At 32.9% G+C, this 60,948-nt stretch overlaps 3 protein-coding genes across 5 annotated transcripts in view; all 3 read left to right on the plus strand.

The window, feature by feature from the left end:
• The window catches only part of LOC106061518 (ubiquitin conjugation factor E4 B-like), a 22,295-nt gene extending 1,296 nt beyond the window's left edge, over positions 1 to 20,999 (plus strand). The window contains exons 2-26 of the mRNA XM_056008234.1: positions 1 to 3; positions 2,183 to 2,234; positions 3,045 to 3,120; positions 3,208 to 3,355; positions 3,886 to 4,006; positions 5,479 to 5,620; positions 5,955 to 6,055; positions 6,246 to 6,360; positions 6,482 to 6,622; positions 7,026 to 7,142; positions 7,461 to 7,559; positions 7,895 to 8,008; positions 8,146 to 8,235; positions 8,688 to 8,793; positions 9,366 to 9,601; positions 10,245 to 10,372; positions 11,884 to 11,982; positions 12,486 to 12,721; positions 12,930 to 13,056; positions 13,404 to 13,548; positions 14,568 to 14,702; positions 16,294 to 16,485; positions 17,582 to 17,756; positions 19,279 to 19,425; positions 20,322 to 20,999. The exon at positions 1 to 3 is cut by the window's left edge and continues 178 nt beyond it. Of these exons, the coding sequence (XP_055864209.1) occupies positions 1 to 3; positions 2,183 to 2,234; positions 3,045 to 3,120; positions 3,208 to 3,355; positions 3,886 to 4,006; positions 5,479 to 5,620; positions 5,955 to 6,055; positions 6,246 to 6,360; positions 6,482 to 6,622; positions 7,026 to 7,142; positions 7,461 to 7,559; positions 7,895 to 8,008; positions 8,146 to 8,235; positions 8,688 to 8,793; positions 9,366 to 9,601; positions 10,245 to 10,372; positions 11,884 to 11,982; positions 12,486 to 12,721; positions 12,930 to 13,056; positions 13,404 to 13,548; positions 14,568 to 14,702; positions 16,294 to 16,485; positions 17,582 to 17,756; positions 19,279 to 19,425; positions 20,322 to 20,380 (3,104 nt within the window). The 3' untranslated portion in view covers positions 20,381 to 20,999. The remainder of the gene's footprint in view (positions 4 to 2,182; positions 2,235 to 3,044; positions 3,121 to 3,207; positions 3,356 to 3,885; positions 4,007 to 5,478; positions 5,621 to 5,954; positions 6,056 to 6,245; positions 6,361 to 6,481; positions 6,623 to 7,025; positions 7,143 to 7,460; positions 7,560 to 7,894; positions 8,009 to 8,145; positions 8,236 to 8,687; positions 8,794 to 9,365; positions 9,602 to 10,244; positions 10,373 to 11,883; positions 11,983 to 12,485; positions 12,722 to 12,929; positions 13,057 to 13,403; positions 13,549 to 14,567; positions 14,703 to 16,293; positions 16,486 to 17,581; positions 17,757 to 19,278; positions 19,426 to 20,321) is intronic.
• A 2,480-nt stretch (positions 21,000 to 23,479) lies between these two features.
• Positions 23,480 to 38,337, plus strand: LOC106057442 (solute carrier family 35 member E2A-like). The gene is made up of 7 exons (XM_013214623.2): positions 23,480 to 23,614; positions 25,824 to 26,174; positions 27,191 to 27,326; positions 28,265 to 28,513; positions 28,782 to 28,835; positions 30,006 to 30,209; positions 31,420 to 38,337. Exons 2-7 carry the CDS (start codon positions 25,958 to 25,960, stop codon positions 31,634 to 31,636), a joined length of 1,077 nt encoding a protein of 358 aa, XP_013070077.1. The 5' UTR covers positions 23,480 to 23,614; positions 25,824 to 25,957; the 3' UTR covers positions 31,637 to 38,337.
• A 5,544-nt stretch (positions 38,338 to 43,881) lies between these two features.
• On the plus strand, positions 43,882 to 60,312 carry LOC106057441 (leucine-rich repeat-containing protein 34-like). Of its 3 annotated transcripts, none has more exons than XM_013214621.2 (11): positions 43,882 to 43,901; positions 45,353 to 45,493; positions 47,768 to 47,785; positions 48,979 to 49,168; positions 49,681 to 49,764; positions 50,565 to 50,693; positions 51,120 to 51,251; positions 52,342 to 52,460; positions 54,012 to 54,167; positions 57,771 to 57,897; positions 59,297 to 60,312. In XM_013214621.2, exons 2-11 carry the CDS (start codon positions 45,378 to 45,380, stop codon positions 59,528 to 59,530), a joined length of 1,305 nt encoding a protein of 434 aa, XP_013070075.1. In that variant the 5' UTR covers positions 43,882 to 43,901; positions 45,353 to 45,377; the 3' UTR covers positions 59,531 to 60,312. The 3 variants fall into 3 exon arrangements, with proteins under 3 accessions (XP_013070075.1, XP_013070074.1, XP_013070076.1); XM_013214620.2 differs by lacking the exon at positions 43,882 to 43,901 and adding an exon at positions 43,908 to 44,285; XM_013214622.2 differs by lacking the exons at positions 43,882 to 43,901; positions 47,768 to 47,785 and adding an exon at positions 43,908 to 44,285.
• The last annotated feature ends 636 nt before the right edge of the window (positions 60,313 to 60,948 follow it).

Genomic DNA, 60,948 nt, shown 5'->3' on the forward strand with positions numbered 1-60,948 from the left:
CCAGTAAGTCAAAAACTGTTTTATAAATTTTAGTTTGAGTTTTAATTTTTATATTACTTGTATCTGATTAGAAGAGGTAGGTCTCCACTTACCAGTATGCTTGGTCCACTTGAATGCACAGGCACCCATTTATTGGGCTGGACATCCTGAACTTTATGAACCCAACTCGTCTAGCCTTTAAAACCAATGCTGCTAGAGACGTTTGCAACATTACCCATCACGAAGGGACCAAGACCAACAGAGATCCCTGCTTTTTGAGAGCTACCAATACTGGGATAGATCTATAGCCCCTTTTTTACTCGGTTTAGCTATTTCCTAATTTCATAAAATCAAACTGAACCACTATGCTCATTATCTAATTGAATACAAACTTAAATCTTACCAAACCGAACCCTAACTATAAGATGGTTTAGATTGCTATCTTTATTTTCTAGATCTTAATTTTTTTAAAAGTACATTTAAGAATTTAGTAGAGCATTTTTTTGTTTGGATTTCCTTTTTTTTTTAGCTTATTAACTCTTTGGCTCCGCACCAACGCACAGGGCGTTGATTTTAAAAAAGGGGAAAAAAGTCGGACCAACGCTGGGGGCATCGGCTATTTCAAATTTATTTTTTTCGTTTCAATTTCTCCGATTCTTGTTTTTTATTGCTTAATTGTTTATCTAGAATAGTTTCCCTTTGCTAAACATCCGGAATTTCCTTCATTTAACGTGTTTTTATTTTGTACGAAGTTTGTAAAGAGATGACATTTATTTTTTCTGTGTGCGTGTTTTTTTAACATGGAGCTTCAACCAAGGCCATATAAACTTTGTAGATCTAAATATTTCTTTGATAAAGAAGTATAAGAATTCAGATGACAGTGGTTTTGTTTCATCTGATGGTGATATTGATAAATCTAATTATCTAGATCTAGTAAATTAATTTATAGGTCTAGACCTAGGCCTAAGCCTAAGGCCTAAGCCTAGGTCTAGTAATGATGAAGTTTATTAGCTGATGAAGCAGCTCCACCCCCAGCTAATGTTCAATGTAGATCTAGAACTAGTTTAGCTGTCTCTACATTATCTAGATCTAAATCTAATCAGATAGATGTAGATCTCTAGATCTATCATCTAGGCACTGAAACAGAACAATTTCAGATTTATTCCACCAAGAAATTGGGTTGTCAACCTAGACTTAGTCAGCACTGCATCTATTGAGATGGAATGTTTTTTTCATTGACAATCACATTGTTGATAATCTTGTTAGCAAAATAAATAGCTCTGCTGACCATAGGATTAAATGGAACACCCCTGCTAGAATAAGATCCATTTTCATAGAATGGAGACCTATGACTATAAAGAAAGACAGAGTATGTAAACACTTTGGGTCAGGGAGAACGGTTTATGTTTGCGCAGGATGGGAGTCGAACCCACACATTCATATTGACTGCTTCCATGAATATCACAACTAGAAGGAATATTTATATACTAAGTACATGAAGAACTTTAGAAGAAAATACTATAAATATATATATGCTGTACAGTTGGACTAGTTTTAGGGTAAAAGTGTTTTGTTCCAAGCGTGTTGCTTTTTTTATGGGCTTTTTCGTTAAAGTAGTGACATTGGATTATTAGTTCCAGTTTATTATTTTTTGCATTTATTGCTGTTTCTTCTTTGGTGTTCTGTAAACAAATGGATAAAAATGAGAAAAAAAGCTATTTCAATTCAATTTGAACAATAAATTTCTTTAAACATGCACTTGGATGGATATTTTCAATGTCAGTTGGTGAGTTTTTCATTTTTAATTTTTATATTCAAAACCCAAAATTACAAAAACAACATAATTTGCAAACTAGAAAACATAAGAAATGGAAAGAGCATCCATTTCTCTTTAATTCTATATCAAGTTTATTATTTTCCAATAATAAATAAAAAAGTTATACAAGTTATATCGAAGCAAAATAGCGCACTCTGAAATGGTGGAAAAATTAATTCCGTCCAAAAGTGGCAAATAGTTCCGAATTAATTCCGAAGCCAAAGAGTTAAATGTTCTGTGAAAAAAAATTTAAATCCCACAATATTGGAACAGTATCTAGGTTTATGAAGAAAATATCTTGAATAGACCTGAAGAATTTTACAGTTGGAAAAAAAAAACCATCCCTCTAAAATAGATTTACGTTTATTATTTTTATTTATTTTCTAGATATGGATGTTGATAGTACTGACACGACCGGGGAATCACAGATTGACAAAGGGTATGAACATCTTTTTTTTTCTTTTTAAATGCTCATTACAAATAAAAGGCAATTATACTCAGGGCATTTTTAGACTATTATGCATCATTCAGTTATAGTCATTTTTTTAAAGCTAACCCTACCAGAAATCTCCCCTGTACTTCAGTTAGGTCCCCCTTCCCTTTTGTTTTTATGGATCTACCCCTAGATGTGGAGGCACTGTGGCTGAGTGGTCAAGTGCTTGGCTTTTGAAACAATAGGTTCAAATCCTGGTGAAGACTGGGATTTTTACTTTGTGGCACCTCTGAATCCACCCAGCTAATGGGCAACTGACATTGGTTGGGGAAAAGTAAAGGCAAGCTATTCATTGTGCTGGTGCATGACACCCTCAGTAACCTTAGGCTACACAAACAGATGACCTTTACAGCATCTGCCCCATAGATCACAAGGTCTGAAAGGGGAACTTTTTCTTTTCTTTTTTACCTCTAGATGTAATAAAGTTCAAAATTTTTCATACCAGTTAAGCTCTCAATATCTTTGTCACTTGACTTAGACATTAGTTTTTGTTATAAAATTCTGATTTTTTCATTGTGAAATTAAAGGACTGTGAAAAGTCTTTACTTACAATTAATGTGCCTGGTTTACATTATTGTAATGTAATATGGCAATAAAATTAATAGATTATGAACAATGTTTACCTTTTTTTCATTTACTTGGCAAGTGCTGAAAAATATAGCAGCTGCTTTGAGATTAGCAAAAAGATCTTATAGTTATTAGCCCACAGAAATATGTATTAGTCATAATTGAACTCTTAATTATTGATGTTTACAGACAATCACAGATGGATGTAGATTCAGGTATAGAAACAATGGAAGTGGAAGAGCACCCAGAACCTAAAAGAAAAAGAGTGAGAGATTATTTCATTCATTTAATAACAAGTTTGCCTATATTTTGTGTGCTGTATGTTTAATTTGCATTGATGTCTTTATTTCAGAACATTAGTGTTGGTTCTGAAGCCTCGGAAGATCAAGTAAAAAGGTCCTTGTGTCGAGTTTTTTGCATTTCTTGGGAAGAATTGAACAGTACTCAGAATGTGTTGTATCTCAGGGAAATTGCTGATGTTGCAGCCACCTCAACTACTAGTCAGTTGTTTTCTACTTGTTTAAAGTTGCACAATAGTTTGTACCTCAAGGCCTCTCTTATTTGTATAATTACATTTCCATAAGTATGACCCCATCAGCCATGTAACTGTCTACTTAGCAATTAATAGATATTACTGTCTTAAAGGGAGGATGGGTGGCTGAGCAGTAAAGCGCTTGACTGGGGGTCCCAAGTTCAAATTCTGGTGAAGACTGGGATTTTTAATTTCGGGATCTTTGGGCGCCTCTTAGTTGGGTAAAAGTAAAGGCTTTTGGTCGTTGTGCTGGCCACATGACACCTCGATAACCGTAAGCCACAGAAACAGATAACCTTAACATCATCTGCTTCATAGATCACAAGGTCTGAATTGGGAACTTTACCTTTTTTTACCGTCTTAAAGATTTTAGTCTGTCCGCTAGCATCTAAATTGTCAAATTTTATAGTATAACTCCATGAGTGGCAATTTATTCTATTTTCATCACCCTAGCCCACAGTTCACTCATTCCTAATTTCTTCTCATGTTTTTTATTAGAATTTTCAGATCTACGAGATTTTGTGAATCAGATAATCATGGAAGCTATTATAAAACTGCAAGAAACAACAACCGACAGTTCTCACGGTGAAACTAAATTACCACATTCAAATGAAATTGGGTAAATATATTTTTTTTACAATATCAACAATTATTTTAGAAATGCTGAGAAGACAGGAAAAAGCTGGAAAGCCATTTAAAAATTAGAAACAGACCGTGGAGACTGGCGTGTTTTTACTGAGGCCCTATGTTCCATGAGGAACGCAAAGGAAAGATGATGATGATTTAAGCAATGGATCGATCATCCTAATTAAAAAGCATTTTTGTCAAATACAATGAATCCACTTAATTCAAAGTGCTATTGAACATTTTGTGACTTTCAAAAAAAAAAGAGTTAAAATTACACTTCAACAATTTAAACAAATTAATAATATGGTCATCCTTCAAGCTACTTTCTTTGTAAGTGAAATACTGAAATGTGATGGTATTTCATATTTTATGTTTGCTAATGGTTCTTCACAATCATTGACAAAGTGTTTGCCTAAATACTATAGTTCTCTGCAACTGCTTTTTAGATGTTTTTTTTTAAATTGTCCTGCAGCATTGCCTGTTTTGTTTCAGTTGTAAGTGATTTGCATTTTCCCTTTGGGGTGAAAAAAAATTGACATACACTACACTTTCTGATTAGAGCTTAAAAATGACCAAATAGCAAGTGATAGTGGTTGCACACAATGCATATTGTCTGGTGTGTGCATAACTGTAACAGAGATGACACAGTAATCGATTGATAGCAACAGGTTATAAGGATTGACCAGGAACTGGGCAAAACTGAAATTAACCACTTTTTTTTTTATAAGGAAAATGAAAAACCAAAACAAAAATGGAGTTCTCTTTACTCTCTTACTCTCTTGCTAGTCTTAGGACTGATAAAATTAGCATTGAGATGTTGGTGTTAGTGTTTCAGACTATGAAGCAAAGAGGTTTTCTAGCATCAAAAAAAAAAAAAAGACTTGTCAAAAACAAAACAAAAATTCAGATCAAAAACAGACAATACAGCATTAGGCTCAACATATACATGTTTGGAACGTAATCAACTTTTCAAAGTAAAGATTCAAAACTTCACTTCACAGCAGTGTTCAGGTTCATGGGTAATGAGATTTGATTATGAAGGGAGAGCATACATTCATAGGAGTATATAGAAGCTCTTTACTGTCATTCAGACCCTTCAATTATCCCTTATTCTGATGGAGCATTGGGGCACCACATAAGATTTGTCAACCATCTTTTTCCATTTCTCTCTGTTTTTTGCCTCTTTCAAGGACAGGCTTGTCCATTCTTTAATGTTGTCTTCTCCATCACTTTCTCTGTCTGCCTCTTCTTCTTTTTCCTGGTACTGTTCCCTGAAGAAAGGTCTTGTGAGCCCTGAAGACCTTGTAATATGGCCATAGGTTTTAGTTTGCATTTTTTTTACAATAGTTAGCAGGTCATTATGGGGTCCAATGGCTGTATTAACCCTGTCTCTAATCTCTTTGTTTTTGTTTTCATCTTTAAAATGTATGTAGTATTAGTAAATTTGTTGCTTTATTCACTAAGGTATTGGCAAGGAACTAGCTACCACAGCTTCAGAGAATTCAGTTCAAAAATTACAGTCAACTCATCTGCTGAACTCAGTATACTCAAATATTTAATTGATTGCTATGACAGGGTTGCTCTGGAAGAGAAGAACTCTCCAAAGGTAAAGTATGCAATGATTTAAGTTGTTGCTTAATAGAGGACAGACATTTGATAGTTATCCTGATTACTTTTATTAAAGTTATATTCTGTTGTTAATTCATCTCTAGCGTCTCTTAGAATTATTGAAAGAAGTATGTTATGTGTCAGGTATAATCCAAGTATGGAGTTCACAACACCTGGTCTTAACTCTCCCTTATCACTTACATTGAAATGATAACTTTTGTAGCTCTACATAAAAAAAAACATAAATATACTTAATCTGGATCTAAACCAAAAAACTGGAAGTAACTTATTGATTTTTATTACTGAAATCATTGTTTTCTTCTTGATTTCAGAAAACCAGTATACCTCCAATGAGTGATGCCTTGTTCATAGCCAGGCACCAGTGTGTTAGTTACTCTGCACTAGCATTACAAGGGGCTTTTACACAAACAAGGTCAGTGCTCATGCCATGTATTGCAATCCTCTTGCTTTCAACTACTATAAATTTATTTTTTTTCACTTAAAAAAAAGCGAACTAATCAATGGTGTGTGTGTGTGTTCTAATGGTCTACTAGATCATGTAAACATTTATATGGAATGGATTAATCATTTTACTACATTGTTGGTATTTTTTTTTATTTCAGAACGCACACAGGTTATTCTCCCTTGATTCCCTTCCTTCTCTCACACAATCTACCCAGAGGCTTTTTATCTGAGTTGGTGCACACATATCATCAGGACATGGAGAATCTACATGCTGTAAGTCACACACCATCAGAGAATTAGAGTCTTTTATTTTTCTTTTGTTATTAACCATTTTTTTTTATTTTTGGATTTTCCGTTTAATTCGAAAGATTTCTTTTTCAATTGTTCTTATCAGATTTTCGACCCAGTGATTCAGTATCTATCCAGATGTATAGCAAGCTTGGGCTTGAATAATGATAAGTATCGTGACTATCTCTCATCAATGGTTGAGCTTTGTAGCATCAAAACTTCAAACAGTCGTCCTATTTGTAACCTGGTATTTTATTTATTTTTTTTATTTTTTTCGATGCACATATTTGTTATGTTAATTTATTAAATTAAACATTTTGTTTAATGATTTGTTTGTAAAACAATAATGGTGGCAAATGCATTTTTTTTAAATTAGAAATTTCGGTGGAAGCTGCAGTACTCAGATTACTGTTGGAAGATTGTCAGAAAATAACATCTTTACTTATAACACACTTAAAATGCTGAGATTGTGCAATGTTCAATGGATGCACTTACCATGGTTGGTTCTCAAGTCACAAAACATTGAGAACCACTGACAAGGACAAGTGGGAAGAGCCCATACTATAACAACACTTTGGTCATTAGCTCTATGTTTTCATATGTTAGACTGATTTATTTTGTTTTGTAAATTTTACTTTATTTAACTCTAGCTTGTTGAACAAAGTAACTGGCTTCCAGAACCTGTTAGCCAGGCCTCTGGCATGGAAGTAGAGAAGTTAACATTGCTAGGACCTTTTCTTGGACTCTCTGTCTTTGCTGAGGATGATGTAAGAAATAATCTCTAAATGTAATATACTACAACATTGAAATATATGCCTACACTAATATAAAATTAAAATACATGCCTACACTTCTATAAAATTTTAATACATGCCTACACTATAATAAAATTAAAATACATGCCTACACCACTAAAAAAATGAAATACATACTTATACTACTATAAAATTAAAATACATGCTTATACTACTATAAAATTTAAATACATGCCTATACTATTATAAAATTTAAATATGAAGGCATTATGATAAGATTTCTTTTTTAGAAAGTTTTTACTGTTTAATATTTTATCTATATATTTTAAGGTGAAGGTCGTAGATGAGTATTTCGCAAATCATCACATGTCGCAAGACAATGCATGGGCCATTTATAAATCTCTGATGGGCAGCCTTGAAGATGTTAGGGTATGATAGCTTTCACTGTAGATAAGGCAGCTTAATGTGTAACTATACTCTGACAATTAGTAATGGAATAACTTTAGGATATAAGATTCTTTTCAATTTTCAAAAGAAATAATAATGACTGCATGTTAAAAGTCCTTTTTGGACTCTGTAAAATCTTTGTTTTTGAAAAACTTTATTAGAACTTAAAATATACTTATATAGTTATAAGTTGCTGATTTAATCTAGCATATTATCTATCCATAAAAGAAGAAAAAAGTAATATTTTATATTGTTACTTTTTAAATTGTATTTTAAATGAAAAAAATAAAATAATTGACATAACCTTTTTATTTCAGACTCAATGCTTCCATATCATTCACAATCTTTTATTGAACACACCCACAAGAGAAGCCACACTTACATTAATTTCAAAAATTTTGGAACGCAATGCCAAGCGCTCCCAGATTCAGGTAAATTAAATCCTTAAACTAGTGCAACACTTTGTTTCATTAAATATTTTTAACATTTTCAAATATATAGTTTCTATATTGAAGCCTGCATAGTTTATTTTTGTTTATTTAAAAGAGCCTTTTTATTTTTTTTTTAGTTTGATGAAAGATTTCTATGTGGTGATGGCTTCATGTTGAATCTAATGTCCGTCCTTCAGAAGCTGTCTGAGAAAATTGATCTTGACAAAGTATGTTGTTTTGATTTAATTATTTTTATTACATAGTTTCACACAAAATTATTAAATAATAATTTAAGTCTGGTTAAGATTTTTTCTTAAGTTTTTTTTTTCATTTTTTTAAACTTTCTTATATCTTTTTTATAATTGAATAATTTTGTATAGATAATGTTTTCATAAGTATTTTATGAAATGACAGAACTTCAATGATTTTGTATATAACTAAATTTTAACCTTTTTTGTTCAATTAAGAAATACATGTTGAAAGTGGATTTTTCAGAATAGTCTTTAGGTTAAGTATATTCATTAGTAGATCATATATTTAAGGGTGGCTGCCTGATCGTGCAGTATGCATGTTGGACTGTCATTTCTTTCTTCTCAATGGTCTTGAGTTCATAACCTGCCCGCTACCCTCGCCCATCATGTCAATGTAAAACATTTTACAAGTGTTTCTTTTTGCACAGATTGACATATACTACCCATTCCATCATACAACAAGAATCAGCCTTGCTGGCAAGTCCCGCATGCGTTTCACAGAAAAGGAGGCAGAGGAATGGGGACAACAGCTTTGTAAGTGTCAACTTTTGTGTCTTGTGACTTTTTTTTAATGCTGATTTTTTTTTTATGTTTTAAAGTTTACGTTTTTAAATGAGCTCCACAAGCAAGTTAAGAAAGTGCATGCCGATCCATTTAGTCAGCTAGTGCAGTACAATTTTGAAATCAAACTGGAAAGTAGAAGGTTTGGGATCTTAAGAGTATTTTTGACTTAATGCCTCTGTCAATTGATACTGCATTCTATATTTATTTTATTTCTAAATGTGGTAAAATTAGATTTCCAGGTTGTAGTATACTAGACAGTATAAATAGACAGTTTATTGACTAGGTAAATAAGTTTGCCATCTGGACAAAACAATTGTTTAATTAACTTAACTGATAATACTTGACCTACTTTAAAAAAAAATTTGTTGGAAAAACACTTTAGAATCAACATTGGGTAGCTTAGAGCCAAGCTAAAAACATGTACAGCTGAGCTTCATTATATTCAGCTGATGTGTATCTAACATTGTCATTTAAAGAATTCCTTTTAAGCTTGACTGGTTTAATTAAAAAAAAAATGTTTTTTTCATTATATTGTTTTATAGGTGTTTCTTCTGCTGAAAGTTCTGTGAAGTTCTCAACAGAATGTTTCTTTTTGACCCTCCATTGCCATCACTTGTCTATACTGCCTGTGACCCGCAAGTACCAGCGGCGCCTGCGTGCAATCAGAGATCTTCATCGCCTGATTTCCGAGATGGAGGCTGCAGAGCCCCAGTGGAAAAATTTACCTACAGCACACCGCAGCAGGGAGCAGCTAAAAAAATGGAAATCACAATATCAGGTTAGCTATTATTTTTCTTTGCTGCATACATTTTGTACATTACTTACTTTGACTTAAATCATCCTGCACTGTTCGACACCTAAGGCCTAAGTATTTCCACAGAGATCAGTTACAAGCAACATCCACAACCTCTTCCCAGCTAATGCCTTCAGAATTCAGGTATTCTAAAAAGGTGGGATGTCATGTTAAAAGTGGATGGGCCTGCTTCAGTTTTCCTCTTTTGGGCCTCAATTTTATGACTTTCTTGGAACACCTTTTATTTTGTTTAAGGATATGTCTCCCAAATCTCTCAGTAGTCAGTCACCACCTCACTTGAGGTACAGTGACAGTGCTGTAAAAGATTTCTTGATTGTTGAGATAATCTTAGTATGTTACTCCTAACCATCGTTTAGCAACATTGAGCTCCACGTTTAAGGATGACTTCTTTGTCTTGCATTTGTTGCTTATGTGAATATAATTGTGGATTTTTGTCTTCAGGTTAATTCAGAATGTTTATTTTGCCAATATTTTATTTATTATTATTGTTTTTCCTATTTTGCTAGCAAGTGCCTATTAGATTTTAAGAGTATATTATCTAATATAAGTTTAGTTTAACAAAGTCAGTTCCAAATAAATAAAATAGTTCTTTTTTTTTTTTTAACAGAGACTTCAGAAGAGTAAAATGTGTGCTGATGCTGGGGTCCTGGATAAGGACATGCTTCTGCGTTGTCTCTCATTTTACACTCGCACAGCAGATTTACTCATGAGAATAGCTGATCCTGCAAACAGATGGTAAGAGTAACTTTTCCTTTTTTTTTTTACAAAGCTTACATCAACTCACTCTGTCTGTCTGTCTGGTAAAAAGTTTGTAGACGTTGTTTTTCCCACACCCAATCTCAGATCAAGCTGAAATTTCGCACTGTTATTTCTTTTACCTGACAACACAAGAATCAATAAAAAAAAAATTAGCCAGTTAGTATATCAACTATTGTTAATAAATTATTTTGTTTGGTATCGAGAACAAGGAAAAGAAATTGTAACTGAAGTGGTGGTATATGCTGAATTAGTCCCCTGTATAGGTCATCATCTGAGTCTTAGTGAACACAAACCTGAAAAATAGGATGATACTATAGAAACAATCTTAACTATACTATATTCCATGTTCATAAGCTCTCCACTAGAAGAGTGGTTACCATGTTGGCTTGAGAAGCGTGATAAGGCTTGAGTTCGAATTCAGGTCGTTCCCCCCCTCCCTCTTTTTTTTTTATAAATGCTTTTTTATTGTTAGTCTAGATCTATTTCAAATTTAATTGCATGACTGATCCAAACTAATTGATACAAATACACTTAATATAAGCTTTGTTTTTTTTTTAAGTTTTAAAAAAATATTTTCTTGTTTATTATTGCTTACAATTGCAAAAAAAAAATAATTCTACATTTTAATGAGTAGGGTACCAAAACTAAGATTCTTTGTTGGTTTTCATTAATGAATGGAATTTAAGATAGAACATGCTCAAGTTAGCAGATATCATAGGCCTCATTGTAATATGTATACTACCTCTCTTGCCTTGTCATCATTGTAAGCCCACTTTGCCATTGTTCTTGTTAAGCCTTGCATTTCTCTTCTTTCATGTCTTACTTTCTTCATGGTCTCATTCCTGCACTCCAAATTTCCTCGGCCCAGCTGACCATCCATTCAATCCTACTAATTCTCTTCACTAAGTCTTAATGTTGGCTTTAAGTTACATTTTATTAACAACTAGCTGAATATGACCCGAGGGCTGCTGGTCGGGTTTACCTGATTTGTCTAAATGTTTCGCTCTTTAATAGAAATAAATTTAGATATTTTCTTTAGGGCCCGCCGTTGTGGGAGGACATTAAAGATACAATATGGCCCCTGCCATGACCTAAGTAACATTTATACCAAGTTTTATCAAGATTGGTTAAATGGTTTTGATTTCTATGCGGGTCATACATACATATGCCTTACTTTGTGCTTTATATATTAGATGTATGATTATAATTTGTGCATCCAAGAGCCCAGTATGTGTCTGACTTTTAATTTTTGGTGGTTTGTGGCCATAGAGCTCAGTATTTGAGATGTATTCAATTAATAGTTTGGCTTTTAAATGAACATGTTCAGATCAAGTATATATAGTAAATTACAAAGATTTGAATTAAATATTCAATTTGTGATTTAAAACTTCTAATGCCAAAGAAAAAAATGATAAGTTTTTGTCTAAATTCCATTACTTTTGGAGTTATCCAACATACACTTGTTAATGTACTACTTTCATTCACAGCCAAGTAGTTCCTCTCCCAAAAGACATTCCTGGCTATTTTTCTGCTCTACCAGAGTTTTACTTAGAAGACATGGCAGATTTTATTCTCTTTGCATTGCAGTAAGTACCTGAATAAGCATAGTTTTTCTTTTGTAATTGTTTCATATCATTACTTTATCTTAAAATATAAAATATTTTCCAATTATTCTTAACATGTTTTAAGTGACAGAAAATGTGCTAAGTTCTGATGCCTCTGCCTCTAATGGGTACCTGACATTAGTTAGGGAAAAGTAAAGGCGGTTGGTTGTTATGCTGGCCACTTGACACCCTCGTTAACCATAGGCCACAGAAACAGATGACCTTTGCATCATCTGCCCCATAGACCACTTAGTCTGAAAGGGGAACTTTACTTTTACTTGGATTTTGAGTTTGTGATAGTGAGTTTACCTAATTTGAAGCAGCAACCTTAAATTTGTTTTAGGAAATTAATTGATACACACAGTACACTTATCTTGTGTTCACAGACTTGATGAACTTTACTTTGGCAGCTTTCAAATAAATTCAGTAGCCAAGAATTTTTCTGTTAAAAAAAAACTGAATTAAATTTCCTCTTTTCTTACCAGGTATATGCCAGTCGGTTTGGTAGAAGCAGAGCACAGGCGAATGACTCAGCTGGTGTTGGTCATGCTGTGTTCACAGAACTACCTTCGCAACCCCTACCTGACTGCCAAGCTTGTGGAAGTGTTGTTTGTTCTCCAGCCCAGCATACAACCCAAGACAGAGAGCTTGAATGTGGAGCTCCTCATGTCAGAGACTGCCATCAATAATCTGGTACCATCATTGATGAAGTTCTATACAGGTGTGGGTTTACTTTCATTTGTTCTCTTTATAATATACTCATTAAGCAACATTCAGGGCTGGCTTAGCAAATATCCATTGTTCCTGTTAATTTTTGTTAATTTTTTATCAATTTATTTTTTAATATTTGGTCTTTAAGACAGCGCCTTATTGTTAGTGTTCTCAAAAGACAGTACATGTTTGTTTCAATTATGATTTGTTCACTGCAGATGTTGAATCCACTGGTGCCAGTAGTGAGTTCTATGACAAGTTTACCATCAGGTACCACATAAGTATTATATTTAAGACCATGTGGACAATGCCAGCTCATCAAATCAAATTTATGGAAGAAGCTAAGTGAGTAGTTTCAGTGCAATACTATTTTCCTCTGTTTTTTTTTTTTGTTTTTGTTTTTTTTTGCTTAATTAGATTCACTAGAATTATCCCAGAATACAAGATAAGTTTTTTTTATTAGTAGTAGTTATTGCACTTTCAAAGTAGTTTGTACTATAAAATTTGATATCTAAAAATACACAAGAAAAGGAAATATCTACAAAAAAAATTGTTTAACACTTGAGGCTAGAAAAATGGAAAGCCATTAGAATATCTTATATAATTTTTTTAATATAAGAGATTTTTAAACTGAAATCTTATTTCTATTGTAAATTATGATAATTGATGTAAATAAAATTTCTTCTTGACAGATCTGGTAAACAGTTTGTGCGGTTCATAAATATGTTAATGAATGACACAACATACTTACTGGATGAGAGTTTGGACTGTCTCAAACGGATCCATGAAGTTCAAGAACTAATGGACAGTCCTGCTAAATGGAATGCCCTGAGCAAAGTAAGTTTTAAACTTATAGAATGTTTAACATTACTTCCAATTTTAGGCTGGTAGATGAAAAATGGAAACACTTTTGAAGTTATCTGTTAGGCATTTGGGTATTTGTAACAATTTAGAGAATCTATATTACCATTGGCAGAAATTTTTATATCTGCACTGGATCTGGCAAACTATGTAGGTTGCAGCTTGGGCTGCTTAGCCTCGTGAAATACTGCACCTCATTAATCCTCAGACTGGAAGAAAAGCTTTAGATTTCTAACCAGTTACATTGGTGTTTAATCGACCTAATTCTATTCGACCTAATATTGCCCCCCCCCCCCCCCTCAAAAAAAACTTGATTATGCTTATGTATAAATCTACTCTCTGTATAGCAAATTCTAGTTTGGTGATATAGGTCCAGACTTGTCACCAATTAATTCTAGCAGTCCAGCTAATTATTTCTACATAGGAAGGGGCACAAAATGTTTTTGAATGTCTATTAATTTATTCAACTCTTTATGGAATACATGCCAGAATTTCCATTGATGTATGCTCAATAATAGACTTAATTTAATTTTAAGATTATTCTATTTTCAAAAATTATAAAGCAGAATTTTCCCTCTTTGGCCAGTTAGTTAGTAACTTTTTTTCCCAGATATACATAAACTGTAAAATTTTTAGGAAAATCGTTTTTTAAATCTGTGTCCACCCACCCACTCAGTGTCTGTCCACCCATGACTTTGCTCGCTAACAAGAGGAATTGTAAAAAAAAAAAAAAAATATCTTATTTCTGTTACATACATGAGTGAAACAACAAAGAAAATAAATATACTGATTAATATACATCTGCAGTTAAAAATAGTGTACCATAAATCTGTAAATATTTTCTGTAATTTAACTATTGATTGTAAATTCTATGATAAGCTTTCTTTCTCTTTTCTGGGTTTGTCTTATTTTTAAAGGTATTTATAATAAATTTAGATATTTATATTGCTGAAGGTTTCATGTCAGGGTTACTATGTGCTGTTTTTATTTTACAGGAACAACAGCAGACCAAGTCCAGGCAGCTTTCATCTGATGAGCGTCAGTGTCGTAACTACTTGACTCTGGCCACAGAAACTGTTGAGATGTTTCATTATTTGTCCACTAAAATTGTTGAGCCTTTCTTAGTGCCTGTTAGTTTTAAACGTTTCTTGTGTTTCAAATTTATAACTTTAAAATGTTTACAGCCTTCTTATCTTATCTTATATCTTATATAATACCGACGTTACTTCAAAAAAGAAGATGATTACATCCTACGCGTCATGCATTTAGTCATGCATATTAACCAATGACTTAAATTCTGCCAAGTCACTGGTTTTTCTGGCTAGCTCAGGCAACCCAATAGCACCTAATAGCACTAGGGAAGAAGGAGTATTTGTACAAATTTGTCCTAGCATATGGGACGAGGAATGTGCCTTAATCTTTGTGTCTTTCAGAGTATTTTATTAAATTTTGTTTTTGTATTTGAAGATTATGGTTCAGTGTTTTATGTATGATTGCTACTTTACTTTTGAGCCTTCTGTCTTGAAGGCTTTCTAAATTTAGTGATTTTACTAAAGGTGTTACTCTAGTCAAATGTGAATATTCGTTTGTTATGAATCTCACTGCTCTATTTTGTGTCTATTCCAGTTTCTTAATGTTTTCTTGAGTTGAGGGGTCCCAAACGGAGGATGCATATTCTATTATTGGCCTAACCAAGGTTAAATAACATTTTAGTTTTATGTTCTTCTTTGATTTATAGAAATTTCTTTTAATAAATCCTAATGCTTTGTTTGATTTTTTTGTAGTTTCATCAATATGTGGATTCCATGATAGTTTTTCATTTATTATAACACCTAGGTATTTTGCGTTTTTAGTCTGTGTTACTGGTTTGCCATGAATAAGATAAGTGGAATTAATTTGTTTTAGTTTTTTTGTTACTCTTAACAACTGACATTTTTCTGGGTGGAAAGACATGCTCCAATTTGATTCCCATTTCTGTAATTCATCTAATTCTCTTTGTAAAATATCTGTGTCTGGTGTTGTTTTTATTGTTCTATATATTATGCAATCGTCTGCAAATAATCTGACTTTTGTTCCTGAAGTAATGCAATTTGGTAAATCATTTATGTAAATTAAAAATAGTAGTGGACCCAAGACTGTTCCTTGAGGTACACCTGAGTTTACTGTTATCGGTGTTGATTTAGAGCCATTTATTATTACAGTCACACAGCCATAGCACAGACATTGTTTTTAAAGTGCTTGGTTCTGAACCGCTAGTCCTGGGTTCGAATCCTGGTGATGACTGAGAGAGCATAGAATTAAAGTTTGGCTACAATAGATGTTTGTAAAATAAATTTTCACATTTGGGTTCACCTGGCATAAACCACATTGGAAAACTAAACAGTGCTAAAAAATGATCATTTAATGTATATAGTGTTGTAAAAAAACATATTGTAGACTCAAGGAACTTAGAAACATAACTAAAAAAAAAAAAAAAAGAGTTAAAAAGACCAAAAAAAAATCTCTTTTGAGATTTGCCAGTTAATAGGGCAGCAGATCATGGTCAGTTTTCCTGTTTCTGAAGAAAAAACAACAAAAAAACAAATGTAGCCAGTTAAAAAACTGTATATATATATATATGACTTTGTAATATATACATTTATGTTTTTTGTGTCTTGTATTTAATATAATGTGCATTTCTATATTTATAATATTTTGTGTGTATCTGATTTCTTTGACTAGGAGCTTGCTGACCGCCTCACAGCTATGCTCAACTTTAACCTGCAGCAGCTGTGTGGCCCCAAGTGTAAAAACTTGAAAGTAAAAACTCCGGACAAATATGGCTGGGAGCCTAAAAAACTTTTGAACATTTTAACAGACATCTATCTTCATTTAGACTGTGAAGACTTTGCAAAAGCAATCGCTAATGATGAGGTGGGGCTGTTTTTCCTACTGTCACATTTTTGTATTTGTGTCATTTATATTTAAATTTGCAACTTGGTTCAATAATTAGTTTTTTTAAAGTGTCAGTTATGTTTGAAAAGAAATGTTGAAAGATACCTTCTTACACTTTTATGTGAATCTTATATCATTCTCTCTGTCACACAACTAATTCTATTTCTGAGATGACCCTAATGATGGTCTCCATCCCAATGGCATTACAGCCCCATGGAGGGCCCTGGCCTGTTCTAGCACATTATTTCAATCTGATCTATCCTGATATCCTTGCCCGGACTCATTTCAATCTGATCTATCCTGGGATTTACCTCATCTCCTTTCCCGGACTCATAGCTATTGTAGATCTGCCTCAAAATCATCAAGCCTCCATACTTGTGATCTACCTTTGCTGGTGAACAATCTTTGCTCCTCTGTTCTCTAATATTCTTTCGAGTAGACCTGTGCAACATAATCTGTTTCTTTTTGTATAGCTGGTATTTTTCTTGGTTGGTGCAAGTCCTTCATCCAGTTTCCTCATGTATTGTACCATGATGGTCCTCAGATCAAGCAAATTACTCTGTTGTAAAGTTTGTTGTTAATAAATGTATTTTAAGACTAATGGACTTAAGAGGACTCACAGGTTGTGCATGCTGGATTGTCATTGGGTCATCTCAAAAGTCCTAGGCTCATACCCTGCCCGCTGCCATCCCCATTTGTCCTGCCAGAGGTTTAGAACAGAAAGGTTATCTTCAACTCTGAAGGAACATCCTTAACATGTACAACATTTTACATTTTTGTGGCCTCTTAATAATGTTTGCATGCTTGAAGGCTCTGATTGTATTCTCCGTTGTCACTTTCCAAATACATTCCAATAAGTGCTTTCAATCTGCATTGCCCATTTCGAATATGATTAACTATTAATTAGATTAACTTCTTAATTAATTAATTAATCGCAGTCTGCTTTTTATCAATATACATAAACTGCAATGAAGTTTTAAAGCTACACATTTATGCAATAAATGGATTCCTGTATTGTTTGTTGATTTATTTCTTTAATCTGAATGCTTCACCTTTCTTTCCCCCATGTTTTTAGAGATCCTACAGAAAAGAACTTTTTGACAATGCCATTGACTGCATTAAGAAAGCTTGCATCAAGACAGAGGATGAAATAAACTCATTCTCAGATTTGCAAAACAGAGTAGAAGCTTATGTTGTCCAGAAGCACAAATCTGAAATGGATTATGGAGATATTCCTGAAGAATTTAAAGGTAACCTTTGGTTTAAAAATGTTTGTTGATACATTTCAATAAAGAAATTGGCTTTGGTCGAGCTCTATTATAGACATGATAGACATTTTCTTCAGAAACTTAAGAAAATTTTATCTTTTTATCAACTACTTCCCAATTCTGTTTTTTAGAGAGATTTGAGACAGGTCAGATCATATGTCAGTTAATTAGTATAATGATCTTTCAGTCTATGATAATGTTGGCCTTAATCAGTCATAGAATAATTATAGTTCATCTCAAAGAAACTTTTTCATGTGACTAGAGGAGCCCTATTCTGCACAATTATTTCTTTTACCTGACAAGACAAAAATCAATAAAAAAAATTAACCAATTAATTAATGAATTATTGGTAATAAATTATTTTGTTTGGTATCGAGAACAAAGAAGAGAAATTGTTATTGAAGGAAGTGGTGGTATTACCTTTATAGTCATTGTCTGAGTCTTAGTGATGACATGGTTATGCTTGCCCTGGATGTGGCTAAATATGTAGGTCACAGCTGGGGCTGCATTCCTCATTAAGACAAGCCTTATTATTATTATAATAGGAGCCAGCCATTTTTTGTTTGGCATATTTTCCAGAGCTGTCCATAGCTTTTTTTGGTCACCATCTCACTCCATGTAGTGTAGTCTAGGTTTATGTCTTCTCAGTAGTCAACAACTATGCCTTTTGCTTTGAGATTCTGTTTGATTTCATCCACATATCAGAAGTGGGGATGACCAGTTTTTCTTGAACTGTAGCGAGTTGTCCATATTGTAAATATTAATATTATTTATGATTTCATTTGTTTTGTATTTACTATTATTATTCTGTGAATTCAATTGAAATGGATTCACAAGCTATACCACCACTTCAGACAAGTACAATTTCTTTCCCTTGATCAATATACCAAACAATATAATTAATTACCAATAGTTATTAACTAGTTTATTAATTTTTAAATTGATTGTTGTGTAGTCAGGTAAAAGAAATAAGTGTGCAGAATTTCAGCTTGATCGGAGATTGGATGTTGGGAGAAATATCGTGTAGAACCTTTTTACCAGACAGACGGTCTTGCGGTATGACGCTGGACTGTCATTCAGACTTCTCGATGGTCCAAGGTTCATACCCTGCCCGCTGCCATCCCCCATCGTCCTGCTGAAGGTTTGGACTAGGAAGTAAATTATCTTCAACTCTGAAGGAACATCCGAAACATGTAAAATAAACAAGCTTTGTAAAAACAAATTTTTATTATATAAATTCCAGTTATGTGGAGAAATCATGAACTTCACCTCTTTGTTAATTATGCTTGTATTTGTGCTAGTATTTGTTGTCATGTTTAAATTTGTAATTGTATTCATACTGTAATCTGTTGGTCTTGACCCGTCTGGGACTGTATTATTGTGCTAAATCTCTGTCCTATTTGAATTGAAATAAAGCCTTTCTTATAAGGTAATGCATTAATTCAGTATATATTTCATTATGTCATTAAAATAAGAAAAAAACTATTAACTTTTTTTTTCTAAGATCCTCTCATGGATACATTGATGGATAATCCAGTCATACTTCCCAGTGGTACCATCATGGACAGGGCCATAATCATCCGTCATCTACTAAACTCTCAAACAGATCCCTTCAATAGGCAGCCTCTTAAAGAAGAACAACTAATACCAGGTAAATGTATTGACAAGAAAACTAACCAACCATGGAGTATGTTAACCCATTCTATCCCATAGTGGCCTGTCTAATCAGGTTTTACCTATTCCGATACAACCCTAATCAGCTTTGCAAAACTAAGTATATTGATTGTTATATAGTAACTTTTTAATAGTGACAAAAATAAAATCTCAATGGATTAGTAACTATGACAGAGAAAAAATAAAAGTAAAGTACCCGTTTCAGATCTTGCTATAAAGCAGATGATGTAAAGGTCATCTGTTTCTGTGGCCAGTGTTGGGTGGACTCAGGGGCATTCATTAAGTCATGAAATTTAAAATCCCTGTCTTCACAGAGTTTTGAACCCAAAACCCTCTTTACCATTCAGCCACCACACCTCATGACACTGGGAGCTTTTCTAAATTATTTTATTACAACAAGAGTTTTACTATAGCTTTTCATTTTGTTTAAAAATCATCCAAAGAAAAGGTCTGGGTCATCACATTTAGATAAAATGATTTATTTGAGGATCTAAGTAAGTCGAGCTTAAAAAAAACAAAACTTTGGTTAGGAGAAATGAAAGCTTGTTACATAGATTTCATTTACATCTAGGTGCAAATATGCCTAGTTCTACACTCTAATTAATTGTTTTCATTGAGCATACACATCATTAGCGGCCTGGCCTAATATTGACACTGTAAAAAAGACAATTTTATAACATTGCAATTTAGTTCATTTAATTATTTTTACAAACAGATTTTTATTGAAATTTTCCATAACTCACCAATGTTTCTTGTGTAGGCCTACATATCTATCTGTTAAACTAACACTGATAAATTTTATTGTATCTTGCATTATTGTGTTAGAATTTTTTTTGCTTCAAGTATAACTGTATCTCTTGTCTTTCCCCACAGCCACAGACTTAAAACTAAGAATTGACAAATGGATGGAGGACAAAAGGAAATCCAGTTAAAATTGGAAGTGTATCAAAAGAATTTTGATTGCTAGCTTTGGGTGTTGTGATTTCATAGTAGGGAATCAGACTTTGGACTGTTGCCAGTTTGTGAACAGATTATTACAGCCCTCTTACATTGTAAACTAAATACAGAATGAGTTTTTATTTAAAGTTTGTTTTTTTTTCAAATAAACAACAGCAAAAACAGAACTGGTGTTATTAAAAAATATATAAATATTTTGTTCAAATTGTGTCTATGATTTAAATTAAGAAATTTTAATGGTATAAGTAGCATTCTGACCATTAAGTTTTAGTAGTTGGATTTTTTATCAAAATCACAAAGGCTTTCAAATATCTAATAAAACATCTTCCAACTATGTAAAATTTAATCTCACTGGACGATGATATTGTAAAAAAGTTTTATGCTGTTCTATTCAGTAAAAGTTTTGATACTGTACATGCAGTGTGTTTAGTTTTCAATTTATTTCTTATTTAAATAAGGCATTTTTGATTTTTTGAATCATTACATTGAAGATTTAAAAAAAAAAAAAATCTAGTTTGTACACTTAACTGATGTATGTCTCCATGTTGTTAACACAAATAAAAGATGTCACTTTTTTGTTGGCATTGGATGGTGGACATTGAGTCTGTGTTGTCTTTTATCATTTAATATTATAAAATATATCCTTTGTTTTTTTGTTATCATGAAGGTGTTAGAATAAGGATACAGAAAGAAATATTGGAGGCTCAGTTTTTAAATGCTATCTTATATAATACAGACGTTACTTCAAAAAAGAAGATGATTACGTCCTACATGCTAGTTTGTAAAGGATAAAGTTTTGATGATTTTTGTTCTCAATAAACATTTGAAAAATGTCCCCACCTAAGCCTAAATACTGAAATATTTGTCATTTCTTGTTTACTGTGTTCATTAATTACTCTGAACACATATTCATGTGAACTTTTGAGTTCTAAACCTAACAGTTGTAGGTTTACTAGTGTTTCTAATTTACATCAGTTTTATTGGTCCTAAAACTAAAAGGAAAAAGGGAATATACAAGAAATAAGATAATGTCTAAACATTTTTTTTTTAATGTAAAAAAAACAAAAAAAACAACAACATTTAATTATATATAACTAGTTGTTATCTCAATGAAAAGTTAGGGATTATCTATATTTAGAAGAATAAAAATAAATCGAAACATAGTTCATTGTGCAGAAATTGTAAGAAAAGCATCACTTGAATATATTTCTTCTATCTGGGATACCTGAGCCAAATGAAGAGCCAATATCATAACAACCCCCCCCCTCCCCCAATCAACGTAGACAAACATAAAATGTGAATGTTCACAGTTTAGAAGAGTGATGTTTAATGTGTACTCACACCCATTATAAGCCCTCTAGGTTAGATACTCAACCTCACACCACTTATACACAAAGTCTTTGAATCCAAACATCTCAGAACAGTTTTTCAAGTAACTCTAGTGACGTACCTGCAATCTAGACATGCATTTTGTCGTGTTGAACCGAGACCAATCGTTATGGAAGGCTGGACAGTTTAGACGTCAGACCTGTGGAGTGGCAAAAATGCCCACAGGTTGCGACATTGCAGGTCAGTGTTCAGGCCTTCGACGACGATTGGTCTCGGTTTAACTCAGACAATCTCTCAGTTTAACTCAGACAATCGTTTTTCAGTAGAGAGGGTAAAGTGGGATCAATGTCGCGCTTTCATAAGCCAAGCATTCTGCCTCTTGGCTAAAGTTAGCCTGAGCTGGTCTTTACAACTTCTAATGAGAAGCTTTTTCTTTCTTAATGCTCCTTTTACCTCAACAACAACAAAAGATGCCCTTTGGCGTATCTCATTTCCCATAAGAGGTACCCAATTAAACAATGAGTAGGCCTATTACATCTATAGCAGAACCTAGTTATTTGTAGTATAGTTGAATCCTCTTATGCTATTATAGAGAAAGGCACTTTTAATGGAGTAAACCTTTGAGATGTACGAGAGGCTTTCTGTATTAATACAACACACGGGTCTCGTAAGTGTTGTGATATATTCACTGTGAACAGGGGCGGATTTTTTTTTGTATTGGCAGATGGGGCTACGTTGTTGTCATACTTAGGGTTGAAGACGCTGCTACAATTATCCAAAAAGTTTGATCTATTTCTGCCCCAATACATATATTTTAAGAAATTATTTTTACACGAAATTGTGGCCCTGAGTGAGTTCCATTTGGAGTTTGCTGCTGATTAATTTTAATACAATTAATCTTACATGCTTTAACATAAGTAAAAATGACAATGAATTGAGTTTGCTTACATGCGATATTATGCAATTCATCATCATCATCTGCTCCCCCCCCCCACACCTTTTTGTGCTTTGGAGGAATGTCTTCTGGGAAAAAATTTTTTGCTTTGGATGTAGGCCTATGTCTTTTGTGCCTAAGAATGGATACATTAATTATGTAGTTGGTGGAATCACAGTGGGCCATATGGTACGGTGGGCGTTTCAAATCTGCTATACACTGCGCCTTTTTAATGAAGCCGAGCGATTGGCAGGAAAGCAGAATAGTGTGTGAAATCATTTATTTGGAAAAACTTGAACTTAAGGCCTACATCTCACCCCACCCGAATATGACACGCCCATGGAATTTGGTGACTGTAGTTTGCTTTATTTTTTTTACTGTTATTTATATTTGTTTCTCCCAAACTTCCCTCACATGCATACGCTTATCATTATGAAATTCGGTAACTTAAGACTAGTTTTAGTTATTATTTGGATGGATGCTCCCACCCCCGCTACGATAATGGAATTTAGTACCGCGCGGTTACTATTATAGTTTTTCTTTTTTTTTTGGGGGGGGGACCAAACCCTCTTTCCGGCTACGTCCATGGTATTAAATATATGCAACAATATTATTAAATCTTATGTGTAGAATCTATATAAGATCTAGATCTATACTCAAAGTGGGATTCTAGTCTATTGAAAGCCTGCATTTCGCACTTTAATTATAAATAAAATAGAATTTAGATCTAGATCTATGTCAGTGATCACATTTATGGTGTTATTACTCTGAAGAGTGTACAATTTAAGGCTAGACAGAGTTACAACCCTTTCATGTGGTAACCTGTTGGTTTAGTTGTTTGAAGACGTGGATTGTTTATTTTATATTTATTTTAACAATAGGCAATAAGTCTAGACCTGTAAACTCGAACATGTGTACTTAGAAGCAAATTAAGAGCATATTTTAGGTAATATTTATCTTCCTTATTCAATTGTATAAGATATTATGATTTAAAATTTATTTTATTTCATCCTGTCTCAGTCACACTCATTCTGATTCACTGATACTGAAGTGAAGAAGTAAACTAACAATAACATAGTAACACTCAGTAGATTTGAGTAGATCTACTCAGTGTGATCTAGATCTAGAGTATAGTCAGTCTAGACCTATAGTCAGTATTTCTGTGGCATTTTACATCTCGAGAGACGATCTTTTCCCTAGTTGCAACTTCTTGTGTGACTAAACTCTAAAGAAGCCAATCCTTGATACACAGCTGCGATCGCAGGTTGGGCATATTTAATCACCAGGCGCCGTTGCATTTTCACCCTTCTTTTTGCTTCTGTTGTGTATGACATCTGCAATCCGTGACCCTTCCTTTATGCTCTCTCTCCATGTGGATCTGTCCAGTGCCACCTCTTCCCAGTTGCCAGTGTCGATTTTGAAGAGCTTTATGTCTTGTTTGCATACATCCATATAACGTAAAAGTGGGCAACCAGCGGCTCTCCTGCCTTCTATTAGATCGCCATACAGGATCATGTTCTGTGGAAGTCGACCTACTGGCATTCTACGAACGTGGCCAAGCTAGCCAAGGCATCTGCTGCTGATAACAGAGCGGATGTCCTGGCACCCTGCTCTTTGTAGCACTTCCTCATTGGTTATCTTATCTTGCCACCTTATTTTAAAGATCCTCCTTAGGCATCGGAGGTGGAAGACATTCAGCTTTGTTTCCTGCCATGAGTAGGTTGACCATGTTTCACTTCTGTACAGCAAGGTGCTCAACACACAGGTCTGGTAAACTAGGGCTTTAGTACTGCTAGTCAGCAATATGTTGTCCCAAACTCTTTTCTCTTTTCAGTATAGACTAAGAGTAATCTAGTAAGACTCTATTATTCTATAGAAGGCTATATTTATAAGATCTATACTCTAGAATAGATCTATATAATATAATTATATTATATATATATATATAAACATATATATAAAAAAATACAATTATTATATATATATATAAATATAATAAAATATTATATGTATATTTAAATATATTATATTATATACAAAGAGGGGATTATCTATTATAAAATATTCTCTAGATCTAGTTATTGTAGATTATTATAGTATTCACACTATCCTACAAAATAAGATCTGTGGATCTAGTATAAAAGTTACTATGAGTTGTGAGACAGATTTTATACAAGTTTCAAAATGTCAGTGTACACTAAAAAAAAACTTTTACATTATATTGGCTATAAACATTCAAAAACCTTAAATTCAATTAAAAAAAATAGACTTCCAACTGGTACCAAATTTTGATTATTCTAGATCTGGTAGAAGCAATATATATATTATACAAAAATTTACTTTTGGTCTAAAAAATTTGGATAATCTGGGACAGGGATGTCAGCAGAGAGCGCTTGCGGAAATAAATGAGACTAGTGATTTTGTAGATTTTGTAATGCTTAAGTTAAATGAGCTTGGTTATTTGATGTTGTGACCACACATGAAATCGACACGACTAACATCAGATTAGTGCTTCGTTTCAAAGAGGAGGCTGCAAATGAAATATATATATAATTTTGTTCATATTAGATGTAATTGTATCAAAATGGATTTGCCCATATTTATGTATTGTGTCTTTTATTAACTGGTACATCCAAAAATAATTCTTTTCACAAATAGTTTGCTGAGGGATTTGTGCAGTGCAATAACTTTTTATGTCACTGACTGGTCAGTGAATGCCTTAAATAGAGACCTACAAATTAATTTTTATTTCTCTGTAATCATAATTTAAGTTTAGGTCTAGATACACTTCTCCCAACTATGGTCTCATTTCTGATTTGTTGGATTCTGATACCTACTCGTGGCATTGAACTTTTCTATTCTACACCATTGGATTTTTCTGTGAGATACCAGCTTGCCCATTTTCTATTGTTTTTTTCAGAGGTTTAATTTACTGTAAAAACATTTGAATATTATTGTAATGTTTGGTGTAAAGCATGTGAATGTGGAATGGTGCAAATGCGTGTTGAATAAAGGGGGAGATAAATGGAGAAGGAAGGAAGTTGACATATTATGGAAAATGTATTTAATTTAATGATATAATTTGATATTCCAAAATTAAAGTATATATGAAATTTTTAGATAGTATTTATAATTAATCTTTCTTTTATTGACAGGTTAATTTCTTATATCTAAGTAATAAAGTAAATATATCTAAGATAAGCAAAGAAAAATCTTCAACATTTTGTGGTGGCTCTCCGCAGTAAAGAGTGGCCCATTTTTGAGGTCATTCTTTAAATACTGCAAGAAGATGATATTAGAAGGATCTCAAGAGAAGAGACATTCTCTTACCCACGAGAATGTTGAAATTCGAACACGCAGGTCTAGTGCATTGGATAAAGAAGCTTTGGGATTGTTCAATACAAGAGCATTTACATTTCTTGTCCTCTGGTATTTCTTCAGTGCCTGCACTCTGTTTCTGAACAAATACATTCTGGCAACACTGAAGAGTGATCCTACACTGTTGGGTAAAAACTTTTTAATTTTTATTTATTGGGTGCCTTCCTAAATCTCTCTCTTTCTCTGCATCTCTGTTTGCCTTTCTCTCCCTCTCTCTATGTATGTATATAATATATATATATATATATATATATATATATATATATATATATATATATATATATATATATATATATATATATATATATATATATATATATATATATATATATTTATCAGTCCTAATCAAGACATGATCTTTTTGGTCTTATTAACTGACTGGTCTGATTAACCTGATTTGACTAATATAATAGGATATTTATTTTGTTACTTTGGAATTTGTTCGGAATAAAGGGTGGTCTTATTAACTGTATTTGACCGTACATGTGTATATATTATGTTAGGTGCATCCGCAGTGTCTTATGCAAATAAACAAAATGGAGGTAACACTCAACGTAATACATAATCCAATAACATCGGAGAAAGGCCAAACAATCAATAGAAGTTAGTCGACACTGATACTGAATGTCGAACAAGTTTAATAGCAATGAAGGGAACCATCGAATATCAGCTAACTCTATACATTTATAAAATGCCACTTATTTCTACGTTGTCCTGGAAGTAGTCTGTTTACTTCGGCTGATATGTCATTCTGTCTCAAAACCTATTCTTGTTTTTACTCTTCACGTCATTGTCTCTAAGTCAAAACTTCCCCTATTTCTGAAACAAATAATTAATTCCTAATCATGCCATAACAATTAATATAATATTTTACACCTGTCAAATTAATATAGAATTATATTCTTGGGCATCTTGTTTGCTATTTATTAGTAACTTAATCTTAACTGATAAACATTAAAGATAAGTTTTGTCTTCAAGAGAATCAGAACATTCTTTGAAAAAAAAAAAGAGAAATCATTAATAATCTATAAAATTTATTAGAGCATTGTTTTATATTCAGTTTTTTAGAGTAAAAAAAAACAACAATTGCTTATAAATCATTATTTGTTAACAAGTTAATTGTGAAACATGTTGTTTCTGACAGGAGCAATGCAGATGGTAATGACCACCGTGTTTGGCTTTATTCAGATGTACTTGCCTCTAGGAATGTACACACCAGTCAGCAGAGAAGGCAAGCCTCCAAACTTTTGGAGGAACATGATGCTAGTGGGAACAATGAGGTACAAAATAAAAAAATAGAAGACACACACATCTGGACTACTTTATAATTCCATTTAGTTATGTTGTTCAAATCTTTCAGTGTATACTTTGGATTTGGGTTAGTTTCTTGGGTCCACCTAGTTCTGATGGATAATATAAATAAATTTTAAGTACACATCAGAGTTTGAATTGTATATCTCATCGTATTAAAAAGTAGTGACGTAGGAAGACAAACGAATGACGTAGTAGAATAGACGAAAAGGAGAGCAATATGGCGATAGTATAGAAGTAGTTTGTTTCGGATGATAGTTAGATAAGTAGCGACGTTTATGAAGACTAGACGGACTTCCCAGTTATAAATAAAGGTGTCATTTTATAACAGTAAAAGTCGTTATCAAGTATATTATTAACATGTAATGTTCTGTGGCTAATGTGAAGTAATTAATGAGATAAAAGTGATGTCAGATTAGATTAGCCCACAACAATCTCTAGACTCAATTCTATTATTACCAATGACTTCTCTAGACAAAATGGTAACCCATCACATCAGGTTTTCAATGTTACCTACTCTTGTTTTTTAGTTTCGAAGAGAAATAATTTAATTAAAAAGTTTAATTTAACCAACATGTTAATATTATGGTCCCAAACTAACATGTAACATTTATGTATGCTAGGACAAATTATTAAAAATGCTCCTTCTTCCCTAGTGCTGTTAGAGCATGGAATGGGTTGCCTGAGCTAGCAAGGAAAACCCGTGACTTGGCTGAATTTAGGTCATTGGTTAAAATATATGACGCGTAGGACGTAATCATCTTCTTTTTGAAGTAACGTCTGTATTTTATATATATATTATTATTTCATACATTATTTTGTAAGATAATATAATGCAAGCTTTTCTTATTATTTAAAATTATTTCCTACATTTGTTTTAAGACGTGATGTTAAACTCTCATTTCAGATTCTCTACTGTTGTCCTTGGACTTGTTGCTTTGAAGTTTGTTGCAGTTTCCTTTACAGAGACAGTGAAGAGCTCTGCACCTTTGTTCACTGTCTTCATTTCCAACATTTTGATTGGAGAGTACACAGGACTGTACACTTTTCTCTCCCTTATACCAATCATGTTAGGGCTAGGGCTATGCTCTGCCTATGAACTCAGTTTTAACATTCAGGGATTTCTTGCTGCTATAGCTGCCAATTTAACAGAATGGTGAGCTTTTTAGTCATTATTTGACATTTATCAAGTATTATAATATCCAATTATTTCTAAATAGTTGTGCTTGATTTAAAAAAACATCTTTCAAACTGTGGTTTATATCATTATTAACAAAGATATGTATAAATGCACATATATATATATATATATATGTTTTAACTTTGGTTTTCATTTCATGACAATCTGAATACTATATAAGATATGCAGAAGCCATTTATTCACAATTTTGAATTAAATTTTTTCATTCTGTCTTGTCTTTTAGTTTACAGAATGTCTACTCCAAACTATTAATAAGTGGGGAGAAGTATCGTTACACGTAAGTACAAAATATTGATTGTAATGTTCATTGTCATTTGTCAAATCAACATTTTTTCCTTTTTTTTTTCCCCCGCTAACATAATGTTATGTTCATGATGTTAAAAAGAATATATATTTAAAAAATCAATAAAAAGTGACAACTTATTGAATAATTTAACAAAAAAACACACTGTATGTATTTTTTTTTTTCATTTACTTGACAACGGAGTATTATTCTTAAACATTGATCATTATTGCATACCTAACAAATTTTTATATTGACATGTTAAAAATATGTTCTCTCCTTTAAAAAAAATGATAAATAAATAATAAATATATACTGAGCTTGCTGAAAACAAAAGAAAACTGTCCATTAAGTGTTAAGATGCTTTTATTTTGATATCATTGGACATTGGAAAAGGTTAATATACATTTTCAAACTACAAAGTTTTGGAAAGAAACATTGCAGCCTATAGTTATAATCATGCTACCCAAATATTATCAATAGTTTACATGTTTCCAATGCCAGATCTCACAGACGCACTAATTTCCTTCAAAGATACATAAAACTTAAATGCTAGGAAGCCAAAAAATGAATAGACATATACATTTTAAGAACTACCACTCTAAACCTTGAATGATTACCTCTATTAAAATAACCCTTGTTATCATTTAACAAGTTCAACTAGTATCCTTATAATTTTAAGTCCAATCCATGCTTACATTTATTCTTGTCTTTCTTTATGATAGATAATTATACTATTATTGAAAGAAAAAAGAGCATTACTCAACAGAGTAGTTAATATTGGGGGTGCAATATTGTTTTTGTGCTGTGTGTAAATCTGATTATCAATCCATCTGTCCTATTTAAATTTCAGAAACTAAAAGAGCTAATGAAAGTTCCATTTCATCCTTGCCTTGATTGCACTGTGGCTGTTTTTTAATACTCTGAAAGCCAGCCCGTTTGTTGTTTAATTTATAATGCTTATACTAAACACATTTATATAAAACATTATTATAGCAATATTGAAGCGTTCAATTCACAAATTAAGTTTGTGTGTAATGTCATGCCTGAGTATGAGTGTCTCTCCAGTGTTGTCTTTGTTATTTAAAAGAAATTTTTCTACATACTTAACAGACATGATTAAATCAAAATAGAAAAAAAATTATTTTTTTTCTCTAAATGCAGTCCAGCAGAGCTGCAGTTCTACACAAGTATAGCCAGCATAGTTGTTCAGATCCCAGCCTGCTTCTTTATGATGGACTTGGAGAAAGTCCACAGGACACTAGACATCACATTGCTGTCTTCTTTGCTTCTTAATGGAGTCTTCTTCCACTTCCAGTCTATAACTGCCTATGTTCTCATGGGCTACATTTCACCTGTTACACATAGGTAAGTTGTTGTATACTTTTACACCTCACAACATGACATACTTATAATTTCTTCTGAAATGTTTTGAAAAATTCAAGAGGAGAATGATGATAAATATTGAACCCCCTTTTTTTTAAATAGAAAATCTTTACACTTTGCTGCTCAGTATCTTGTATATTTATGTATGTTTGACTTTTAGAACTAATATATTCCACTGTTTCTAAATGATGTCAGTGTAAGTCCTTTTAGTTTTTGTTTCTACTTATAAAGTTTTTAATTGAAAATCTAAAGTTCCTTATTACATTTTTTTGAAACATTTTTTTTGAAAGGAAGTTTTAAACAAGAATCTGTCAGATGTATTTAAAGCTATTAAGATATGTAAAAACTTTGTGTAATCTGTACTACTCAAACCTTATGCTGGGTATCACATACTTGGAAAAGAAGAGTTTGTACTTTTACAATTCAACACTCAGGTAAAAAAGAGGTACTCCTCAATGCTGTGAAGAGACTAAAGCTAAACTGGTTTGGTCATATTTGTAAGACATAAATCACTTTCAAAAGTAATTTTTCAAGGATCAGTTAAAGGAGCACCAAGAAAGGGTCGTCCAACAGAAAAGCTTTCTGGACAATGTGAAAAATTGGATCAGGCTCACTCTTGATATTCTGCTAAGGACAGCTGCTGATTGGGATGAGTGGAGGGGTTTTGTTTATATGAACCATCTCACCACCCCTTTGACAAAAGTCAAAGGATAAATGAGAGAGAAACAAGATGTCTTTTAGAACTAATGCAAAATTTGCTTCTTTGAAAAGAGCTTTTGGTCTACAAGTGTTTCTACTCAACTATAATAGATGAGGAAATAAAAAAAACACTCAAATTTTAATCCCTTTTTTTTATGGCTTTCCAATCAAACTTAATGTCTTTGGGGGCTTGACAGGCTCTAATCATCTTTTCCAAAAGCTTTGGACAAATCTTCTCAGGTTGTGCTCAGAAACACAGAGGTTTAAGGTTACCATACAAGTCCATAGAATGCTGTTCTCCGACCTCTTGAAATATAATTTGGCGAATTGATGTGTACAATAAAAAAATTGGATTTAATAAATTTCTTATTGCTTGATAAGCTAATTCCCTTAGATTTTAATTTTACTTATTTAGTGTAGGTTTTAATAATAGCTTTAAATGATAAGACTTTATTAAAAAATGTTTGCTGATGCTTTGAATTTATTTTGTCAGTGTTGCCAACACAGTGAAGCGTGCTTTTCTAATCTGGCTGTCTGTGATATTGTTTGGAAACCCTGTAACCTTCCTAAGTGGCCTTGGTACCATCATAGTGACCTTTGGGGTCCTTCTTTATACCAAAGCTAAGGAGCATGATCAGAATCTCTTGGCCTTAAAGGAGAAATACAAAAAAGAAATCGGAGACACTGAAATCTTGGTGCGGCAGGTTTGATCTTCCACCTAAGGGAGAGCTAAGAGACGTGCTCTATGTGACTTGCACATGACAGGGTGTTAATATAGCTCAAATGATCTTGTTGATGTTATCATTTTTTTAATCACTCTTGAATATTCATTAAATGAACAGCATGCTAGTGAAACTGATATGGGAAATGTTTCAGGTTTTGAATGGGTCAAAGGATTTTTGTTTGTTTTATCTTCCACTGCTGTGAACTCATGTCGTTATAATTTATCTGTTGTCCTATTTTATTTTGCATTATAGTTTTGTTTCATATCTTTGCTTTAAAATTAAGATACTTATTGACTACAGTCTGTGTGCTTGCTGAACAAGTTTGTTTGTATACCGGTATTTCTAAATTTAAACAAAACAAAACACAGTTCATTTAGTGTCAAATAGTTTTTGTAATAAATTTTTTTTTTACTAGAAATAGAAATATGAATAATACATTATCAATTTATTTCTAATTAAAGTGTAATAGTTTGCATTTTTGTAATTGGTACAAAAGTGTAAAACATGTCGACCAAGCTTATGGAATTCTTTGCCTTGTCAAGTTTTTATCAGTATTTATTGATGGTTACTATGTACATTATTATAAAAATTTATTTTTTTTAACTTCATTGATTGTTTACATAACAAAAAAGACTTGTATAATTTCAAAAAGAACATTAGATTAAACTATAGTAAACAGGAAAAGTCACAATGTGCGTTCTATAATTAAATACCAGTATCTGAGATGTTTTTCATTTTCATTTGGCTTATTAGTTGCTTATTATTCCTTAACTATTTCGAATGATCTCCTTAGACACAAGTTTGCATTTGTCACATTTTGATTTGCGTTTAGTTCTAATAGAGAATGATTCAGCAGTTGTTATTGGAAGCATAATGTTGTTAACCTCTCTCTCTTTTTCTCTCTCTCGATATATATATATATATCATTTTTTTTTTTTTGTACGTATGTATATAGTTCTAATTATCATTTCTCAATCTAGTGAACACAGTTCTGATTATGACAGACATTAAGGTATAAATAGTGGATTGTTTTATGCATTGGTGGGTATAAAGGATATAAAAGTTGACCGAATAGGAAAATTTTAGAAAAGAGGTTTATGAACCATGGACATAAAGTTTCCGTTTAATTTTCAAAGGGCTATTAAGTTGAACTCGTCTCATTTTTGAGGAAAGTGACAGCACCAATGCTAGTACTTTTTTTTTTTTTTTTGAAGAGTCTATCCAAGGCTCCATTTTTCTCTGTTCCAACTCCCTTTACAAAAATAATTGTAGTCCCTAACCTGATCTGAGCTTTGATCCACCATTCTCAGCTGACATCTTGAGTGTTTCTGTTCATATTTACTTGTGTGTTAAGCTGTGAGACATGTAGGCTTAAGATGGAATGTATTTCAATTTTGACATGTTAATATTGTTGTTTTGATATATTTTACTCTGGGCTGTGATACTGTCCTTGTGGTTTAGATCATCTGAATGTGGTTAGGATCTCCTTATAAAAGCCATCACTGCTCAATCTCATGCTTAAAGTGGTGAATTCTTTTTTTTTTTTTTTTTATCAAGGCCTCTGTTTTGTTAACATTTTATCTAAAAACTCAAAAAGCACTTTTGAAAATCTGATTTCACCTTCATCCTGCTTTAAGTCAGTGTAAAATCTACTTTTGGTCTTCCTAAAGCGTATCATTTGGTTTTATAATTTAATATGCTTATTGTTAGCTTATAAATTAACTGTTATAAAAACAAAGTGAAATATGCAGTTTGTCTTATCTTGGAGCAAAATTTGACTATAAAAAAAACTGATTTCACCATAGTCACATTCTTTCTCCTTCATATAGCCAGCTGTTTTCTTAATAATAGTTTTTTAAAAATTTTATTAATCTCATGCTAGCTAATGCTAATGCATGGTCACTGTCTTTTGAGACAATAGAGACATCAATTTGTATGTGATATAATGTGTGACACAGGAGAAGGATCACCAACAGGATGCTGTTTACAAGTTATTATGGCACACTCTCTTCATCAATTTATTATTGTTATTTTTTTTGATGCTTTCTTTATTATTAAATTCTTTTGTAGTTGGGAAAACTTTTCTTTCGAGTATTCAAAGACATTACATTCAGTTTTGAACAATGTAAACTGATCCGAGGTTTGAAATAAGGGCTTAGTAAGATTGGCTTGTTATTACTTGAACACTGACAGATAATATTTCTAGTTTACGTTGAGTTTAGATGTGTCCCCATAAATAATTTTCCTCATCTAAACAAAATTTGTAGTTAGACATAGTAAATAAATAAAAGGGCTCTTGTTATGTTTCTTATCTGGCAGAAGTCCCGTATATCATATTCATTGTTAAAAGTTCAACTACTATTGTACATTATTGAGTATTGTAGTGATTGTAACCATCTTGCAAACTATTTAGATCACCTATTTGTAATTAACACTAAAATTATTTTTTTTTACATTATCAGTGGTAATAACCCTACAGAGTCAGTACAGCATATATTTTTCTGTTTCTTTTCAGTTCTTTTTATCTGTGAACCTTTTTTTTATAATATGACTGTTCCTCTCTCCATATTATTATGCCTCTTTTCTATTGTAACATCTCAAAAATTAATTATAAAGACTACATCCTTTGGTTTAGCTTACTTTTTGGCATTGTATGTTTCCAGATATTTTTTTTTTATAGAAACAAGAGCAATAATATTACTAGCTTCAAATAGGATAAACATTTGCAAATTAATGAATGTATAGAAATATTTTTTTTTGTTAACATTTCAGCTTCTGTTATATAAATATATATTAGGGTGTGCTGTGGGAAGAGCTTCACAGCACTTGCAAAAACTATCTCATAGCAAGTTCTTAAGAGGTTATTGAGAGTTTTAAAACATTTTTGGTTAAGTTGACAATATTTGTAATGAATGTCTTGTAAACAGTCAAATATTCTTATGATGATTCTCTGGTTAGGCACAGATGCATATATATATATACAGGTTATCTAATATAAAGGAAGTTGAGAAAATATTTGGAAGTGTATTTGTATGTGTTTGTTATTGGAGAAAACATCTTCATTTATTTAATGTCCAAGCCATGTAAGGCAGCAACAGTCTCACATTCTTGTTTGCTATATGCCAACTAATGCATCAGAATGTTTTCTCTGCTCACTGTATAAAGTGTGAATGCCATATCATTCTTTTGTTATCTCTGTGCCATTGTATGAACCTTTTTTTTATAATTACGATAACACTTTCCAGTTACAGGAAATAAATTGGGTGTAAGAGCTGGGGAAAAAAAAGGTCAACTGGGAATGCTGTATTAATTGTCTAGTGCTAACTGTGGTAGTCTGCATTGCTTATTAGTATTATACGGGTGAACACATAATTAAGGCTATAAATGGTTGATATCATATTCAGTGAAGTATTCGGGTCAGGAATTCAAACCCAGGTATTCATTTATAAAATTGCTTTCCAACAATCAGTATCTACATCCTTTAGTTAGCATTTGTCTTTAATTAATTTTTTTTATAGAGTACAATTATTTAGTGTTTATTGTCTCAGTACCATTTAGCTTTGCATTTGGAGCTCTACGTTTATCCATTTTCACATTTACCTAGATAGAACACTGTAGTAGGCATAGGTGACTAAGGGTTATAGGATTGTTCTTTTCACAATTCTGAACTTGATCCTATTACTTGTAAGCTTTTATATCACACAAATCGCCCTTTTTATTTGTATTGCACTTCAAAATTGAGTGTACATAAAGATTTATTGTATGAAATCACTTGAATTAGAACATATCCCTGAATAGTGTCATTAGAGCAGTAAAAATATCCTATAGACTCTCTTTTAAATTATAAAATACAGAGTATTAATGTTATAGATAAAAAGAAATGGATGCTTTTTCTTTCTCATAAATTTGAGGAAAGGCATCATTAATCATATGATGTGATATGAAAGGCTCAACTTTTCAGACCTTACCTTTTTTTTTAACATATTTGACATCAATTAATTTTTTTACTTTTGCTGCAAGTGGCTTCCTCTGTCGCCATTAGAAAGCCTCCTAACACTAAGGCTTCATGATGAGATTCATCTCTTGTAGCACAGTCCAGGTATCTGGCAGTGCACCTCAGGGTTCCCCTGTTTCCATGCAAAGCAAGATCCCCCGCATGTGCCAGCCTTTGAGAGGTTGTATGCATGAAAGTGAGTCACAGTTCATTCCTCAATTCAATCTTCAGTGTATTCCAAAGCATTTCTTACTCGTTCATTTCAGCAACATGGATCTGATCTACAAATTTATTGTCATCTGCTCTAAGGAATCTGGTCATAGTACCTTGGACTTCACCCTTGGAACCATACCTGTAAACCTTAATGGATCCTTCTGGTTGTTTAGCTTAGTTTACCTTACAGTGCTATCTAGTGTTGATGTATATCTTGTTTACCATCATATCAATCAACATCTTCAGCACCTCTGGTAGTTTACTAATGCTTGCTGTAGGTTGGAAAGCTGAGATGGATGTGAGAGCATCTCTCTCCTGTTGGGGTGTTCGAGCTCTTGGGACAACCCCAACATGCGTAAAGATGCAAATGCATAAAGAATGTCCTTTTAGTCCTGTCCACACCTAACCATTTGCTTTGTTTGTATTTCTCGTATGTTAACATAATGGCTCTTTCCCAACTCAAAGTCAGAGGAGGTACATCTGTCATAATTTCAGCAGAGGCAATTGGTGTTCTATGAAATGTACCACAGATTATCTATATTGCTTGGTTCTGGACAGAATGTAGCTTGCTAGAGATGTTTGTGAAGCATAGGATTTTGCCAAGCAACTGTATTCTGTCTGAGATCTCACTGAAGCCCGGTATAATGTTCCCAGTGTCACTTTCAATATACTATAATAATACAATTGGGCCCCTGTAACTGAAAGCATTGTAACAATATTAATATTGTTATTTCTTTAAATGTACAAAATGTTCATTCCATGAAAACAGACTAACGCTGTACCACTGTTGCAGTCATTCATTCCCTATTACAAAATAGCTCAGATAATTTTACTTCAAATGATAATGTTATGAAATGTTACAATTATTACAATTTTTTTTTTCTATATTGCAAACTGTTAATGTTTAAACTTATGAATATACATTTTGTTCTCATAAAACAACAATTGATTATCAAGTTTCAAAACAAACACTAATTTTCAAATGTCATAATGACCTGCTCAGCTGTATAGTTTTTTTGTTAGTTATTTTTAGTTCTGTGCCTGTCTACATTATCTTGTTACCTGCAATGCTTTGGGAAAAAATTAAAAGAACCTTGAAATTATGAAATAAATAAAAACTAGAAATTATTAATTTTGTTTTACTACTGAGATTTTTCTAAATTTTGTTTGCCATATGGCTTTCTGGCAGAGTAGTAGGTTTTTGAACTAAATTTTGGAGATCCATTTTGTTTTATTTGGGATTTTATAACTTCTCCAAGTCCACTCAGTTGTAAGAGATACCTAGCAACTGTTAGGTAAAATTGTAGTCTATTTGATACCTTTGTGAAATTTTGCCTTAAAAAACTGTCAACACCTTAGACCTTAGGCTACCTTTACTTTAAAATAGCTATCAGGCAATGAATGAAATGTAGATTTAGTGAACATATATTTCCATTTTTTTATATTTTTGCCCTTACCATATAGTGACACAAAAGTTGTGGAATTAACTTTGGACTACCATTAACAATTCTGATAATATTGAAATTATCTTATGTGTTCAAAAAAGCATTTATCTGAAGAGAAAGACTATTGCACCAAATACGAAACTAATTGAAGATAAGTTTTTAATATTGCATAGTATAAACACACAATTGGTACTTTGATTGAGCCTTGATATTATCCACAGTGTATTAGTTAGTCTTTTGAACTATAATTTATCTTTTAAAAACTGTATGTTAAGGAATAAATTAATCTACGGAGAAATGTTTCATATGTTATACAATTAACTCGATTCACTTCTTTCTCTGCTGTCTTATGTTTTTCCCTATCATCACAGTATTTTAAAACAAGCTTACATTTTGGTCTCCTTCCTGTAGAACTTACTTTTTTTTTCTCCCTTCTGTACTACTCACTTTTTTCTTCCTTCTGTACAACTCATTTTTTCTCCCTTCTGTACAACTCATTTTTTCTTCCTTCTGTACAACTCACTTTTTTCTTCCTTCTGTACAACTCACTTTTTTCTACCTTCTGTACAACTCATTTTTTTCTCACTACTCTACAACTCACTTTTTTCTCCCTTCTGTACAATATGCTGAAACTGATTATGTCTTTTTACAATATATTCTCTATGATGAACTTGACTAAGTTGTAAAAAAAAAAAAGGTTTATTTTTGTGGGACATAATGGCTGAATGAAGCCTTCAAATATTTGTATATATTATTCTATATGTATGTATTCAAAGTATGAAAATGTGATTAAATAATATAGAGGTGTATTTTTTTTCCCAACATTTGTATATTGAGTGTAGAATGGGAGTTGATGCATAAGTAGAGTTTATTTATCTTGTGTTTTCTGTGGTATTTCATTAGCTCATACTGAGCTGAAAATCAGAACTTTCATATTTTGTGTAAACAGATAATGTGGTGAAAACCAACATTTTTTAATGCATTTGTGGGACCTTAATAATTTTAATAAACATATTTTTATGATTATGTTCTTATGATCTGACTTTTTGTTTTTTGCCTTTTTACCATACCTCTATTCAATTCAGAACTTCATGAAACCTTCAGGATCCTGGAAAGCTGATCTCAAAAACAGCTCTCAAGATTATCCTAGAAAATTAACAATTGATGTATATTGCTGCGAAAACAATGTTGGCCACATGGGGATAACCTAGGTTGACCATTATAATTTTTCAAAGTAAAAAATAAATAAATGTAAATTTGGCTTGAGTAGGCCTACTTGATTTAGATCTAGAGCCAACATCGTTTTTGAAAGGACTAACACATTTGGAATTTCCTAATGTAAGGCTTTATTGATTCAAGAGTTGAATACATTGATGTTTGGGAAAATTTTGTGTATCGTCTTCTAAGTCTAGATCTAAATGCTTATCGTTGGAAAATTAACAAATGCACTAGATCTATACATTTGCTTCTCAGGGAGAATGGTGAAGGGGCCGGGATGAATAGGTTGTTAAATCTAACATTCATTCATTTTTAAGAGAAAATTAATTGTTGTATTCTATAAGTTGCATAAAGGCGGTATTGTCTTTTTAAAAAAGTATTTTCAATGTTTTTCTTGTTTTTTTGTTCTTATGTATTATTTATATTTGTGTCTAGTATTTATACATGATATATTTAAGTGCTCTTCTTTAACTTGAGTGATATTGACATAGTTCATTTGTTCAGAAGATTTTCATGCTCTTAGTCTACACTTAAAGGAGTTTAGAAAACAAAATTAAGCAAAATCAATAATTGCCTTCAGCTGCAATTTCAATGGACTTATCAACACACTTAAACATATAGGTTCTCAAGTTATTGTTTTGTTTCTGTCTGTGTGACATATTCCACTTGTAAGGGGCTTGGACTCCATTTTTCTACTCAGCATCAATATTGAGAGAATCTGTATGTTTTTTGTTTGTTTGTTTGTTGTTGTTTTGTTTTTTTTATAAGGGTGCAACTGGATATAAACATACAAATAAAATGAGTTAAGTCTGTTTCAATAACCTAAAAATATTTCACACTCGAGTGCTGTTTTAAAAGGATGAGACTAACATTGAACAAATGAAAAGTTTTCACTTCAGTCTGGTGGGTTAGTATTAATTATTTAACATACTATTACATTTAAAGCATGACTGGTAAAATATGCAGGTTACAAATGGGTCTGCATTGTCACATGACATACTGCACTCATCCTTAATCTTCAGAATCAGAGAAAATGCCTTGCAATTAAATTGTATTGTAGCTTTGTCTATTAAAACTCAAGATGTATGTTAATCGGATTTGTTTAGTTTTCTAATTTAAATATATATATATATTCCCCCTCACCTACTATGGGTGTCCTGTTTCAGGCACACCAGGAATAATCGAATTTCTGCCAAATAGTTACTTAAGCTATTTATCTTATTATTTTATTTTATAAATTACAGACGCTCTTTCAAAAGTGAAGATATTACAGCCTACGAGTATACATGTGTTAATCTAGTTGTGCATTGTTACTTAGAAACTTGAAGTCTGCCTAGTCATTTTTTTCCTGGCTGATTCAAAGAACCCGAAAGCATTCCATGCTCTTATGGTATGTTATACATTAATTGAAGTCTTAAACATAACACAGGTCAACCTAATCATGGCAGGAAAAAAAAAAGCTGAATGTCTTCCACCTCCGATGCCTAAGGCAGATCTTTAAAATAAGGTGGCAAGATAAAATAACCAATGAACCAATGAGGAAGTGCTACGAAGAGCAGGGTGCCACGACATCCGCTCTGTTATCAGCAGCAGACGCATTGGCTGGCTTGGCCACGTTCGTAGAATGCCAGTAGGTCGACTTCCACAAGACATTCTGTATGGCGATCTAACAGAAGGCAGGAGAGCCGCTGGTCGCCCACTTTTACGGTATACGGATGTATGCAAACGCTACATGAAGCTCTTCAAAATCGACACTAGCAGCTGTGAAAAAGTGGCACTGGATAGATCCACATGGAGAGCTAGCATAAAGGAAGGGTCCCGGTTTGCAGGTGCCATACACAACAGCGGCAGAAAGTGAAAATGCAACGGCGCCTGTTGATTATATATATGCCTCTTTAGTCATATAAGAAGTTGCAAAGGGAAAAGATCGTCTCTCGAGATATAAAATGCCACAAAACAAAACCTTTTCCCTATTCCCCTAAAAATAACTGGTCCTATACTGTACATGTAGTTTTTCAAAAACTTTTTTGCAATCATCTTCAAAAACATAATTCAAACATAGATAAGGCCTACATACAAAATTTCTACATTTTAAACATTCAAACTCTCTTTGTAACCCTGACTTGTGCAATGAAGGTGTTCTCGCATGTCTCGCACCTTAGGCAGCACTAGAAGTCTTGTTTTGCTACACTTACTGGCCTAATCGTTTCCACCCGGGCACACTTTGATGCTGGGTAGCGTAGACCGGGGACAACTAATACGTTTCATTGTCTAAGAGCTGAGTCGAAGGCTCTTCGAGCTCTAGGTTTGAAAAAAAAAACCTGATTGAACAGGGAAAAAAAAACCTGTTTGAACAACCGTTCTGTCTGGAAGAGATCCGAGTCAAAGCATTGCTATTTCCGATATATCTGGCACTCCGGGCGCATGGGCTAGAAAGCATGGCCGAAGGCCGAGTATACCAGGAACCTCCGCCATTTTCCTATGTTGTAGGCCTACCAAGCTTGGCCGTGCAGGACTCGCCAATAATGTAACGGTCCCTTGAAGAACGACGCATGGATTATCGACAGGACCGTGGGAGCACTCTTTCAACTCCGCTCCTTGCTATGGGACCACTCTCGCGTTCCCTTGGACACTCCCACAGGAGTTTTGTTTTGCTATTCATTTAGCCTAATCACTTCCTCTAATGGTCGTTTCCACCCAAGTGCCACGTTGAGGCAGAATAGCGTACTCGGGGACAACTAATCCAACCTATTCTTTAGGTGTTGTTATTAAAACTCTACATTTGAAAAATAAAAGTTGAAATTCTCTTTATAAAACTGCGCTTACATTTACAGGCTTACCTAGGGGAACTATACTAATCATGGGTGTAGCCAGGATTTTTTTCGGGGGGGGGGGATTTTTTTCTCCCCCCCCCCCCGCATATTTTTTTAAAATGTGTATTTATGTGTGTGTGTGTGTGTGTGTACATAATCTTTATTGCATTCTGACCCTTCATTCCTTCGGAAGACGTTTATTGTGCCCTAGAATAGGTTCTTCCATGAGTTAGTGGAAAAATTGTAGATTCCCCGCCAATACTAGCAAGGGGGTCTGCGCCAAGCACTATTTCTGATTTTGAAAGCCAACAAAATGCATATTCTGAGGTATCTACAGTGCATTTTCCTGCTATTAAAAAGTTTTATTTCAAAAACCTAATGTGCTATTCTTACTGACTTAGACCCTACCTCGCCGTTCGGAGCATTTGACGTCAAGCTGTTTCCATAAAAATCTGTCACTGGTAATGTCTGAAGCCTCTTCCCACCTGCCACGAGGACCTCAATGAATGAGTGGCGTCAAGTTGTCCTAGGATATCATTGCAACTCTTCTTATGCGTAATTCATTTTGTCGGAGAACATGTTCCGCTAACCTCATGCGTCGCTCTCTCACAATCTTACTAAAGGGTCGATTCCCAATTCGGCATAGGATTTCCTTGATTTAAACCCGATCTCTATAACTGACTCCTAAAATCTGTCTTAGCCATATTTGTTGAGCCACATTTAGTGTTTTTCAATTTCGGCAGATGACTATTCACTGCAGTTTATTAAGGGAGCCCTGCCACTGGTAAAAATGTGTAACCACTCTTGAATACGCTCTTGGAATTAAGAGACTGTAGTTTGCTTTAGATTTTATATCGAAAAGAGAAGTTTTATCGTCAAAATCATCTGTTGGGGGTTTTCCACCCCAAAATGCTCTGTAGGGGGATCTTAAACTCAAAACCATCTGGAGGGGTTTAAAACTTTAAACAAACGCCATCTGTAGAAGAGGGGTTTAAACTCAAAACCCCCGATTGGATTGGCTACGCTCAAATAATTTTTTAAAATATTTTTAGCATTAACCCCTCTGAATGGGGGTTTAAACTCAAAACCCCTTTTGGCAACGCTCATAGCATTTTGAGTGCGTAATTTGCTTTTTTTCTTACACTGAAGATATATTTTTTAGCCTCAAACCCCCCCCCCCTCCTGTCGGGGGGTTTAAACTCAAAACCCCTTTGGCTGCGTTCATAGATTTTAGTGTGAGTAATTTGCTTTTATTTATATTGAAGAGGTACTTTTTAGCTTCAAACTCCACTGGAGGGGAGTTTAAACTCAAAACCCCTTTGACTACACTCAAAACATTTTGAGTGTATAATTTGCTTTGTTTTTATTATTAAAGAGGTATTTTTTACCTTCAAACCCCGCTGAAGTGGGGTTTAAACTAAAAACTAAGTCAAAACCCATTTAGCTACGCTAATAACATTTTGAGTGCGTAATTAACTTTTTTTATATTGAAGAGGGGGGTTATCGCAAATTTTGGAGGGGGTTTTAAAATCAACATCTCCCTTAACTGTGCTCTTGGAATTAGGGGATTTTCGTTTGCATTTTTGTTTGTTTTGTTTTATAGAAGAGGGGGGGGGGGTTAACTGCAAAAACCCCAAGTAGGGGGTTTAAAACTCAAAACCCCTAGTAGGGGGGTTTTAAACTCAAAACCCCTGGTATGGTTTTTTAAACTCGAACCCCCCTGGTAGGGGGTTTTAAACTCAAACCCCCATTGGTTGTGCTAGGGCAATTGATGGTTTAGTATTAAAATCTCACATAAAATAAACATAATCAAAGCAAAAAATCATTCACTAAATTCCGATCCCCCCCCCCAAGGGGGGGGGATTTCATTTCGGGGGGGGGGGTGAACCCCCCACCCCCCCTGGCTACGCCCATGATACTAATTATAGGCTAATACAGTTGACTCTTGGATGGTCCGACACTTTATAATCCAACACATTCAGTAATTTAACTTATCTCTCTATGTAGTGTGAGAGATGATATATCCTACGGCCCTTATAATCAAACTCCGGTTGTCTCGTTCGGAAGGCGTTTGCTGCCATGTGTTGCTTTCTTCTTGTCAAAGTAAGGTGGTGCTTATTAATTTAAGTTTCTAGGAAATTTAATTTTCAGGTTTTCCATGCAAAATTCATCAAATCTAGATCTGTATTGGCCTATTACTGTACAAGGCTAACGAAACAGGTAAAGTATTAATAAATTTTTGACAATTAACATTAATATATCTATATATTTTTTAAATTCGCGAAACAGCAAGTCCTCGTGCTACTAGATTCTAACTGCGAAGCAGCGGGGGACTTAAGTACTCAGCGTATCAATAGAGAGTCGAGAGAGAGAAAATAAATCTAGGTAAATTCTATTGAAAAGAAAGAAAATATTCGTAAATCTAAGTTTCAATCACAGAACTAGATCCTTATATGTGATTTCAATCTCTTCTAATTTTGTTTTTTATGAAAACAAAGATAAATTGCGAAATGATTTTGAAAAATTCCTTAGCAACGATTTGGCGTCTAGCTTCCGGTATCACCTTGGTATAAAAAATTACTATTTTTATACTAGATTGTAACTAGATTATACACAAAAAGTATACAATTGCAGAGTATCAATAGGTCGAGATCTTTATTGTTGATAATGTTCAGGATCTAAAGCCATTGCACTTGCAATGAACGAATTTGTTTCGTGATAGACCTAGGTCTAGATCTATATAATATAAATAATAATGAATACATGGACTGATAGTGATAATTGTTTATTATTTCAAATATTTGTAAATTTTTTATTAATTCATTAACTAGCCTCATTTAGTCTTTACATATTCATTAAATATCAGTTAGATCTTAATATAGATGAGATCTAGAATCGACACGATATAATTTACACTGCTGATTTTAGTAACCAGTGTCAATTTTGTAGTGGTGAGTTACTGAGTAGAATCTTGATTTTTGTTATCTTTATAGATCTATAGATCTCGTTCTTGATAAGATAATATCATTTCATTTGATTGTTTTTAATTATAGTATTTATATAGGCCTATAATTTAAATCTCTCTCTATGTCTTTAATGTTTTAAAAAATAGAGTGCAGTGCAGTGCATTTTTTTTACGTTACTGTGAAATACTGCTTGTAGGAACAAACATTTATACTGCCTGCAACGATGCCTGTGGCTGAACTGGCTGTTATCTTGATGGCCCCTGCATGGTTTCAGGCCTGCCTGCCACCATCCTTTACCATCCTGTGGGAAGTTTGGGCTAGGATCTAGATTAATAATCTTTAAATCTGAAGGAATATTTGAAACAGTAAAACAAGCAAATCATAACTCTACAAATCAATTCTAAAAATTAATTTGAGTTAAAATTTATAGATCTATATAGACTTAAGATTACATAAGTAGCATAATAATTAATAAATCCTACAATTTAATTAGTCTATCACCTACAATATTTCTCATATTTCTTCTTTTGAAAATTACTGTTATTAGATGTATTATTATTACTATTTGTTTTAGTATAAATGCCTTCACATTATGCTATTACTAAATAGTATGTTATGGTCCAATGGAAAAAAGCTTCCTGCTTATTTTAGGCATGCACCAAATACGATTTGACACATTTTGAATGGAAAACTTTGAGTTTTAATTGGGATTTCAACTCCAGCCCCACATTTTTGCAGCAGCTTAGCTCCATGTCCTTATATACATTGACAAAGCTTTTTGACATATCCTGACTAAGTCTAAACCTAAGCTAATGCAATTTTGGTCCAATGTTATTTTAGGTCAATGATGCAGTTATTCTAGCTGAATGAATTAGTAAACCTCAGGCTCTCATTGTACACAATTTGATAATATAACTATAACATGTCATAAATGTAAATCTTCTTATATTATTATTTCTGAATATAATTTATTGAAATTCGAATCATACCATAGTACATTCTGGTATTCTTAAATCATTTTCAAAATATCCTTTAAAATGTTTGCAATGCAGAGACATACATAAGGAGTGAAGAAAAATGTCTGACATTATATCAACTGTGTTTTGCTTTGAAAATGCTTGCATTGAGCTGGCTATGGATCCACCACAGTACATATCAAATATGTTAGAGAAGGAAAAAGAAAATAATGTTCTGTAAGTAGAATATAATTTTTTAGTGTTTCTTCTTGTATGTGTCAATGACATGAAATACAATTAATAATATTTAATAAAATATAACTATAAACTGTTGTCATAGAATAGAAGAAAAAAATATATGTCAACTGGATAGGCTCCTGTGTTAAATTTAAATATATGCTTTTAAACCTTTATACAGTTTCAATCAATATGTTGTTCTGAAGATAACTCAATTTTAGAAATATGTAGACTTATCAATCAGGCTTGAAACACATAGACAATAGTTGTTGTTTTTTATTCTGTGTATGCTTTGGTGAATGGCTTCCTGGTCATGTGGTATTCACTTTGGATTGTGGTACTGATGGTAGTGGATTCGAACCCTGTCTACTTCTATCCCCTCCTGTTTTGCATTAGATTAGAGTTAGGGCATAATTTAATTTTCCTTTCTGAAGAAACATCCAATACTTATATATAAACAATTCAAAGTGTGCAGAATGTTCAATATCTTAATTGCTTTACATCACAATCATTTGATGCAGATCTTCAAGAATTATTAATTAAAAAAATTTTGTATTCAAATCTCTTATATGACCATTACTCAGTAAATATCATTTCAGATGTTGTAGATTGTGACGATACGAAACTTGCATGCAAAAGTTCATTCGAGTTTTTCCCAGCAAACCATGAGAAACTTTAATTTTTAACTTAAAACAATTATTTTCCTGTCCACCCATAACTAATTTCTTGTAGGATTTATCCCCCCTCGCACGTTTCTCACGGGACGAATCTCGACATAAAACATTAACTAGCTTCTCTAGGGCTAACTTTTAATTATTGACCGCTGGACAGGTGACCAGCACACATTAAGTCGCTGCACCAGCGCTACACGCCGCAGCCTAATAACTTTTCACACCTAACCCCCCCCCCCCGCAGGATACACATCGCTTTAAGAATAGCATTGCACTCGGGCTGGACAAATGCATATTCACCTTAGTCCCTACTCTCACGGTACAGGCCGTAAATCGGACATGACGCCTGACATAGAAAGCTGTAACCGGAGCAGACCACACCAGATACCCCCCCCCCCCCCCCCAATTACATACCTGTTAGCAAGAAGGCATTGCCTACTGTCCTTGGCCCTATCATATTGCCCAGTGTCCACAGTGCCCTATACTGCCCAGTATCATCTGCCCAGTGCCCGGCCCAAACTGTCCACTGCCCAATAGCTATTGCCTAATGCCGACAGATCAGAGCAACCTTCGCAACAGAAGATAAACTGGTGTTGAGTTAGCATGGCTCTCTACGAGCTAGAGATCACAGCTGAGAGATCGTCCAACTTAGTCTGCAGCACCAACCATCTCTACTGCTAAACAGGCTGCGGCCTCACCTTAGAGCCAGCTTGCCTACCCCATAGAGAATATCCCGAGCCGAAGTCCTAAGACAGAGCCGGATGACTCATCCTTCTGAGTGCCAGTCCTACGACCGCCAGAAGACGACCCATGGGCTAGCAGCTAAGAAAATAAGTAGCAGACATAGGAACATTCTTCTCCTCCAATCACTCAATAATTAGCAATCCATGATGAGCAATTATTTTAGATATTAGCACCTTCATTTCACTTCTTAATTATAATTGTATTTGATCATTTATCTTTTGTAAACTTTCATTTATTAAATTATTTTATTTATAAACGTATAATATTGGTCTGTTCTTACTGTTAGTTGCGGTGTGCCTGTACGAAATCTTATATAAGCGGGATAAAATAAATAAAATTTCCCCTAGACTTAAATAAACGCGCCAAATATTAACTAATTAACATCTCGTCACATAGATAAATAAAAAAAAGTAAAGTTTCCATTTCAGACCTTGTGGTCTATAGGGCAGATGATATAAAGTTAATCTGTTTACATTGTCTATGGTTAACATGGGTGTCATGTGGCCAGCACAACGACCAACTAATTTACTTTTTCCCACATAATGTCAGGTACCCATTAGAGCTGGGTAGACTCAGAGGCATCCAAAGATCCTGAAATTAAAAATCCCAGACTTCACCAGGATTTGAACCCCGGACCCCAGTTCAGATCGAAGCTAAGCACTTTACAGCTCAGCCATCGCGCCTCCTGTAGATAAATGCTTTGTACCAAAGTGCTTAATTCTCACAAGGGCAGAATTTAATGTTTTGATCTTCAGCTGATTAACAAATAAGCCACGTACCTCACTGTTATTTAAATTCCACTAATTTATTGATACTTTTACATTACATCTATTTTTCATTATAATTTTTGTGTGTGCAGCCGTCAGTCAAGAAATGAGTAAGTACATTTATTTTCCGCTGCAAAGTTGTTGCACTGCATGCATGATTTTAATGTCACCTTTGATTGTTAACATGTATGGCCATAAGAAAAAGAACTCTTAGTTTCTTTGCAGAAAAAAAATTTTGAATTTAAATTAATTGTAAAAAATATATTAATTTTTTTTTAATTTTTAGATATAAATTATATATATACATATAGTTTTCTCTCTCTTTTTATATATACAATTAACACTCTTGAAGAGTGAACTGATTGCTGATGACTCAATTAAGAAAGGAAAACTTAAATGATAATTAATTTTTTATTTGTACTTGTATTCAAATAAATAAACCTCAGGATTTCAAATCTGAAGTGGGAAAGACAATATTTGCAATAGGCTGCTTTAAATATATACGTATATAATGAAAGAAAGAGGGAGATATCTGCACTTTCTTGAATGATAATTGTTTTCTTTGGTTTGAAGGATTGATGTGTTCTACTTTTTAATTTTCATATATCTGATGTTTCAAATTTAACTTTTAAAAAAATGCATCTCTTTGTATTGCAATAGCACCAAGTGGCTTTTCCTCCACAGCTTTTGGAATGATTGGTCTAATGCATGATACTACTTTATAATTGCAAACTTTTCTTTCCCTTAAAAATGCATTCTGTTAACCATAGGCTATAGATTTCCAGCAATATATACATGTAATAATCAATGTCTACAGCTATTGAGTATATCTTTGAGAAAACATTTTTTTTTGTTTACTGTATTGACTATAATTTGTTGTCCTTGTTAATACTGTTTTTTCTCATTATAGACTCTAAATTACTTTTTAAAATGTATGTCTTCACTCTGAAGACATGTTTAATTGTTTTATATTCAATGTCTTCAGTAAAGTAATTTACAATTAGAAGCTAAAATTATAATAAGAATGTCTATTTTCTATTAATAGTGATTTTGGATCACCAATTTAGTTGTTAATTCAACGAAATTATATTGTTATTATTTTGTTTGTTGTTTTACTAGGCAACTACTTATTTAATAAAAGAAAAAACACTTTCATAAACTTCTAAATTATATATCAGTCTATATGCAGTTGCTTAAATTTATGACAAAAATATTGTTGTTTTAGGTCCAGGAAACCATTTCTATATTTGTTGTTACAGCCTTAAAATTATAATGTCTTGATGCCTCTTTTTTTTTATTTCAGGGAGTTTCAGGAATCCATGCATCTTTACCTTGCTGGTAATCACCCACAGCTGACTACAGAGAGAATCACAGATGAAGATTGCCTGGTCCTTTACAAAACCCTTGAAACAAATAGATATGTTCGAAGCATTGATTTGCGCTATAATTTAATCACAGATAAAGGAGCAACTGTGCTTGGCAGACTTTTAGAGGTAACTTTAATAGATTAGTCCTGACCAGGCTCATTTCATTTTTCTTTCTTTCTTTTTCTTAATATAGCTTACCTCTTTCTTTTTATTAAATTTAAACTAAGCTCAGAAAATGGAAATATATAAATAAATCATTAAAAAATTTATAAAATTATATATTGAACTATTCAGCATTTTCATATTGAAAAATAACAAAAACTACTAGAATAAGACATCTAGGCTTTACATTGAGTCCAAAATGTGTCCTTAGGAATGTATTTACTCAAGAATCTTATAGAAATATACTGCTATACATGTATGAACTCATCAACATCTTCTCATACTAATTCTTCATTTTTAGTTTAGGTTCTCTGAATAATTTGTACAGATGTTAAAATAGGAAAATATAAAAACAATTTAAATATTTTTATGTCTGATACACTTTACAATATATCTTTAACCTTTTAGCTTATAGTTTGTTACATCATTAAATAAAAAAGTAAATTGAATGGCATTGAAATGTGTTTTCCACTCAGGTGAATAAGTTCATTGAAGAGCTCAATCTAATGTGCAATAACTTTGGAAGTGAGGGAGCAGCCGCATTAGCAAAAGCTTTGCTTGTAAGTCATTCTGTCATGTTTTAATCTCATAAATATTCTAGAATTTAAAAAAAATCTTTTTTTTTCACACTGCCTTACTTATCAATTGAGGAGCTAGAGTTGAAGATCCAACATTTCTACCCTCTAACTTTTCTCCCAGGAATTTACAGATTTTGTGAAAGTCATATTTGTAACCTATTGTAAAAAAAAAATGTACTAAAATATGTGACAATATTTGGAAGACATTTCCTACACTTTGATTAAGGTAGATTGCAGGATAATATGAAAAAGTCTTTAAAAAAAAGGAAGAGTTTGAATGTTTACTAATGTAATTGTGGCACCCATTTTTAAATGTTACATTTTCTTTTTATCACATATATAGGTTTGTTATTATGTACTTACTTGGACTTAGATCCTCCCTTGCTGTTCTGTAAATTGGGCAGCTTGCTGTCTCCATTGAAATTGTAGCAATGTCTGCAGCCTCTTCCTAGCTTGTGTCCAACACCATCATCAGTTATTGGCTGCACTTGATGCATGTTAGATTATCTCTGTTTGATGTTTTTATTTTCATTTCTATAGTAATTGAAGTTTTACAGTCCCAGTCCCATGCCCAACCTTTGTATTTTCTCATCTGTGCTTCGGACTGGTCATAGGTTTGATATAATCAAATGTAATGTATTTAAACTGATATTCTCTTTTTGATACGCAGATGTTAAAGTATTTAGCATTGATATATACTTTCAGTAATGTCTTAGAATAAAAGTATAGTGACTTGTATAGAAACTTGCTATTGTAAACATTGCATTGTTTATTTTCTCAAGACTAACACAACAGTGAAAGTTCTCAGACTTAATGGTAACAAGATTGGCAACAACGGAGGGATGTGTTTTGCACAAGCCTTACAAGTGAACACCACATTAGAGAATCTGGACATTGGTGATGCTGATCTGGTTAGCTATAGAGATGTTTCATTATGAGTTGAATGCATAAATTTGTGCATGATAGTGACAATAAGATCATCAATTTTGCCCAATTATTGCATCATTCTGATTTTATCATCTAGATCTGAAATTGTATGATATTATCAACTTGCAGCCTACTTTTTAACTAAAACCTCTAAACAAAACAAAAAATATTAAGATAATAAAAAAAATAAATAAATAAAAAAAAGTGGAGGCTTAAATAATTTGAGCATTATTAGATAAAAACTGTGTACATTGTTGCAAGGCTTTAGACAAATTTTAAATAGCAATAGTTTTCAAATTTTAATATTATTGTGGAAAATGATGAGATTCGATTTTCATTGGAAGATATTTACATTGCATTAGCTTTTGCTGGTATATGAATCATCAACATCATTTTAAATGAATTCACAGACAATTGAGTGTCTTATAGCTCTTGCAACAGTATTACGAGAAAATAAGACATTGAAAGCCTTAAATGTAAACAGACCAATATTGTGGACAGTTCAAGAGGAGCCAACAGATCATTTTACAAGAATGATAAAGGTAACTAGTTCAAATATTTAAAAATGTATCATTTACCTTTTTTTTTAAAAACCAACAACTGTTAGTGGCCATTGTTCTTACCTTCTGGTTACATCAACATCACATAAATACAATGGAATTAACAAAACATGTCTTGCTCCCAAAACAATAATCTCTCGGACAGATTCTCTATAGTTTCTAAAATCTTCAGTAACACAGATACACAGTATATTGTTCCATTGCTCTAGTTATATCTGGTAGTCTGTGTACAGAGCAAAGACACCTTCACCTTTACATTCATCTTAGTCTGTTGAGGCACCACATAAGTTCTTTTGAATGTCTTTCTCCATTCCACTCTGTCTTTTGCCTTGGAAAATTTTCATTTAATGACTGGCCTGTTCACTCTTTGATGTTGTCTTCCCATCACTTTCTCTGTCTGCCTCTTCTTCTTTTTCGTGGTACTTTGCGAGCTGTTAGGACCTTGTGATGTGTCCACAAAGTAATGACAGAGATTTAGAAGTTCTTCTGTTAGTCAATGTATTTCATTCCTCTTCCAGAATTACTTTACAACTAAATGCATCATGAATGATTGTTTATTTTTGTTTTCTTCAGAAAACTGGTTTTGATAACATATGTTCAAACTAATACCTTTTGCTTTTGTATATTGCTTATTTATCATCTATGATATACTAATATATAATGATATAGAATGCATTCTCTAATCACTAGCTGCTTCCCCTCCCCCCATGGGTAGGTAATGTAATGCTCACATGTTTCTTTAGCTGATGATGGTTAATGAGGGTATCATGTGGCCAGCACAATGATCAACTGCATTTACTTTTTGAATGTATGTCAGGTACCCATTAAAGTTTGATGGACTCAGGGGGGTCCTAAATATTCCGAAGCTCAAAATCCAAGTCTTCACTCAGTTCAGAAGCCAAGCACTTTATCACTCAGTCACCATGCCTCTTTAGCAATGTTATGATAGGTCAGATTCCTACCCAAGATCAAAATATTTACACTGGCATATATGGCTGTGCCAGATCATCCTTCTTTGATATTAATACACTTATTTAGAAGTCTCACTCATTAAGTTTTCTATTTCTTAAAGGTTAATAAAGGTCTGAGAGAGCTCCACATGCAGAAGTACAACATGAGAGACTTTGGTGCCAGTCGACTGGCTGAGAATTTAGTGTTTAACACAACATTGACCTATTTAGACTTAAGTTGGTAAGTTCTGTTCTACAATATATTGCATGTTGGAACTGAAAATGCTTTTTAAAAATGAATATGGAACTCAACTACTTAAGTAAGTAAAAGTAAAGTTCCCTTTCAGACCTTGCGATCTATAGGGCAGATGATGTAAAGGTCATCTGTTTCTGTGGCCAACAGTTAATGAGGGTGTCATGTGGCCAGCACAATGACCAACCACCTTTACTTTTCCCAACTAATGTCAGGTACCCATTAGAGCTGGGTGGATTCAGAGGCGCCCATAGATCCTGAAATAAAAAATTCCAGTCTTCACCAAGATTCGATCTCAGGACCCCAAGTTCAGAAGTCAAGCGCTTTACTACTCAGCCACAGAACCTTTTATTTTTACTTAGCTAATTACCAGTAGCTTATTTGAGTATCCAACTATAAAATTAAAGTTAAAATTAAAGGATGTTTTTGTTATTCTACCATTTTGCTTGATGTTTCATTCTTTTTAAATACACACTAATGTGTTTACTAAATAAATTTAACTTAAGTTTTCTAAATATTGAACACATCCATTTTTTTTAATCATTTATTTTTATTTTATTTTAAATATATAATTTGCCTTAAGTAAAGGTTAGGTCATTCTGTTTTGATAATAAACCTTGAAAAAGAGTGCTAATAGTAACTTCAACATTCTCTCAAATTTATTTTAACTCTGCTGGCATAGAAGAGGCTATTAAGTCTAAGACTAAGACTGCTTTATTGATAGTTATTGGACATTTGTTGTGATACAAGAACTCTTTTCTCAAATAAACAAAAAAAACACATAAATAGAACACACAATGTACAGAGAAGTTCATTGAGTGACTTAACACAGATGTCTTGTTCCTTTTGACATTCCCTAATCAACTAGTAGCGCTGATACAGTCTAACAGAGTTAGAAACAGATGAGTTTTTGTACTGTTTGGTTCTAGTCTTGATGGGCAGAAGTCACCCACTTCACAATGAAAGGCTTGAGTTAAAATGAAGCAGATTACAGTTGTCTTCAAAGATTTTTCAAACTTTGCTGAGACAATTTTGTTTAGAAAGTTCATTTAAATATAATATAATAGTCTTGTGCATGTGGTTTTTGATGCTCTTTTTATAAGGCTGTCCAACAAAATAATTTAGATTATATGTTGCCATGCCAACAAATTATTGCATATGTTAGCAGATTTGGCATTGTTACTATTCTTACTTTAGTATCAGCTACATGTAGCTCATTTTTGGTGCACAGGTTTTGATGTTAGCTGTATCATATATCTTTATATAAATCTGCTAAAAGGTAAATGAACTGGTTAATAACTGGAGAGTGATGTCTATAGCTACACAAATGAAATTTAAAGAAGGAAAAGTACAATTGTTTTTTTTCCGAGTTTTTAAAGTTTATGATGGTCATTGTGCTGGTCTTACAACACCTTGTAAACCACAAAAAATGTGTGATCCTAATGTAATATGATCTTAGATCTTAAAAGGAAAGTTTTCTTTTTTTTTATAAATGCATATAATTTTAAAATTATAACATTGATCAAATTTTTTTGATAGTAACAGAATCACCCGCGATGGAGTGAAAGAACTTGCCAAAGTCTTAAAACTGAACACACCATTGAAAATTCTAGATCTGGGCTTCAACAGGCTGGAAGATGATGGAGCAATGCACCTTGCTGATGCCATTGGAACATATAACACAACCCTTGAGTGGTAAGACCATACATAGTAATTCAGTTTTATCTGCATGTTTGTATAACAAATGAGTTCAAATCTAGTTACTTAATGGTCATAGATAGCATGTATACATATTATTATTATATATATATTTATATATGTTTCAGGTTCAATATGAAAGCTCCCCATAATTATATAGTTCCAAAAGTAAAAATAATTTTAAAAGATTAGAATTTGTGAGTTCTTAAATAGATTTCATCTGACCTCCCAATATCAATATAAAAAGTAATAGACCTCTTTGTTGTTACTTTGTCATTACAAAGTTTATATCAACTCTCTCTGTCTGTTTGTTTGTCTGGTAAAAACCTTGTACACATGATTTCACCCACACCCAAACTCAGATCAAGCTGAAATTGATAATTAATTATTTTGTTTGATATCTTGAACTAGGGAAAGAAATTGTACTTGAGCAAAGTGGTGGTATAAGTTGAATTAGTTCCCTTTTTAGGTGAACACAAACATAAAATAGAAACAATAGATAACTATACAATTTTCCATGTACATACGCTCTTTGATTGTTGGCTTGAGAAGTCTGTTTACCCTTTTTAGCGGCCCCGGAAAGGGGAAAAGACGCTATTAGTTTTGTGCGAAATGTCTGTCGGTCTGTCCGTCCGTCCCATTTAGATCTCGTAAACTAGAAGAGATATTGAAAATCCGACTTCAAAATATTTTAGACCATTCAAAGTTCTGATGCAACGGCTACTTTTTTTTTTCCTGAAAGCGAAAATTCTAATTTTTAAAATTAATTATGCAAGCAATTTTTTTATAAGAAAAAGCTATCTAGTATGCATTATATGTTAGACCTAATTTAAGATGAATAGTAATCTTATATACATCATTTTCGTGAACATTTTTTCTATATATCGAAAAATTTTTTTTTTTTTTTTTTTTTTTTTTTTGAGGATTCGAATATGAGATTGAGCCTTTTCAAAACAATTAACTTATTTAGTTCGAACCGAGGGTCCCAGGTTCGAATCCTGGTGAAGACTGGAATTTTTAACTTCTGAGTCTACCCAGCTCTAATGGGTACCTGACATTAGCTGGGGAAAAGCAAAGGCGGTTGGTCGTTGTGCTGGCTACATGACACCCTCGTTAACCGTAGGCCACAAAAACATGAACTTTACATCATCTGCCCTATAGACCACAAACTAGTTAGGCCAGGTTCACATCTAACTTTACATTCACTTTCACGTATCCTTTGATCTGCGGGACGGTTGGGGCACTACACAAGATCTGTTAACCTTCTTTCTCAATTCTTATCTCTCATTTGTCTTTGATATAATTTCATTCGGATGTTCTTTCTGAAAATATTGAAGCCTACCTGGGTGGACCACGGGTCGTGCGGTTTGCACACTGGACTATCGTTTGGATTTATCGACGATCGAAGGTTCAAACCCTGCCTGCTCTCATCCCCCGTCGTCCTGCGGGAGGTTTGGACTAGGAAGTAAACTATCTTCAACTCTGAAGGATTATCCGAATTATGTAAAACATTTTATTTTGGGGGCCGATTTTGAGTTTGTGTTTCCACACAAACTGTCTTTTGTAACCTTGTTCAGTCATAATTTTTTTTTCTTTTTAGCGGCCCCCGCAAGGGGAAAAGACGCTATTAGTTTTGTGTGAAATTTCTGTCCATCTGTCCGTCCGTCCCGTTTAGATCTCGTAAACTAGAAAAGATATTGAAAATCCGACATCACAATATTTTAGACCATCCAAAGTTCTGATGCAACGGCTACTTTTTTTTTTCCTGAAAGCGAAAAATCTAATTTTTAAAATCAGTTATGCAAGCAGTTTTTTAAAGAGAAAAAGCTAATTAGTATGCATTTTAAGTTAGACCTAATTTACAACTAATAGTAATCTTATAATCTCCATTTTCTTTAAAATGTTTTAAGTATTTACTTTCAAAATTCAAATATAAGATTAAGCATTTTCAAACCAATTACATTATGTAAAGACCAGGAGAGGCTTGGTAAAGCTTCCGAACCGAGGGTCCCGGGTTCGAATCCTGGTGAAGACTGGGATTCTCAACTTCGGAATCCTTGGGCGCCTCTGAGTCTACCCAGCTCTAATGGGTACCTGACATTAGCTGGGGAAAAGTAAAGGCGGTTGGTCCTTGTGCTGGCTACATGACACCCTCGTTAACCGTACTCCACAAAAACAGATGAACTTTACATCATCTGCCCTATAGACCACAAGGTCTGAAGCGGGAACTAATTAGGCCAGGTTCACATCTAACTTTGCATTCACTTGCACCTATCCTTTGATCTGCAGCATCATTGGGGCACTACACAAGAGCTGTCAACCTTCTTTCTCCATTCTTATCTCTCATTTGTCTTTGATATAATTTCATTTGGATGTTCTTTCTGAAAATATTGAAGCCTGCCTGGGTGGACCACTTCGGGGGCCGATTTTAAGTTTGTGTTTCCACACAAACTTTCTTTGTAACCTTGTTATAAATACATTTAAAAAAACTATCACCTAGATACCCTGTTCTTCCACCCCCACCCCTTTCCAACTGGTCCAGACAAGTGATAGGATCATAGCATATTGAGAAAGCTAAAAGCATGAAATTGTGCTAAAAAAAACAAATAGTAAAAATATTTCTAATCACATAGATTTATTATTGTTAGTCTAGATCTATTACAAATTTATTATCTGACTGATCCAAACTAATTGAAACACTTAATTTAAGCTTTGTTTTTAAAAAAGTTTTTTTTTTTTTATTTTGCTCGTTGATTTATAGCTCCATACAACAGTACAACTAAATTGATATACATGTATTTAATTCTTAATGTTTAACTTGAAATAAACTTGAACAGACTTCTTTTTCAATAAACTTGAATATAACTTTTAGTTATAAATATACACAGATTCAATTTGAAAGTGGTAACACTAGGGAAATAATAATCTAAAATATATCTCACACAACAAACACACCTCTTTTCTTTTAATAATCTCCAACCTTAACAGTCATTTTTGTTCCCTTACAGTACATAGTATCACCTCATTGTTTCACCAGAAACCCTCCAGCCTTCTAAACCCTAAACATCCGCCCTACTTTTATCATGGTTACATCAGAAACATGCATATACACTCCATAAATCCTTTTGAGACCAAGTGGTTCCTATTGTAGGCCTAAATAAGTTGTTTTTTTTAAATAGTTCAAAGACTTGCACAGCCTGCAGGTCAGATACTCATTTAGAGCTGGATAAACTCACAATCTGCTTACAATTACAAACACAAAAAAATCTGAATACCTCCCCCATGGCTTGAACCTGAATTGTTGACTACTTAGACACTCAACAATTCCAGCCCTAGTTGGCAACATTTTCTTTTTTTCTTTTCTTCTGATACATTAATAATCTTTATTTGACTCCTGTGTAACAGAAAGCCTACTGGTACATTGTCATTTTAGTTTGATAAATTTCTTACAAGTTTTATCAAACTTATATAGATCATAACGTGTTTATTTAAAGAGTAAGAGTATTAAGGTCTTTAGTATAGTCCTTCTTTTTTTTTTCTTTATTCCATTACAAAATTCTAATTAAAAATTGATCATCAAGCTCATCTTTTTGTACACAGCCTGAACATTGTCTCCAATAAGATTGGACCTAAAGGACTATGCAGCATAGCTGATGCTCTTAATTTTAACTCAACCCTAACATCCCTCTTTATTTGGGGCAATATATTTGATGATTCAGTTTGTATGGTAAGTTGGTATTTTTTTTTTTTAGTAGGCTTTATAGGAAAGAATGCACAAACACACAAATGATTTTTTTAATTCACTTTTTTGTTGTAGATTTTTTAGTTGTTTGTATCATTATTTATTAGGAAGCATGATTCACTTTAAAGGGAAACTCTGATGATATTGACAATTTTTGATATAATATGTGTTTTGAATTACAGAGAAATATTATTATTTTTATTTTATTTTCAATAATAACATAGTAATTGATGTTTTTCTGACATAATTTTTCTGCGCATCCAAAACGGTCAGATTTTTACTTGGCTTCTATGTGACGTCAGAATAGCCCAAACAGACACAGACACAGTAAGAATGAAGCAATACAATTGGTTATATCTAGATTCATTTTCAGTATATTTGAGGGAAGTAAAGTATGCAGAGGCCAAAAACATCTAAAAAAAACACATTTATTTTCAGATGTAAAGATTTTACTGTCTAATTTATAAATATTTCTAAGCATTTAAATAAAAAATAGTAAAATGTTTACTATTATAACTTTTTGTGCAGAATTCAAATATATCAATAACTCAAATTTGAAAAACCATTGGAGTTTCCCTTTAACAATATTGAGTATGGCTAACAGGAGTTGAATGGATTTTGAAATCAATCCTAGCATATAATATGTGTGCCATATGATGAGAATTCATTTATTTATGTTCTCAGAATATGTAATCTACAATTTGATTATCATAGCCTAAATTAGTTTCCATTGTATACTTTATTACATGATTCTTAAATTATTAAAGAGTAAAAAATACCCACATTCAAGGGGGGGGGGGTGATCCATTATCAATGAACTACTTGCTGACACATAATTTATGATTCTTGTCTAAATCATGTTCTTGTAAACAACTTTATCAACAGCCATCAACATGAGATTTTTCAAATCTTGCCTCTCAATACATTGTACCGCTTTAAAATTCTGCAACAGCTAGTTGAAATGTTATTACAAGACAAACACATTTTTGACTGGCCAACAACACAAAATTCATTACTTATTTATATTCACAGGGCTCCATTCATCTGAGTTTGTTCATAATTAGTGTGAATTCTATAGAATCATTAAAATATAGGCCTTGTTTGTTAATTGCTTAATGTGTAAAAGGTATTAAAGCTCACTAAAAGCACAGAATGGGCGTGTCACATGGTGTATGCATCAAGGTTGCCAGAGATATATTAACAGGAAGTTTTTTTTACACATTGACTTGTTACCTATTTAATGCTGAGAAGTTTAATACTGATTGAGATTGTGGAGAATGCACTAGACTATAATAAGATTGAATACATTTTTTTTTCATTATTTAACTTGATTTGTTATAAAAACCTATTTCTTGTATACTATATTTTCTTAAAAAAAAAACAGGCCTTTGCTGAGCACTTACACAGTGAACGGCTTCAAGAGCACAACTGTGACATCCGTACTTACGTTGTTGATGGCAAAGTTTACCTCAGTCAAACTGGCTACATCCTGAGGCGACACTACTACTATGCTCCGATATTTGGGGATGATGTACCAGAGTGGCAGATCAGGGGAGAGCACCCAAGGAGGGCAGATCACTCTGTTTTAATAATTAACCAGGAAGAAGAATGCAAATAACAACTTTTATGTTTGATATAAATGATAGTTGCTTTTTTACACATTAGAATTTGTTAATGTTACTATCCATTTGGTAATAAACATACAAATGTACAGCTTATATTGTATTATGAAAAGAATCAGTCGTTTCATCTATTTTATGAGACTTCAGTCCTGTATCATTCTGTAAGTTTAAAATTTGTAAAGGTCTTTACTAAAATATATGGTTTAGTTTATAGAAAATATTTTCTCTCTAAACAATAATAATTGCTTTTAATGTCTATAATTAATTAATTTTAGCCAAACAATATTCAGGTGTATAGTTGAAACAATAATTAATTTTTTTTTTATTTGCCAAAATATATAGGAAATTATTTTTATACTCATGTCTTTTTTTTAATACTTTTGTCACTATAATATTTTGTTCTCTGGTTTTGACCTTCACTCATTTTCATTTGATCATATATATTTGTTTGATGAAAGAAACATGCTTGATACAGTTTATTGTACATTATCATAATTTTTATTCTTTAACACTTCTGTTTCAATGATTTTGGTATTAAAGAAATGTGAAGTAGAGATAACTAAAATATGCAAATATTTTTCTTAATTAGAAGAAGTAAATACTCTTTGTTCAAGAAAAGAAGGAAAAAAAAAACATCAAATGAGAACAAGGAGATGGGTAAAGGATTCTTTTCTTGATGCATCATAGATTTAAACATCATAAATGAGGACTAACTAAAACTAACTAGAAATCACAAAAAATGAAAATAAATAAATAAATTGTAATTTACTCACACTGACCTCTAGTTATAAATTGTATCCTTTTGTCTGTGTTTGTGTCTTCATGTGTTTCTGTGTCTGCATGTGTGTATGAGTGTGTCTGTGTTCACATGTGTTGTTGTTAATTAACTTCTGTTGGAACTAGTGTTTATACATTACTTAAATTTCATAAATTTTGTTGATTTCAAAAACTTAAAAAGTTGATAAATATTATTTGTAAAAAAATACAATTTTAGGCATGAAAAGAAAAAAAAGAATTTATTAAATTAAGTTTAGTTTCTTGGTTTGTTTTTTTAACTTTCAGAATCTCTTTCAATATTGAAGATTATTTTGTTCTAGCCAAACTCCTCCTGGATTAAAAGGGATGACAGCAGGGAAGGTTTGAACCGGGAACATGGCAAAGACCAAGGAGCTACCTTTGTTAATTTTAATGAAAGTTTTTTTTTTCTTTGCTTCTCATCAAGAATAATTTAGAAAGGGACAGGGAACAGTTTTTAGAACAGGCATTTCATGGAAAACACAACAATGTTTAATTCTACTTGCCTGGTCGTACGGTTTGTGTGCTGGATTGTCGTTTAGACTTATCGATCTTCCAGATTTCAAACACAAAAAAAAAGACGATCCCAACCAAACAGAGCTCAAGGAATTAATGAACT

The sequence above is a fragment of the Biomphalaria glabrata genome, chromosome 13, assembly GCF_947242115.1.
Source record: "Biomphalaria glabrata chromosome 13, xgBioGlab47.1, whole genome shotgun sequence".
In the NCBI taxonomy this organism is placed as follows: Eukaryota; Metazoa; Mollusca; class Gastropoda; family Planorbidae; genus Biomphalaria; species Biomphalaria glabrata.

What these genes read in the sequence shown, in the direction of transcription:
- LOC106057442 (XM_013214623.2), top strand. Translation starts at nt 25,958, where the DNA reads ATGATATTAGAAGGATCTCAAGAGAAGAGACATTCTCTTACCCACGAG. An exon ending in GGGGAGAAGTATCGTTACAC is followed by an intron (nt 28,836 to 30,005) that starts GTAAGTACAAAA and finishes CTCTAAATGCAG; the next exon opens with TCCAGCAGAGCTGCAGTTCT. An exon ending in ATTTCACCTGTTACACATAG is followed by an intron (nt 30,210 to 31,419) that starts GTAAGTTGTTGT and finishes TTATTTTGTCAG; the next exon opens with TGTTGCCAACACAGTGAAGC.
- LOC106057441 (XM_013214621.2), top strand. Translation starts at nt 45,378, where the DNA reads ATGTCTGACATTATATCAACTGTGTTTTGCTTTGAAAATGCTTGCATT. An exon ending in ACATTGGTGATGCTGATCTG is followed by an intron (nt 50,694 to 51,119) that starts GTTAGCTATAGA and finishes ATGAATTCACAG; the next exon opens with ACAATTGAGTGTCTTATAGC. An exon ending in TTGATGATTCAGTTTGTATG is followed by an intron (nt 57,898 to 59,296) that starts GTAAGTTGGTAT and finishes AAAAAAAAACAG; the next exon opens with GCCTTTGCTGAGCACTTACA.